The following is a 72,089-nucleotide window of genomic DNA, read 5'->3' on the forward strand; positions in this document are numbered from 1 at the left end:
TTGAGGTCTTACTGACGAAGAAGTTAGTATGCACCCAAGATATTTCTCAGGAGAAATTGGTTATAGGATATAACAGTTGGCATTAGGTCTCTTAATTTAGCCTGTGAAACCAAGTCTCCACTAGCTTTAAGCAGCTGTTTCAATAGTTTTATGTATTGTTTCTGTTGAACTGATAACTGTTGTCCCAGGATGAAACCCTAGCCTGAACAATTCCTTCAAACTTGGAAATCCTGAGAGGGCACCAATGACTTACTGACTTACTGACTGTGCATTCTTCTTCACCTTCGTTTTTGAGGGTTCTGTCACGATGCGTTGCAGCATTCCTCTCATGGGGTACCATCTGCCAGGTCTGACCCACAGACCCTGGCCAAACGATGGATGAACAAATGCACTCAGACACAGGTATCCAGTGAAAGAGCAGGCTAGAGGACTAAGCCACCTACAGATGTTGAGAAAAGTGCTATAAAGAGTCAGCAGCCACAGCCCTGACAAGCTGGTGCCACAGGCATTTATTTAGCACTGATTTAATGACAGAGGCTTTGAGTCAACACACTTGTAGATAATTAACACGGTCACCCTCCCAGATAAAGCAGTCTTGTGCACAAATGATCAAAGGTTGGTGTTAGGACAACATGAGTAAACAAGCTATTTAGATGAACTCCTCTACATTCCCTTGTTATTTGCCTTTTACTATTAGCTCAAGGTAAGAGGATCAGGCTGCTTTCAGCCATATCTCTTTCCTAAAGCTTTTGCAAAACCTTCTGGCCTTCTAAGAAGGTTTGTATTTTTCCTATAATTTTCTCTTGTAATTTCTCCCACCACCCTGACCGAGCTCCTACACAGTAGAATCAGAGAAGGTGGAATAGAGAGCTAGGGTTTCCAACTCTTACATGTGGTAAGAAGACACACCTCCCCTCCTAGCCAGAGAGATGCACGTAAGGCCTTGGGTGAAGCTGAAACCTGCATATTCATTTATCAATAACAGGAAACCCTGCTTTGTGTGTCAAAGGAAGTGAAGAAGGGAATTTGGAATTCTGCCCCTACTTGACATGCACACCCCTTTCCTCTGTTAGGGTGGTATCACACAAAGCCAGCTACAAATGAGGGTTGTAATAAGGTCTGGAGTCTCCTAGTAGTCCCTCAAATATTCAAGTTTCAAATAAAGATTACTCATAAAAATCAAGAAATAGGAACGTCTCCACCTCAATGAAACAACATGATAAATGTCAACACAGAAATGTCAATACTATCAGGATTATCTGAGAAATATTTTTAAATTGTCATAAAAATAATTAAATGAAGAATTATGAACATGCTCAAAACTAATGAAAAAGTATAAAGCATAAAAATTAAAGGTTTCAGTAAACAAAGGGAAATTTTAGGACTAAAAACTGTAACAAAAATCATGTAACTCAGTCTGAGGTGATCTTAAATGTATGTAGAGAAAATATATAAGGCAAGTATAAAAAGCTAATAATACAGTGAATAATGGGAGGTATACAGGTTTATATACTTCACTGAAGCTGGTAAAAAGATGTCAGTATACTATGACAAATTATGTTTACAGAATTTCACACCTCAAAAAACAATTTAAAAAGACACATCTTTATACCTCTTTAGGTATACTCAAAAAGATGATAAATACATCAGAATGAATGTCTCAAATCTCTTCAAATAAACTACATAAAGGACAAAAAAAAACTCAAGAGAAAAAAAAAAAACAAAATAAAGCCAGCAAACAGAAAATGAAGAGCTCATGAACATATCAAAAATTAACATTAAATGTAGGCTGGGTGCGATGGTTCACTCATGCCTGTAATCCCAGCACTCTGGGAGGCTGAGGTGAGAGGATCACAAGATCAGGAGATCGAGACCATCCTGGCTAACATGGTGAAACTCTGTCTCTACTAAAAATAAAATAAAATAAAATAAAAATGCACCACCAGGCATGGTGGCATGCACCTGTAGTCCCAGCTACTCAGGAGGCTGAGGGAAGAAAATCATTTTAACTCAGAAGGTGGAGTTTGCAGTGAGCCAAGATCGTGCCACTGCACTCCCGCCTGGGCGACATAGTAAGACTCTGTCTCAAAAAACAACAACAACAAAAAACAACAAAAAAAGTAAACTATTCTAAATAGTGTAAATACAACAAAAATATGGAGATTAGCAGTGTGAATTTTAAAACATGCCCCACACGTATACTATCTATAAGAAACTCACTTTCACATAAAAGTAGAGACAGGATGAAAAGTTCAAAAGTAAAAAAGAAAAATGTATCATGCAGACATTAGAAGAAAGCAGGAGTGGATAGACATATTCACCAGATAAAGTAGACTAGAGAAAAGAAAATTTTCAATGATGTAAAAGATATTATATAATGATAAATGAAACTAGTAACCGAGAAGAAACCACAATCTGAACTGTCCATGCAGCAAGAAACAGAACTGAAAATATGTGAAGTAAAACCTAAAAATATAAAAGAAAAAGACAAATCTACAATTACGGTTGGAAAGGACAACATCCTTTCTCAATTTACAGAACAACTAGAAAGAAAACCAACAAAGAAGAGGACTCAGCAACACCATCAACAAAAAGAACTGAATCAACATTAATGGAACGTTCCACCCAATGCCAAATACACATTGCTTTCAGGGTTCCTGTGCCATAAAAGAAAACTCAACAGACATAAAAGACTTACAATAATCCAGTGTGTTTCCCAACCACAATACAACTAAAGTAGAAATCAGTAAGACAAAGAAAAAAACAGGAAAATCTCCACTGGGAAGATAATCCTTGGGCCAAACAAGAATCCTTTAATAACGAGAGGATTTAAAAAAAATTGTCAAGGAAAATAAAACAATACACTGAGCTGGATAAACATGAAAATACAACACTTCATATCAGATGAAGGTAAAAGCAGTGCTGACAGGTAAATTTATGGCATTAAATTAAAACATGAGAAAACAAAATGTATTTCAAAAATGTACACTTCCATTTTAAGAAGTTGTATATAGAAGACCAAAATTAACTCATTTTCTTTGTCTGGGCTCAGTCTTTAGGACACATGTCTGCTGGGCCGGTGTACACCTTAAGCACTTTTCTGCACTCTGTCCGGTCTGATTCTTTAAATCCCACTTCATCTGGTGCCAAAACCTGGGAACTGGAGACAGCAGATTTCTGTCTCCTTTGCCTGTGGGACTGAGGCCCCAGAAGAGGGGAGACCTGAACCCCTCGGCACCACGGGAGGACTTCAGCCCATAAGGGAATTGGTCCTCCTGTGTCCTGGTGCCCTTCCTGACAGCGCAACAGAACCGGCAAAGGAGATTGCTGGACAGTGTCAGGAGCTCTGTGCAGACATATGAACTGCAGTAAGGGTCTAAGCCTTAAGGCAGGACCCCTCCCCAGGGAGCCTGATCACCTCCCAGGGTGAGACAACTAGTCCGACCCAGAGGGACTGGGGACAACAAGAGAGGCCCCTTGATTCAGATGAAACTCATGCTCCAACCGACATCGAATGCGAGAGAGGCTTATAGGTCGATCAGAAAAAGGAAATGAAAGTGGCAAGAGGGGCTCGCAGCTTTAACTAAAGAAAGAGAGAGAACAGAGGAGATTCAAGGAAACTGAAAGTGGCGGGGGCTCGCTGCTTTAACTAAAGGCCAGTACGGGAAATGGGGAGGTGTGTGAAAGTATGTGAAAGAGACGGTCTGAGCAGAGGCCAACGCGGGATGTGACGTGGGGAGACACAGATCTCTTAGCACAGACTGTGTGTTCCAAAGCGAGTGTGGGACGAGCCAGATCTAGGGCATTGCATACAGCCAATAGGAGCTGTTTCACGGCTGCAGCTGGCTGTGACAGGATTAAGGTATTCTCCTGGCTAAGCAACCCCCAAACTTCCCGTAATAGGACCCCGTCTGGTCAGTCCAGGAGTGAAAGTGACAGCAAATGCGCCTCTCAAGGCTGGAGATGGAAGGAAATGCTTCGAAGGCTACTCCATTGGAGTATATGTTGAAAAATTTCAAGAAAGGTTTTAATGGAAATTAATGAAGTTAAATTGACTCTCAGAGATTGAGAACTCTCTGTGAAATGGATTGGCCTTCTTTTAATGTCAGGTGGCCGACTGAAGGAACGATAGATAGGGAGATAATTGGCCTTGTGTTTAGGGTAGTAACTGGAACCGGAGAACAATCTGGGCACCCCGATCAGTTCCCATATGTTGACTCCTGGCTGAGGGTCATTCAAAATCACCCCAAGTATCTGCAAGTCTGTTTTGAAAACTACTGTAATACCTCGGTAACCTGTGCCAAATTACACACAGTAAAAGAGTCCAAGGAGACTGTAGAGAAAAAGAAAAAGCCACGAGAACAGAAAAAGCGTGTTTTGCAAGCCCGACCTGAGGAGAGGAAAATTCCACCTCTCTATGTCCCAATATATCCATCTCTGGCAAGGCTAAGGCAGGATGCCAAACAAGTGGTCCTAGAGGAATAAAGCTCAGAGGAGAGTGATTTAAGGTTTCACCTGGCAGGGAAGAGTTAGAGCCCCTGTCTGTAAAGACTAAGGAAGAACCTCAGGATAATGAGATCAGGCTGCACCCAAGCTTTGCAGATGCCTCTCGGGGAGACACAAGGTTATATTTATCATGATGAACAAGGTCAAATCCGAGGAGGGCAGGGTCTTTTTGTTTACTAGCCTTTCTTCACCACTGACCTAAACTGGAAACAGAATACACCCTCCTATACGGAGAAGCCCCAGGCCCTTACAGACTTGATGTGGTCCATCTTTCTGACTCATAACCCTACCTGGCCTGATTGTCAACAACTTCTTTTAACATTATTCAATATGGGGGAATGTCGTAGAGTGGCACAAGCGGCCCTCCAGTTGTTAGAAAGCAATGAACTGAAGGCACAAACAATGTCAAGCAGTATGCACCAGAGACAAAACCAGGCAGAAGGGTTACAAAACCTGCAATGGTATTGAAAGGCACTCCTTAATGGAATAAAGGCAGGAGGAAAAAAGACAATGAATATGGGAAAGGTCTCAGAGGTTCACCAGAAGGCTGATGACAGTCACAGTAAATTTTATGAAAGGCTCTGTGAAGCATACTGCCTTCACACTCCATTTGACCTAGAGGCTGTAGGGAACCAGTGCATGATTAACAGGGCATTTGTGGGCCAGGCACAAGGTGGTATCAGATAAAAGCTTCAGAAGTTGGAAGGGTTTGAAGTTATAAATATCACCCAGCTTATTCAAGTGGCTACCATGGTGTTTGTTAATTGAGAGGAGGAAACCAAGGAACAGGCAATGCCAAAGCTAAGAAAAAGGCTGATTTGTTGGCTGCTGCTGTGGTAGAAAGAGAGACTGGATTTGTGAAAGGATGTGGATGTAGAAATGGTTGTGGACATGGTTGTGGAAGAGGACAAGCTAGGCCAGGGCAAGAGGGCTGGCTAGGCTTGAGAGGGATCAGTGTGTGAGATGCAAACAGGAAAGGGAATTAGAAGGATGAATGTACAGAAACAGAAAAGGATGGAGGCAACAGCCAAGGACCTGAGACATGGCAAAGGCCAGCAGCTGCTAGCCATTGCATTTTGAAGCAAGAAGCTGACTTGGTCAGCTTGGCAGGAATTGAAGAATATGAGGACTGAGACAGACCAAGCTCCATCTCTCTGGGCCTCCGGGAGCCCTTGGTCTCTATGGAGGTAGGGGACCAACAGATGGACTTTATTGTAGATACTGGTGCTGAGCACTCAGTGATGACATGGCCAGTGGGGCCACTACTAAAAACTATGCTACTATAGTTGGGGCAACCAGAGTGTCAGAAAAAAGGCCTTTCTTTCAGTCCAGAAGGTGTGTTATTGGAGGTCAGGAGGTCTGGCATGAATTTCTGTATCTGCCAAACTGTCCGGTGCCTCTGTTAGGGAGGGACATACTTCAGAAACTCCAAGCTCAAAGTTCTTTCAGGTCAGAAGGAAACATGACTGTAGATCTGAGTCATCTGAAAGCCATGGCATTAACCCTTACCTTGCCAAAAACTGAGGAATGCAGGCTATACATGAAAGCAGCATATCAACTGTCCAAGTTTATGGGCAGACTAATGGACAGGCTTGTTCTGAAGATACCTGAAGTGTGGCAGAAGACAATCCACCAGCACTAGCTATACCCCAAGCATCAGTGGTAGTAGAGCTGAATCCAGGTGTGTCACCAGTGTGTGATCCACAGTACCAGGTGTCCATAGAGGCAGTATGAGGTATGAACAAACACATGAGCCAGCTGTTAGAACATGGAATTATAAGAAAATGTAAGTCACTCTGTAAGTCAACCAGTAAGAGAACACACATCTCTTACTGGTGCAGAAACCATCTGGTGAATTTAGACATGTGCAAGACCTATGGGCCATAAATAAAGTCACTGTTACTTTGCATGCCATGGTACCCAACCGATATACAATGATGAGTCAGATACCTGCTCATGCTGCTTGGTTTACTTGTTTAGACTTAAAGGATGCTTTCTTTTGCCTCAAGCTAACTCCAGTAAGCCAATCTATTTTTGCATTCAGATGGGGAGAAACACAGTATACTTGGAGGCGACTTCCACAAGATTTCAAAAACTCCCCTCCTATCTTTGAGGAGGCATTAGTGTCTGATCTCAAGGATTTTGTCTCACCAAATGACAAATGTGTCCTGTTGCAGCACATAGATGATCTTTTGTTTGCAGCCCCAACTAAGGAAGATTGCTACCAGGGCATTGAGGGCCTCCTGCATCTACTATGTAAAGCAGGTTATAAGGTGTCCCAGACGAAGGCCCAGATTTGTGAACAAGGAGCAAGATATCTAGGTTTCTAGTAACTCAAGGGCAATGTGAAATGGGCAGTGAGTGAAAACAGACTGTTTGTGCTCTTCCATCTCTTGTAACATGTCAGCAGATCAGAGAATTCTTAGGGGTAGCGGGGTTGTGCCACATTTAGATACCAAACTTTTCACTTATGGCAAAACCATTGTATTAAGCCACCAAGTGGGGAGAAAAAGAACCTCTCCTGTGGGGAGTTGAACAGGAAAAAGCTTTCAACAACATCAAGAAAGCTTCAATCCAGGCTCCAGCCTTAGGACTGCCTCACCTGATAAAGCCATTCTTTCTCTACGTCCATGAGAGAAAGGGAATGGCCACAGGAGTTTTATTTCAAATGGTAGAGTTGTGGTATCAACCAGTGGCTTACTTGTCGAAATGACTAGATTTTATGGCCTTCAGACGGCCCCCCTGTTTGAAGGCATTGGCCACCACTGCCATGCTAGCCGAGGATGCAACCAAGTTAACTCTAGCCCAAAGGCTAATAATACGGGTGCCACATACCATAATTTTCCTAATGGGTCAAAAAGGATATCACTGGCTATCTAATCCAAGAATATTAAGATACCAAGGGCTCTTATTTGAAAATCCAAATATAAATTTAGAAACTGTAAATATCCTAAACCTGGCTACTCTTTTGCCCATGGAAATGCCCAAGCTGCATGACCAATTTCCCCAGCACTACTGTGCAGACATTGTGGACAAAATATTCTTGAGCCAGTAGGATTTAAAAGACCAGTCCTTCAATCAGGTAGGAGAAAGAAATAAAGAGTATTCAATTAGGAAAAGAGGAAGTCAAATTGTCCCTGTTTGCAGATGACATGACTGTATATTTAGAAACGCCATCATCTCAGCCCAAAATCTCCCTTTAAGCTGATAAGCAACTTCAGCAACGTCTCAGGATACAAAATCAATGTGCAAAAATCACAAGCATTCCTATACACCAATAACAGACAAACAGAAAAATCATGAGTGAATTCTCATTCACAATTGCTACAAAGAGAATAAAATACCTAGGAATCCAACTTACAAGGGACATGAAAGACCTCTCCAAGGAGAACTACAAACCACTGCTCAATGAAATAAAAGAGGACACAAACAAGTGGAAAAACATTCCATGCTTATGGATAGGAAGAATCAATGTTGTGAAAATGGCCATTCTGCAAAAGGTAATTTATAGATTCAATGCCACCCCCATCAAGCTACCAATGACTTTCTTCACAGAATTGGAAAAAACTGCTTTAAAGTTCAAATGGAACCAAAAAAGAGCCTGCATTGCCAAGACAATCCTAAGCTAAAAGAACCAAGCTAGAGACATCACACTACGTGACTTCAAACTATACTACAAGGCTACAGTAACCAAAACAGCATGGTACTGGTACCAAAACAGAGATATAGACCAATGGAACAGAACAGAGCCCTCAGAAATAATACCACACATCTACAACCATCTGATCTTTGACAAACCTGACAAAAACAAGAAATGGGGAAAGGATTCCCCATTTAATAAATGGTGCTGGGACAACTAGCTAGCCATATGTAGAAAGCTGAAACTGGATCCCTTCCTTGCACATTATATAAAAATTAATTCAAGATGGAATAAAGACTTAAATGTTAGAACTAAAACCATAAAAACCCTAGAAGAAAACATAGGCAATACCATTCAGGACATAGGCATGGGCAAGTACTTCATTACTAAAACACCAAAAGCAATGGCAACAAAAGCCAAAATTGACAAATGGGATCTAATTAAACTAAAGAGCTTCTGCACAGCAAAAGAAACTACTATCAGAGTGAACAGGCCACCTACAGAATGGGAGAAAATTTTTACAATCTAGCCATCTGACAAATGGCTAATATCCAGAATCTACGAAGAACTTAAACAAACTTACAAGAGAAAATCAAACAACCCCAATAAAAAAGTGGGTGAAGGATGTGAACAGACACTTCTCAAGAGAAGATATTTATGCAGCCAACAGACACATGAAAAAATGCTCATCATCACTGGCCATCAGAGATGATCAATTTGCAACAGAGATTTGCATCAGAGAAATGGAAATCAAAACCACAATGAGATACCATCTCACACCAGTTAGAATGGCGATCATTAAAAAGTCATGAAGCAATAGGTGCTGGAGAGGATGTGCAGAAATAAGAACACTTTTACGCTGTTGGTGGGAGTGTAAACCAGTTCAGCCATTGTGGAAGACAGTGTGGTGATTCCTCAAGGATCTAGAACCAGAAATACAATTTGACCCAGACATCCCATTACTGGGTATATACCCAAAGGACTATAAATCATGCTGCTATAAAGACACAAGCACACGTATGTTTACTGCGGCACTATTCACAATAGCAAAGACTTGGAGCTAACCCAAATGCCCATCAATGATATACTGGATTAAGAAAATGTGGCTCACATACACCATGGAATACTATGCAGCCATAAAAAAGGATGAGTTTATGTCCTCTGTAGGGACATGGATGAAGCTGGAAACCATCATTCTCAGCAAACTATTGCAAGGAGAGAAAACCAAACACCGCATGTTCTCACTCATAGGTGGGAATTGAACAATGAGAACACTTGGAAACAGGGTGGGGAACACCACACACTGGGGCCTGTTGTGGCGTGGGAGGAGGGGGGAGGGACAGCATTAGGAGATATACCTAATGTAAATGATGAGTTAATGGGTGCAGCACACCAACATGGCACATGTATACATATGTAAAAAACCTGTATGTTGTGCACAAGTACCCTAGAACTTAAAGTATAATAATAAATAAAAAGATCATGTCCAATAAATAAATAAATAAATACATACATAAATACATAAAAAGACCAGCCCTTTGAGGTCCGAGATGTTGAATATTTCACAGATGGGAGCAGTTTCACATCAGAGGGGATCCACCAAGGCAGTCAAGGAGTGGAGACTCTTAAGTTCAGTAGCTGAGGCACAGGCCCTCCCTGCTGGGATCTCAGCACACAAAGCAGAATTTATAGCTCTAACTAGAGGCCTGCTGGTGGCCAAAGGAAAAACAGTCAACATTTACACTGACTCAAAGTATGCTTCTGCCATATTGCATGCCCACGAGGCTATTTACAAGGAAAGATGACTTTTAACTGCTGGAGGGAAAGAAATTAAAAATAAAGAGGAAATTTTACAGCTCTTACATGCTATGTGGGCTCCAGACAGGATGGCAGTCATTCACTGTAAAGGACACCAGACAGGTGGTGGCATAGAGGCACAAGGAAATAGAAAGGCAGACAGACAAGCCAAGCAAGCAGCTATGTCCAACCTAGGTACTAAAAAGTAGACCCCAACCCTGCCACTTCTACTAGAGCCTTCCTTAACTGAAACCCCACACTACTCTCCAAATGAGAGAACTTGGTTTGAACAAGAGAGCGGAAGTTACATAGGAGGCTGGTGGAAGTTCTCAGATGGAAGGCTAGCTATCCCAGAAACAATAGCCCCCTGATTTATAAAACAGTTTCATCAAGGATCGCACATGGGAAAAACTGCTTTAGAGACTCTTGTAGTACAGAACTTTTATGTCCCACACCTTATTGCTATCACTTAAGCTGTTTGTGGCAATGCATGACTTGTGCTCTGAACAATCCAAAGCAAGGGCCAACTCAGCCCCCAGGAATTCAAGAGACAGGAGCGACACCTTGTGAGAATTTGCTTGTGGACTTCGCCAAACTGCCCGAGCAGGGGCTAACAGTGCCTGATGTTTGTCTGCAATTTCTCAGGATGGGTTGAAGCATTCCCCACTAGGACACAGAAAGCCCTAGAAGTAACCAGAGTATTGCTAAAGGACATTATTCCTACATTTGGACTGCCTCTGTCCTTAGGATCAGATAATGGCCTGGCATTTGTGGCTGAAGTTGTATAGCAACTAACTCAGCTGCTAAAAATAAAGTGGAAATTACACACAGCCTACCACCCACAGAGCTCAGGGAAGGCAGAATGGATTAACCAGACATTGAAGCAGCTGCTGAAGAAATTTGGTCAAGAAACTCATCTTAGGTGGGATCAGGTCTTGCTCATGATCCTTCTCTGAGTCAGGTATACCCCTACCAAATTGACTGGGTATTCACCCTATGAGATGTGTTCTCCAACCAACCCCAATTATAAATCAGATTATAGGTGATCTCTGGGAACTAGGAGAACTAACTTTAAGAAGGCAAATGCAGGCCTTAGGGCAAGCTATGCAGAAGGTCCATGACTGGGTTCAAGAAAAGATGCCTATTAGTCTGACAGACCCAGTCCACCCTTTTATACCTGGAGTTTTTGTTTGGTTTAACAAATGGAACCCAACCACCTTAGGGCCCACATGGGATGGGACCCACACTGTAATCTTGTCTACTCCCACTGCTGTTGAAGTTGCAGCTATCATACCCTGGATTCGCCACAGCCAACTGAAGCTGGCTGCCCAGGACCAGTGGACCAGTCAGCAGGACGCAGATCATCCAACATGACTGATTTTGTGGCAAAACCAAGCCACTGCTGAGAAGAACTGCCCTGCTCTGACCACACCGGAGGCTGGTCAGTCTATGCACGGCTGAAGCTTAAGGAGTCTTCAAGCCCTGCTCAAGTCACACACTGAAAGCTGACTGGTCTACCCACAGCCGAAGCTTTAGGAATAAGCAATAGATAAGTAGACATGGATAAAATTCGTAAGTCTAGTTGTGATTTTATCAGTATTAATTATCTTGTTATTATGCTGTTACTACAAATGTTGCCAATCCCTTTGCCCAGGAGAAAGCCTCCCATGCCCATGTGTAGTGTAATCATGTTTCTATTACACACACTAATGTTGTTACTATTTCTGCCTAATTCTTCCTTGTCTCTTACCTCTTTTCATCGGAAGTGTTCAGTCAACTATAGAGGCAATCGTGGCCAGACACACTATTGCCCGAAAAATGGCATTGACTAAGTATCAGGTTTTGCCCCAAGAAGAATATGTATCAGCCCAAGAAGAAATAAACAATTGTAGTGCTCTATTAACCAACATTAATACAGAACACCAAAGTGGGGATGAAGGGGAAAATTGTGAAAATAACAGAATAATAGCATAAGTCATAATAGTAAAAATTATAATAATAGTTAGAAAAATAACAACAGTTCATAGAATGAATTTCTGTATTAACCAAGGCTAAGAAGAATGTAAGTAGCCCCCCGAAGTTAAAGTCAGAAGAGAATATTAACTGTCTGTTCCAAGAACCATTAACCATGTCTATCCTCCACATATTTTGTCGGCTTTATAAACTCCTACTTCTTTCTTCCCTGCACAGCTGCAAAGTCCCAAGACATTAGCATAAGCTGCAAACCAAGTTCTCAAAGAGATGTAAGACATGTTACAAAAGTGTCACAGCAGGCTTTTGTTCTTGCTTCTGTAAGCCTGCTTCATGTAGTTCCTGCCTCAAAATGCTTAAAAGGGACTCGTTTTCTTTGTTCTGGGCTCACCTTTAGGACAAATGTCTGCTAGGCTGGTGTACACCTTAAAACAAACACTTTCTTGCACTCCATCTGGTCTCTCTGGTTCCTTAAATCCCGCTCCACAATGAGGCAAGACAAAAAATAAAATACTTCCAAGCTGGAAATGAAGAAGTGAAATTATCTTCGTTTGTAGACAACATAATTTTACACACAGAAAAACCTAAAGAATTCATCAAAACCAGAACTAACAAAAGAATTCAAAGGTTGGGTGCAGTAGCTTACACCTGTAATCCTAGCACTTTGTGAGGCCAAGGTGGAAGGATTGTTCAAGATCATTCAAGATCCTTCCACTGGTGTTCAAGACCAGCATGGCAAAACTCCATCTCTCCAAAAAATACAAAATTGGCCAGGTGCGGTGGCTCACACTTACAATCCCAGCACTTTGGGAGGCCAAGGCAGGCACATCACACGTCAGGAGATCGAGACGAGCCCGGCCAGCATGGTAAAACCTTGTCTCTACTAAAGATACAAAAAATTAGCTGGGCATGGTGGTGGGTGCCTCTAATCCCAGCTACTCAGGAGGCTGAGGCAGGAGAATCACTTGAACCCAGGAGGAGGAGGTTGCAGTGAGTTGAGATCACACCATTGCACTCCAGCTGTGGCAACAGGGTGAGACTCCAAAAAAAAAAAAGAAAAAAAATTAACTAGGCATGGTGCAGCTGCATGCCTGTAATCCCAGCTACTTAGAAGACTGAGGAGGGAGGACTGTTTGAGTGTTTGAGCCTGGGAGGTTGAGGCTAACATGAGCCCTGATTACACCAAAGCACTCCCAGCCTGGATGCTAGAGCAAGACCCTGTCTCGAAAGAAAGACAACCCATAATGCCAGCACTTTGGGAGAGTGAGGCAGGTGGATCACTGGAGGTAGGAAGTGCAAGACCAGCCTGGCCAATATGGTAAAACCCCGTCTTTACTAAAAATACAAAATATTAGGGTGGTAAGCTCCTATAGTCCCAGCTACTTGGGATTGAGGTGGAAGAATCTCTTGAACCTCCTCAGAGGCAGCAGAGGTTGCAATGAGCCAAGCTCATGCCACTACACTCTAGCCTGGGCAACAGAGCAAGGCTCCATCTCAAAAGAAGGAAAAAATAAAAGACAAGAAAGAGAGAGAGAAATAATAAAGTCAACATTAAAAAAACAGCATTTCTATACAGAAAGAGATTTATCTGAAAAAGCAATCACAAAAAAAAAAAAACCATTTACAATACCTACAAGAAAGTTAAATACTTCAGAGTACGTTTAGGCTGGGTGCAGTGGCTTGCACCTGAAATACCAGCACTTTGGGAGGCTGAGGCAGGTGGATCACGAAGTCAGATCAAGACCATCCTGGCTAACACAGTGAAACCCAGTCTCTACTAAAAATACAAAAAAATTACCCATGCATCATGATGGGCGCCTGTAGTCCCAGCTACTCAGGAGGCTGAGGCAGGAGAATGGCGTGAACCCAGGAAGCAGAGCTTGCAGTGAGCAGAAATCACACCAATGCACTCCAGCCTGGGCGACAGGGTGAGACTCCATGTCAAAAAAAAAAAAAAAAAAAAAAGTATGTTTAACTGGCTGGGCATGGTGGCTCACACCTGTAATCCCAGCACTGTGGGTGGCCAAGGCAGGTAGATCATTTGAGGTCAAGAGTTTGAGACCAGCCTGGCCAACATGGTGAAACCCATTTCTACTGAAAATATAAAAATTAGCTGGGCATGATGGCCCATGCCTGTAATCTCAGCTACTCAGGATGCTGAGGCAGGAGAATCACTTGAACCCAGGAGGCAGGGTTGCCGTGAGCTGAGACCATGCCATTACACTTCAGCCTGGATGCTGCAGCAAGACTCTGTCTCAAAAAAAAAAAAAAAAAAAAAAAAAAAAAAAAGTATGTTTCACCAAGGAAATGAAATCATCCGTATACTGAAAACTATAAGACACTGATAACAGAAACTGAAGGAAAAGTTGTTGCCTGTTCATGGATTAGAAGAATCAATATGGTTAATTTTCAATACTACTCAGAGCTATTTATTTCAGTGCAATCCTCATCTATATTAAACAAAAAAGAAGTGTCTGGCAAAACAGAAGAGAAAAAAAATCCTAAAATTCATCTGGAACCACAAAACAATCCTGAATAGGCAAGTCAATCTTGAGCCAAAAAACAAACGCGGAGTTATCAAATTACCTGACTTCAACATATACTACAAAGCTACAGTAACCAGAACAGCATTACTTAAAAAAAAAAAAAAAAAAAAAAGAATTGACATATGAAACAGAATAAAGTCCCAAAATAAATCCATACTAATTTTTGACAAAGGTGCCAACAGCCCACAATGCGTAAAAGACAGTCTCCTCAATGATTAGTGTTAGGAAAACTAGATATTGACATGCAGAAGAATGAACTTAGGCTCTCTCATGACACACAAAACCAACCAAAATACATTAGGAACTTCAGTGTAAGACCCGATATTTCCACAACTACTATTAAGTATAACGAAACACAGGGGAAATGTTCCAGGACATTGGTCTGGGCAATGACTTGTTTCATATGACGTCACAGGCAACCGAAACAAAAACAGAGAAATGGGATTACATCAAACAAAAAAAGCTTCTGTGCAGCAAAAACAAAACAAACAAAACAAAAACCAGTATAAAGAGTGAAGAGAAACCTACAGGGTAAGAGAAAGTATCTGCACACCATATGAATAAGAAGTTAATATCTAACATATGAGGAACTCAAACAACTCAACAGAAAGGAAACAACTAACTCAATAACAAATGGGCAAAGAACCAGAATAGACATTTCTCAAAAGACACAGGAATGGTCAACAGCTATATGAAAATATTCAATATCATTAGCCATCAGAGAAATACAAATCAAAACCACAATGAGGTGTCACTTCACTCCTGTTATGATTGCTGTGATCAAGGAGACAAAAGTTAACAAGTGTTCACGAGGATGTGGAGAAAACAAAACCCATGCACATTGTTGATGAGAATGTAAATTAGCACAGCCATTATGGAAAACAGTATGGAGGCTGTTTCACAAATTACAAATAGAACTACCATGGGATCAGAAATATTGTTAGGCATATATTTGGAGAAAAGAAAATCAGTATTATCAAAGTGATATCTGCACTCCTATGATTCTTTCAGCACCATTCACAATATCCAAGATATTAGGAAGCAACCTAAGTGTTCATTGTGGGAAGAACAGATAGAGAAAATGCAGTATATATACAGAATGGAATCATCTTCAGCCTTACAAATGGAGAAACCTTGCCATCTGTGATGAAATATGGATAAATCTGGAGGGCATTTTAAGTGAAACAAACCAAGCACAGAAGGATGGATTTTGCATGATCCCACTCACATAGAATTCAGAAACATCAATCTCATAAATGTGGATTATAATAGTAGTTACCAGAGCCTGGGGTGCTAGGGGAGGTGGGGTTGAGGAGATGTTGGTCAAAGAATATATATTTATAGTTAGACAGGAGGACTAAGTTCAAGAGATCTATTATTCAGCATTACAACTATAGTTAATGACAATATATTGTATTGCTGAAAAATGCTGAGATTGAATGTTAAGGGTTCTCACCACAAAAATGGTAACAATGTGAGGCAATGCATTTGTTTATTAGCCAGATTTAACCAGTCCACAATGTATGCGTACTTCAAAACATCATGTTATATGTACACAACACATACAAGGTTGTCCATTAAAAAAAAATTTTTTTAAGTAAAAATATAGAGAACAAATGCCATGTGTTATTCATCATTGGAATGGTTTGAGAGACTGCAGTATCATAAGCTCTACTCTCTTCAAAATATCTATCAGAGACTAAATACCAATCTTCCAGTGCTGTATGCACAAAGACATGTGACATATAAATCCTGGCTTTCAGACACATTGTGATAACTGAGACTTCAATATGCTAGTAAAGTGGGAAATGCACCATATAAAGCATTGAATCTCATTTCCCATGAGGGTGAGAGCACCAGAATTTTGGCAGTGTTGCCTGCAGTGGCCAAAATGCTGTTCTGAATACGATGTCTGAAGAGTATTGGCAGAGATCCCAGCATCTTGTGGAGCAAGAATAATGAGAAATGTTACATTAGACTAATTTATTTTATGCTTTTGGCATTACTCCAAGGATGTTAGCATTAGCTGGCATCTCAAGTATTCCAGCAATTCTGTGCAAGTTACCCAGTTTCATTTGCTTTCAAAATCACATTTCAGTAGTGACAAATACAACTGAGTAACCACAACTCCAATGCCATAGGAAATAGATGTTTTAGAAAGTTGCCACATGCCTATTAACAGTCATAAGCCACCTTCCATACATCCTACCCCTTAAAAGTGGCCACCCCATCCATTACTTCATCAGATTAATAACTTGTTTTTAAGGGTGGCATAATGTGTTTATGGAAATGAACACCACTTAAGGTATACAAATTGATGTCTTTTTACATATTCACTGAGTTTACTCCCCAAAAGTCAAGATGAAGAATAATTTTTCAGTACCCCAAAAGTCCATTCTCAGTTACTCATCCCTACTCAAGGTTAAGTGCTCTCCTGTTCTCTGGGCACCATAGATAAGTTTTTTATGTTTTTGAATAACATATAAATTAGAACCTCTTTTGAGTTCAGCTTCCTTTGCTGTAAACCACTTCGGTGATACTCTTCATGTTGCTCATCTTTTGAGTTTAGCTTCCTTTGCTCCAAACCACTTCAGTGATACTCTTCATGTTGCTCAATGTCTTAGAAGCACTTTCCTTTTTATTGCTTGTGTGGTTTGTTTATTCTATATCATTTCCTTTAAACTACCTCTCTTGATTTTCTTGTATACTGTTAGATCTGCCCGATTGTATTCAGAACATATCCATGTATGTAACTATATGCACAAATACACAGTAATTCTTCACATGTGACATCGTGCACTGGTAGGCATATGTTATTTGGTTGACTTTCTTACTAGAAAAGGAGCTACTGAAGATGGTCAATTTCTAGGTGTTTGCAATTTGCAATGCCTGTTTCAACACAGCCACCCCTAAAATCAAGCCTCGGGGACCCTTTTCAGGAATACATAAAGTCACAATTATTTTCACACAGAAATATAACCTGCCCTTTTCACCATGCTAATGTTTGCACTGAAGGTTCAAACGGCACTGGTGGTTGAGACTCCTGGCTTCCTACCACTAATGGATCAAGACAGTAGCACCAAACGGCACTTGAAGTCATTTCTAATTTCCACAATCGTAAAAGCTCCCCTAAAGATAAATATAAGCAAGTTTCACTTAAGAATATCCCCAGCACACAGGGAAAATGCCACATGAAGGCTAGTTATGCAGCCACAAGTCAAGGAACTGCCAGAGCTTGGAGAGGCCTAGAACAGATCCCTCCTATCCATTGAGGGAGTATGGCCCTGTCAACACCTTGTTTTGGACTTCTGGCCTCCAGGATTAGGAGACAACTAACTTCTGTCTTTTAAGTTATACATTTTGTGCCCTAGCAAACTAATACAAATGGAAAGCATGGATCCACCCCTTTAATTATGGAGGAAAAGTGTTAACATGCCATTAACTTGCGTGTACTCTGTCGACTCTATTCTACTGACTCAAAAATGTCACTGCTCCAAGGCCTTTGTGTAGTGCCTGATCTAAAGGCTCTATCCCAGTCCCATTTTACTTCTTCATAGACTTGTCACTGACAGAACCTTACTTAATTTGTTGACTTGAAATAATCAATTTCCCACACCTGAGCTCACGCTTCAGTATTTTCTGTCTGTTCTGTTCAATGCATGTCAAACAACAGGTGCTCAAAAAGTATGTCTCAATAATGAAGACATGAGAAAGTAATGTTTAATTTGGGAATACAGATTTCTGTGTATGGTCAAGGGTTGTTGACACTGATGGTATTCATTCCTTTGTTCTTCCGCTTTTCCTGCTTCTCCTTTTTTCATCTCTTTGGGCTGGGATTAAGTATTTGGACTTGCTGCATGGTCTTGGGCCTGAGTTGCTCTTTCCCTGCTGTGGATGAGTGTGCTTTTGTACCAGTTTGTCTATGAGTTGCATAGAGAACGTGAGTTCTTAGTCCTGCTCTGCCACCCCTCTTGGTAGGAAAGAGTGTTGGAGGAAACCAGACCTTCAAAGCTTGAGCACAAAGGCCTGAGGGCTTGAACTCTACCAGACAGAAAGAGGCTGTCAGGTACTGGGCCTGTGTAGGGCAAAGATTAGGACAAATGTGCAGACATACTTAAAGTTCAAGATACCAAACAGAGGAGCAGTATTTTGTGAGAGCTCAGACTTGCTGCCTTTGAGCCTCAAGGCAACCTGAAAGAGACTCAGAAACAAAGTTTTGGGTTGACAGTGTAGCTCTTTGAGCTCGCCAGCTAGTGAAATACAGGAAGAACAAACTCAAATAATAGGCAGTGGACAGAGGAGAATATAAACTCAGAGATGAACATTTCTGGGATAAAATCCTGCAACAGAGAAGGCAATGGATGGAAGAGATTTATGCCAGGTGGTTTAGTGGCTTAGTTTTACTTACATATGATTTAAAATTCACCTACTTACAGAAAGGATTTGAGGGAGATGAGATGACGGTGAGGAATAAGGTAACAATAACCACAGGTCCTCAAGCATGATGAGGTAAGGAATGTCCCTACTTCAGGGAGGAAGGATTGCAAAGAGAAAACATTTTTGAACATGTTCAATATTGGATTTGTCAGTCATGAGATGGAGGGATATTGAAATAACAGTATCACAATACAACAATAAACACGGTAGTCAGAGAATTACTATCCCACTTCTTTCCAGTATAGTATCTTTGTTGCACTTTCCAGTATAGCATCTTTGTTGCACTGAGTCAAAATTTTGATTATCAGCTGGGGGTGAATGGCTCATGCCTGTAATCTCAGCACTTTGGGAGGTCAAGGTGGGTCGATCACTTGAGGTCAGGAGTTTGAGACCAGCCTGTCCAATTTTTGTACACCAAAACTACAAAATTATCTGGGCATGGTGGTGTGTGCCTGTAGTCCCAGCTACTCAAGAGGCTAAGAGGCACAAGAATCACTTAAACCCAGGAGGCAGAGGTTGCAGTGAGCTGAGATCACAACACTGAACTCCAGCCCCAGCAACAGAGTGAGACTGTCTCAAAAAAACCAAAACAAAATTTGATTATCACAGGTGCATGCACACGTGGACACAAACACACACACACATACCCATTTTGGCAGTTGCAACCGGGATCTTAAAATTACACCAAATTCCTCAGTTTTTCCTTCCTGTGTCCTGAAAGAGCCCGTTTTCTTTCATGTGGTCATTTCACTTCAATTCCTTCAGAAACACCAGATGGTATGATAAACAGGAAGAGAGCTCAAAAAGCAAGCACCAAATGAGGGCTCACAGCAAAACAGCCGTTATAACCATAGGTTTTTGAGCTTGTAGATGCATAAAAATACACACTTGGCAAGTATATGCTCCTTTAAGACTCCAAGGAGGAAGGATAATGACTCCTATTCCCTTTGTAACTGATTCTTTTATAGAATCCAACAAGACACAGGGTCTTGCTCTGTCGCCCAAGCTGGAGTGCAGCAGCAGAATCAGGGCTCACTGTAACCGCCAAGACCTGGGTGAAGAAAGCTATCAATCAGTCTTCCCACCTCCACCTTCCAAGTAACTGGCACTACAAGCATGCACCACCATACCTGGCTAATTTGTTTTGCTTTTTACTTTTTGTAGAGACAGGGTCTCAATATATTGCCCAGGATGGCCTTAAACTTCTGGGCTCAAGTGATCCTCCCTCTCCCAAAGTGTTGGGATTACAGATGTGAGCCACTGCAATATAAAATAACCTTTATTTTAACTTCCAGTTATGTATCATAATTCAGAATTTGCTTTTCAACAGTAGCCAAATATTAAACTGTTGGCTTCAACTGCCCGCCAGCCATTTTTCTTTTGTTTCTAAGTCTTTACAAACATCAAAGATGCCCACATCCCACTGTCTAGTACTTGTAAATGCTACCTTTTACAAGTCCACTGCCAAGATAAAGTGGAATAAATATGATGTCATTAAAGTGACAGTCCATGAAATAGAGATTATCCCGCTGGGCCCTTAAAAGTGGAGAACTGTTCCTGACTGGGTCAAAGAAAGACCGCTTAGTGTATCTGAGGGATGGGACCACTAGGCAAAGAATGCACGTGACCTACAGAAGCCGAGAACAGGCCTCAGCTGCCAGTCAGCAAGGAAACAGGGACAGTACCCTACAGCCACAGAGATCTGAATTTCTGCCAATAATGTTAATGAGGAAGGAAACTAACACCTTCCCCAGAGCTTCCACAAAAGAATGCAGTCCTTTCGGAGAGAGAGGCCAGACTTTGGACCAAAAAAACTGTGAGGTAAATTCTATAAGGTGAAAAAAGAGGGGAGGAGGGAAGTGGGGGTAGAAAGAAAAAACATAATCATGGTAAGGCACAAAAAATTATTTAAAAACTCCCTAATTAACACAAACATTTTTCTTCTATGATTTCAACTAATGTTCATTTTCTCAGGCAGCCAAAAATATCACATTTTTTGCACTTCATTTATTGTTGTTATTCCCATCATTCTGCCCACAGAGAAGATGTGGGTAACATGTATGAGGGAAGGAAAGAAAAGGTTTATTTCCTTGAGGGTCAGAGGAAGAACGGGTGGTACCTAGAGATCTTAAGATGGTGCCAAAACCATGCCCAAAATTCAAACCCTATCATTATCCACAAGGGAAAAAGAAAAAAACATACACATTAGGAAACAAGAATTCATTGTTTATTTGTGCAAAGAAAAAAAAGAAGCCACTACTGTAATTTAGCCACTGCTCTGTTTGGCAGCCAGCCTCTTGTCTCTCTCTTCAGCAATAGTAAGTCGGATGCCCTTTCCCCTGGGCAGGGAAATCCAAGGTTTATTACCCTGTAATTGAGAAGCAGATAAAATAAGTACATAAAGAAAGGGATGAAAAGGGAGGAGACGAAAGAAAGCTGGAGGGAAAGACGGGAAAAAAACAACACTCCACCAAAACACACATGTCTTGTACCTTCCTTTACATTAAGGGGCAGCTAACAGAACGCAACCAAACAAAATTCCCAACAAAATAAAAATTTCCTTATACATGTTTCCTGAGAGGTTGTCTGTCTCTCACTGTTCCTCCCACTCCCCACTGCTGAGCTGCTGAATACAGGTCTTCCTGCTTCTATTTTGTGTGAAGCAATCAGTCAAGAAGCTTTTCATGAACATCTTTTTCCATAAGGCACTCAGTGCTGAGAAAAAAAAAAAAAAGCCATTAACCTCAGCTTCTCATTATTTTGAAGTGGAGAACTGTCAGCTCCCTGTCATAAGCTTTACAGAGCTTTCACAGGTATCTACTCACTCCTTCAGTTCCTTCAGAAACACCAGATGATATGATACACCTGTTTTCAAAGGTACAGAATGAGGTGTCATAATTCAGCACTGAGAAGAGAAATGGCCCAACTATAGAGCTGCCAAGTGACACAGCCAAAGAGGCAACAGCAGGCTTCCCCTCTGTACCATATCATCTCTCCGTACCAAATAGCTGCCAGGGTACAAGTGTTAAGATACCACTCCCAAGGCTGAATTGCTTGATGAAAAGCTTGCCCGTCCTTAAGTAACAGGGTAACAGACTCTCATGTGAGGATACTGTGTGACTCCAGAGGTGCTCCTTCACTGAAAAGGTCTCAAAAGGTCTCAGAGCAAGGTCATTCTGAATGAGTAAAGGAAACTAACAAGCGGTATGTGGCTTGTAAATGCTCTTATTCTCAGATTAGCAACTCACTCATAGTCCCTTACATCAATCTTCATCATCAAATACATGTTCATTGATGAGGCATATAATGTAGTCTCAGAGGAGATGGCAGACAGTGACCTTAATCCAGCACATACCAGTGGTATAGCCCTGCAGAAGTTGCAAGGCTGAGTTTAACTTAATTTGTTGTGTGACAGTGCTGGCACCTCACACAGACCTCCATGAGAGGCAGGCGCAAGGCTCTAGATCTAATATTCTTTCTGGTCAGAGGCTAAATACAGAGCTTGCTGCACTCTGTGCACCCTAACACAGGAAAAACACAAGAACAGACAAACACCAACAGTGGATGCAGGTCTTTACGTTTTTTAGGGTGAGTCTTCTTAGAAAGTAGTAAAGAGAGTGCAAGTCTTACATTGCCAATGACAAAAATGTTGGAAATCCTTGTGGCAAAGCTGTTGCCGTTGGCATCCTTCACATGTACCACATCGCAAGAACCAGGATGTCTTTCCCTGTTTGTGACCACACCAACACGACCGAGGTTAGCTCCACCAATCACCATACATACATTGCCTAGAGAGAAAGGAAAATAAACAGGAGAGGAGTCATTTTAAAACCAGATACAGGCCTGCTGTCCTTTAAAACCAATTTAACACAGACAGGCTCACCGGGACCAAAAAATGGAGCATCATTACAAAATTGTAATGTCAAGAACTCTTGTCACTATGAACATGCTTTCTGTGAAGTAGACTGCAGTCAGCGTTTTAAGGCAAGCCCCTAAGGATTTTTCCAATGACAAGCTTTCCCTGCACTGTTTGTCCAACAATAATTCTTCAAAGGTTGAATAAATAATCATTTTTGGGGGGGACAAAGATGGCATGGAAGAGTACTGGGTGGGAAGAAAGAAGAATGATTGACTGAGAGGGAGGCAGAACTAGAGAAATTCAGGCTAATCAGAAAGACACTAGACAATAATGAAAGGCCTTTAACTGGACTGCTAGCTAATCCAATCTCTAGAGGGGGAAACTTCCAATGTTCTGAGGGCTGTCACAGGGCTCCTGGAAGAATACGTTCATTTCAGATATCTGGACTTATTTTTGTGGGACATAACCACCTAATATAAGCATCCTATATAGGGCACAGGCCACCATGTCAAGGAAGTTTTATCACAGAATAAGCATGTTTTAAGAGAAAGTTTCCTCAAACCACTGCTAATAAAGACTCAGCCATAAGTCCACTTTTTTATGTGAAGACACATTTAAAAAAAAGGAAAAAAAACCAAGGACATGTCCTCTTTTTTAAAATGAAGACACACCAAAGCCAGAGAATGCAGCCCTGTCTTAATGCCAACAAAACAAAACACAAACTAGTAACCTAGCCTAAAAGACTCCGGGATAAATTTGAAATTATAACCTATAAATCAAGGGGAAAAACATAAATCAAGAGCATAAACACTTATTGAGCTCTCAAAAACTAACGGGAAAAAGAAGAAACCAACTCAACCTGAGGGTCTTAAAGATAAGCCTCTGGGATAAAAGAAAATTAAAATTATGTTCAGAGTAAAAATTCTTCGATTTGACAATGAACAAAGAGATTTCCAATGAACAAAGAGATTTCTGCAGTTTGACCATCCCTACCACAGACATTTGTTGATCCAAAATGCAGATTTTTAAAAGAAATCCAGGGCCAGCGGGAAATATGTGTTTGGCATGGTGAGAAGCCACAGGAATTAAAAGGACCAACGGTTTTACCTCAGCATTAACAAATGTACTGAGAGTCAGAGAAGTGATTTGAAAGTAATTTTGTGTAAGTGCTGGTATTGCATTTATTCCAGATGGTATGGATACCCAATAATGTTCAGGTAAGTCACAAGAAAGTACCCACAGACCCCTATCTGAAATATAAGAAAAATCACATAAACAGCCAAAGATTTTGTTTCTTAGGTCAGTGTACTTGGCCAGTTCTTTGGGGTCCTTGTGGCAACCCCTGAGAAGACAGCAAACGAGCAGCACCAAACACCCTCAGTTACAAAAAACTTTTGTACACTATGCTTTAGTGCAGTTTAGGAAGATCTGGATAAAAACGCCTGCTCAGTAACAAAATGCATGTTTGTTCTAGGTGATAAGCAGAAGATGACACCCAAAAAAGAGGTGAGATGAAATGCCAGTGAAAGCTTGGTGTTTTGTTCCTCATAGAAAAGACCCAATTGCAGAGACTCCTGTAAAAGAAAATCAGTACTTGGGAAAGAGCAGCAGAAATGCCTCACGCTGCTTATGTCAATAATAAGGTCCACAAAGGTTTTTTAGTTCATTTTCCAGAGTCCTTAGGTGGGAACACTATGGACTTAGTATGCATAGGGAAAAAATAGAACTAAGTTAATCACGGTAAGATTCAAACTGTTAATAGTTCCTTCCCTTCACTTGTTTGTCACTGCTTCTAAAAGTGAAGAAAGGGTATAAATTGATGAGAACACTCATTCTTTCAAGGTGTGTTAAGTTCCAATAAAAAGCCCCTGACATTTACAAAAGTTCCCACTAGGGCACACTAGTAAATGTAGGTTGAAAGCTAAGACCCTTCACAAGAATAACTGTAATTCTTGAATATGTCAGATATATTCTTTATGTCTATCAGACAACCCTCAGAAAAACAGACTGAGTGGAAACTAATGTTGACTTTTGTTGTGAGACTCTGCTTTCTTTCTGATGGCCTCACAAGGACAGTGGAATAGAAATCAAAGCCCCAGGTTCAGTCTCTGAGTGAAGGCTGTAACAGGAGACCCTTCCCACCATTAGATGGACCCCAAAGGCAGGACCCTCACAAACACATGAGCCCAAAAACAACCCTGTCTTCCTACTAACAAAATACAGGATTTAGCCAGGCGCACATGCTCATGTTTGTAATCCCAACACTCTGGGGAGTTGAGGCGGGCGGTTCACCTGAGGAGAGGAGTTCAAGACAAGCTTGGCCAACATGGTGAAACCCCATCTCTACCACAAATACAAAAATTAGCCCAGTGTGGTGGTGGGCACCTCAGCCTCTCGGAAGGCTGAGGCAGGAGAATCGCTTGAACCCGAGAGGCAGAGGTTGTAGTGTGCCAAGGCTGGGTCACTGCACTCCAAACAGAGCGAGACTCTGTCTCAAAAAAAAAAAAAAAAAAAAATTGACCTCATATTGTTCTTACTAACAATACTTTACATATAGTGTCTAGCACGGAAGGAACTAAGATACCATGATAAAGAACCACCATCATCAACACAGCATCAAACCAAATGCAGAACTTGGAACTGCCTTGAAAGAGTCTACAAGGACAAAAGCAAAACAAAACAGAACAAAACTAACGTAAATCACAAGAAGCCCACCTTTGTAGAGTGACCTAGTGGATTTGAAAATCAAATAATGAAAATTTAGTGAACAAAATTAAGAATGGAAAGGAATGGGTTTAAAGAAACATGCCTACAATTGGTTGAAGAAAGAATCAGAAAAACAGAAGGTGCTGGGAAGATATGTTCATGATGCACCATGGAAAGACAAAGGATGAAAAACAGAGAAGACCGGGTGACTGGGTCTACTGTGAGAAGCTCTAATACAAGTTAAATGCAAGTCCCAAAAACCAAGGTGAGAGGAAGGTTAGGGACAAAGCAGTATGTGAAAACATAATTTTCTAGAATGATGCCAACCCAGATGCATGAAACCTGTCAAAAATCTCAAGAAAGGTAAGGAGAGAAACAGATAGCATATTCCCACCCACATTCTGCTACTGCCCCAGAGGAGGATAAAGAAGGTGGTTAATCCTGAGCTTGGGTGATTTCAATATGCACACTGTAATCACGAGCACAACCACTTAAAATTAACAGAACCAGATGTGGCTTTATTTCAAAACCACCAAGGAAACAAATAAAAACTAAAATGTCAAAAAAATAAATAACACAGCAGACATCTGCAAAATGGCACAAGAGGAGGCCCCAGGCTCTCCCTCCGACTGGACACACAGATTTCACAACAACATATACAACCAAACTGCATTGGTGAACACTCCACCAATCAGATAAGAGGCTGCAGCACCCCAGGCCAGTGCAAAGCCAAGAAAAGCAGCACTAGACCAATAGAAACATTTGTGGCATTTCACCTGCACAACATGTTCCACTTCTCCAGCACCGCGTAACACATTTGGGAAAAAAAAAAAAAAAAATCCAAAATCCTGGCATCTCCCACAGGAAGGAAAGAGAAATGTGAACCATTCATGCGACATTCTGGCTTTTCAAGGGGTCAAAAGCTGCCTGACAAACTGCTTTCTCTTACCTGAGTCAATACTGACAAGGAAGGTAGTTTGGACACCCAGGCTGAGGGACTCAGAGAAAGAAGACAAGACATGCAGGTGGGGTGCGGTGGCTCGGGCCTGTAATCCTAGCACTTTGGGAGGCTGTGGTGGACTGATCACTTGAGGCCAGAGGTTAAAGACCAGCCTGGTCAATATGGTGAAACTCTGTCTCTAACTAAAAATACAAAAAATTAGGTAGGCATGGTGGTGCGTGCCTGGAATACCACCTACTTCGGAGTCTGAGGCAGGAGAATGATTGAACCCAGGAAGCGGAGGTTGCAGTTGAGATTATGCCACTACACTCCAGGCTAGGTGACACAGCAAGACTGTGCCTCAAAAACAACAAACAAACAAAAAAAACAAAGATCTGCAGGTGCTGGGGGGACGGGACAGTTGTTACAGCACCAGAGAGGCCGTACTACACAGACAGGCATCAGGGAATGAAAGAGATTAGGGGCTTCACAGAAGCACAACCAGGAAAGTGCACACCCAAGTCCCGAGTTGAGAGATCCCCAGAACCTCTGGCCTGGCTGACTGGTGAAAGTCATCATCCCTGTATGAAGATACCTGGTAGAGATTGGGAGAGGTGGCCGTTTTTCTCTAGAAAAATAAGCCTAAACAAATGATGATCTATGAGTTACCTGAAAAAGAATTCAAACTAACCATCTTAAAGATGCACATCAAACTAAGGGAACACAGATAAACAAAATCAGAAAAACAACGCATAAACATGAGAGTTATCAACAAAGTAAAGGAACCCCACAACAAATAATCAAACTGGAGCCGAATACCTTTAAACTGAATTGAAAAATTCACAGGTTCAGGAAGAATTTGCAAACTTGAAGACAGGCCATTGAAATTAACAAGTCAGAGGAGCAAAAAGAAAAAAAATAACAAAGAAAGGTGAGCCTAAGGAAGGGAGTATGAGACAACATCAAGAGGAACAATACACAAATTAAAAGACAATACACAAATTACAAGAGTCCTAGAAGGAGAAGAGACAAAAACAGAGAATATGACAAGGGAATTTGGGAGAAAGAGGGGGAGGGGCAGAAGGCCTTCTAGAAAAATAATAATGGCCCGGGCGCGGTGGCTCACATCTGTAATCCCAGCACTTTGGGAGGCCAAGGCAGGTGGATTACGAGGTCAGGAGATCGAGACCATCCTGGCTAACATGGTGAAACCCCATCTCTACTAAAAATACAAAAAATTCGCAGAGCGCAGTGGTGGGCACCTGTAGTCCCAGCTACTAGGGAGGCTGAGGCAGGAGAATGGCGTGAACCCAGAAGGAGCCACTGCACTCCAGCCTGGGCGATAGAACAAGACTCCATCTCAAAAAAAAAAAAAAAAAAAAAAAAAACAAGGCCCAAACTCCCCAGTTGGGAGAAAGAAGATGGACATACAAATTCAAGAAGCTGAACTCCAACTAGAATAAGCCCAAAGAGACACACATCAAGAGACAATATAATCAAACTGTCACATCACAGAGAAAGAATCTGGGAAAGAATCATGTACAAGGAAGCTCCTGCTAGATAAGCACTTTTCTGATAATCTCTGATAACTCTGCCATCCAGAAGATAGAGGGATGACATACTTCAAGTGTCAATGAAAAGAGTCTAACTCTGTAAAATATTTGAAGAGATTTATTCTGAGCCAAATACGAGCGACCATGGTCCATGACACAGCTCTTAGGAGGTCCTGAGAACACGTGCCCAAAGTGGTCAGGACACAGCTTGGTTTTATACATTTTAGAAGGGCATGAGACATCAAATACATTTAAGAAACACATTGGTTTGGTCCAGAAAGGGCGGACAACTCAAAGTGGGGTGGGGTGGTCCAGGCTATTGGTGAATTTCAGCATTTTCTGGTTGGCAACTGGTTTCCCTAAGTTGAGTTTGCCTAAAGACCTGGGATTGACAGACAGGGAATGTTTTAGTTAAGATAAAAGATGGTGGAGATCAAAGTTGAGGAAGTCTTATAATGGCTGCCCTCAGAGACAAGAGATGACAAATGTTTCCGATTCAAATTTTAGTTAATCTCTTTAAGATTGAAAAGATTTAGAAAAAAAAGATCTAGCTACGTGAAGAGAGACTCTTTACAGATACAGATTTCCCCCTCACAAGGAACAGCTTTGCAGGGCCATTTCAAAATATGGCAAAGAAACATGCTTTGAGGTAAAATATTTTAATTTTCTTCATTGTCTCGAAATGTTATGCCAGTGTCAGGTTGGAAAGTAAGTCATGATATGTAGGGTTAAAATAAAACCCATCTGATGATAAGTCATGCCCATTTGTAGGGCATGATTCCCAAGACCCCTTAGATAGGAATTTAGGCAAGATTAAAATCAGAGTTCAGTCCTCACAAGAATACCATTTCCAGCAAAGCTGTCCTTCAAAATTGAAGAAAATAAGACCTTCCCAGATAAACAAAAGGCACTAGGCTTGCCCTATAAGAAATGCTGAAGAGAATCCTTCAAGTGTCCAAGAAAAAGACATTAGACACAAAACCATATGAAAATATAAAGATCTCTGGTAAAGGTAAATATACAGAAAAATAGAAAATCATAATGGTTTACAAATCACTTTTAAGTCTGGTATAAAATTTAAAACATGAAAGCATAAGAACCACCATAAACCAATGTAAATGGGTACACAATAGAAAAAGATTAACATGTGGCATCAATAACAAAGTTGGTCTGAGGAGGTATGGAGATGGAATTAACAGCTGAAAACAGATTGTTTTCAATTTAAGATAATTTATGTAATTCCCTTGGTAACCAGGAAGAAAATAACCAAGGAAGGACAGATACAATAAAATGAGAAAGGATTCAAAGTATTCTTTAAAACACAAAAGGCAGGTAATAAGGGAGAAAAAAAAGGGACAAAATATCTACAGAACATAACAGAAAATAGTTAGCAACAGAGCTACACTAATGCCTTCCTTAACAGTAATTATTGACTATAAATAAATTAACTCCCCACCCCAATCTAAGGACAAAGACTAGCTAAATGAATAAAACCAACCAACCAACCAAGGTACAATTATATGCTACTAACAAAAGACCAGTTTTAGATTTAATGACACACATAGGCTAAAAGTGTAGGACTAAAGCTGATGTTCCAGGCAAATGGTAACCAAAAGAGGGCAGGGGCTGACCAAACTTGGTCAGACAAAATAGACTGTAAGTCAAAAACTGTCACATAAGACAAGGCAGCTCAAAAATGCTTATGTTACAAAAGAAGACCTCAAATCAAAACCTAACTAGATCACAGGAAACTAGAAAAAGAATAGAAAAACCCAAGGTTAGCAGAAGGAAGGAAATTAAATAAAGATTGGAGCAGACATAAGAGAAAAAAAAAAAAAAAAAAAAAAACAGAAAAAAAGCTAAGAGTTGATTTAAAAAAAAAAAAAGATTAACAAAAGGGACAAAACCTACGCTGGGTGTGGTAACTCCCGCCTGTAATCCCAGCACTTTGGGAGACAGAAGCAGGCTGATCACCTGAGCCCAGGAGTTCAAGACCAATGTAAACAACATGGCAAAACCCCATTTCTATGACAACAATACAAAAATTAGCCAGGTGTGGCGGGGCATGTGCCTGTGGTCCTAGCTACTCAGGACACTGAGGCAGGAGAATTATCTAAGCCTAGGGAAGTTGAGGCTGCAGTAAGTAGTGATCGAACAACTGCACTCCAGCCTGGATGACAGAGTGAGAAGGCAGGCAGGCAGGCAGGCACAAAGTTAGGTAACTCACACATTCTGATTTGACACACAATACAAAATGAAAATGACAGCAATCCAACAGTCTTTTATTAGCATAAAAGACAAACAACAAAAGGAAGAAAATAGAGCCCAGAAATAAACCTAAGGGTATATGGCCAAATGATCTTCAACAAGGGTGCCCAGAACTCTCAATGGAGAAAGGACAGTTGCTTCAACAAATGGTGTTGGTGAAACTAGGTCCCCATGTAAAAGAACAACATGGGGAAGACTTTACCTTACACCATACAAAAAATCAATTCTAAATGGATTCAACGTAAGGCCTCAAACTATAAACCTCCACAGCCAAAAACAGAGGACCACAAGCTTCATGATATTAGGGACATGATTTCTTGGATATGACACCAAAAGCAAAAATACACAAATTCAAAATTGCCTGCCAATCAAACGAAACAATCAGTAAGGGTGAAAAGGCAACCAAACGAATGGGAGAAAATATCCGCAAATCTTACATCTGATAATATCTAAAGAACTCCTATAATGCAATAATACCAAGAAACAACCTGACTAAATATTGGGCAAAGGGCTCGAATGAGACCTTTCTCTAAAGACATACAAGCACACAAAAAGATGCTCAGTATCTCTACTTATCACAGAAACCCAAATTTAAAAGAACAACAACAAAAACTAAAGAGATATGACCTCATGCCTATCAGGGTTGTCAAGAAAGAAAAAAGAAAAAAATATAAAAAGCAAACAACAGCAAAGTGTGGGCAGGAATGTGGAGAAACTGAAACTCTTCTGCACTGTTGGGGAGAATGTAAAACAGTGGGGCTGCTATGAAAAGCAGCACAAAAATTACTCAAAAATTGTAAAATTATCACATATGATCCAGCAATCCCACTTCTGAGTATATACATAAAAACATCCAACAGGATCTGGGAGAGTTATCTGCACAGCTGTGTCCGCAGCAACATTACTCACAATAGTCAAGAGGTGGTGGCAACCGAAATGCCCATCCAGAAGAACAGATAAACAAAATGTGGTGTACACACAATTTAGTATTATTCTGCCTCAGAAAGAGGAAGGAAATACTGTCACATGCCAGAACATGGATGATGAACCTTGAGGACACTGCAAAGTAAACTAGTCAAACAAAGACAATCACTATGATTTCCACTTATTAAGACAAACCCAAAGGAGTCAAATTCACAGAAGCAAAGAGTGGGATGGTGGTTGTTGGGGGCTATGGGGAGGAGGAAGTGGCAGAGTTGTTTAATGGGCAGAGTTTCAGTTTTACAAGATGTAGGCATTCTGGAGATCTGCCACACAACAATGTAAATATAGTTAACACTAATGAACCATACAGTTAAAAATAATTAAGATGGTAATTCATGATGTATCTTTTTTTAAAAACATAATTAAAAATTACTTAGGCATTTTAAACCAAACAAACCAAGAACTACAAAGAAACCTTTGCCCTTATTCAGTTGGTTTCTTCTTACCAGGAATATTGGCTCTGTGAAATTATTTTATGTAAACTCCCAGGATTAAACTTAATAAGCAAGTAATAAACAAATAAGCAAACCAAGCATTTCATGTAAAACAAAGATCTATATATTTCAAATAGAGTTAGGTGGGGGAGAAAAATCTGTTGAATTTTAACAGGGAAATTCATTTAATAAACAAATGGCAAATATTCCATTTAATTGGAGATAGGAAGTCCATGTCCATTTTAAAAATTATTCTCAAAGGTATGCAAAAGTTGACAGACAAGCATAATACGCTCCTACCTATCCACTCTCCAGTTTCAAAACATTTTAAAACTCATGGCCAGCACTGATTCATCTTTACCCATGTAGTCCTGCATTGGATCACTTAGAAACAAATGGCCAGTATCAAATCATTTGAACTTGAAGTATTTTGGCAAGCCTCTCAAAAAGCTAAGTCACTCTGCAGATGACTGCTAGATGTCTTAAGCTTCTTCCAATATATACATGCTTTCTTTTCTCCCTTTATCCAAGTTTGTATTGATTCTTTGACAAGAATACTTCCTGAATGGTACTGTGCACTGCCACTACTGGGAGATGCATGATGTCTAGTTATCTCTTTTGTGGTCACAGTGAAATCAACAGGTTTACACATCATAAGCATGAAACATTCAGTTTAATATCCCCTCTTTCAATGTTTTCCCCTAATGGGAAGGCCTCTCAACTTTCACAGCCAAACTTCTTGCCTAACATTTCCAGCTCAACAGTAAATACCAAGAGTTCAGGCAGCACAGGCACAAGGTCATAGAGGTCAGACAACAATCAGACAGCTTCAGCGTGTGGAGTACTGAATTCAAGAGAGCCAGCTTGGGGTCTTTAAACAACAAGGCAACTGACGACTTTGGCTGGGTCTTAAATCAGGGTCCAAGTGGGGATTGTGGGGGTGCACTTAAGCAACAGAACGAAGTGCAAAGTCATCAAAGATAGGCAGAAAAAGGAGTTGTCATTGTTTGTTGTGCCTATCCTATTTTTTCAGTGTTTCTGCATTCCTAGAAATTTCTGTTAAACACACTGGGCAAAATATTTCACTTCATTAGCATATCAGATGCTAGCAAGCACTTGGGTGTAAAGCTGTCAGGAGTCAGAGCCTGGGGTATAGGGAGGAGAAACAAATCTGCAGACACATCTTTTCCTCATCACTAGTTTGAGGTTATCTGGACAACTTCAGCCCTTCAACTCAAGGAATACACATAAAATTTACACATTTAAAACAAAGTTCCCCTCTCATGACAAACCAAATGGACACCGAGTTTACACAGCTATGGTTTACATTCTTGAAAAAGGCCAGGCTGTTGGATATAGCCCAAAGGGACGTCACACCACTATTCAGCATCAAGAACCCACTGCAAATCCAAGAGACCATGAGGCAACATACTCTCTCTTAGGGAGAGCCAAATGTGTTCTCTCCAGTCAAGATGGTAATACAGATAAAACAGAATAAAATAGAAAGAAAAGATAGAAAAAGAAAAGGCAAGGGAGGTGGCCAACAAGACAAGGGAAAAAAACAACAACAAAAAAAAACTTACCTGTGTCAAATTTGATAAAGCTGGTTATCTTCCCAGTCCCTAAATCAATCTGCACAGTATCGTTCACCTTGATGAGAGGATCTGGGTAGCGAATGGTTCGAGCATCATGAGTCACCAGGTGTGGAATTCCCTTTGTCCCCACAGTAATCTTCCTCACTTTGCACAACTTGTACTATACACATAAGGAAAACCAATTTAGCATGTAAACACAAACTGAGCCCAAAGCAGTCACCCAGTCATTATTAATCCCACCAATTTTCAACATTTCCTTAGTCAGAGGGAGTGCTCTTGGAAAAACTTTATTAACCAGTCACAGAGCTGATGGTCTGCCATACTGATTTAGTAATTAAGACATCTGGGAAACCTCGCCAAGGGGGAATCTGTTTCAGAACCCTCTGGTGGCTCCTGAAGGAGTACTCAGCTGAACTAACTTCCAGTCCTTTATCACAGGCTAAAAGCTTGTTGCCTGTACATCTGAGTGGTAACACAGACTCAACCGACTGGTCTATCACTTTCTCCTCAGGGATGTTTTTCCCGAGAGAACTCTCGTCTTGCAACTCTGGAAAGGCGGCTACATGGTGCCCTAGCAACAAACTTAACTCTACCACTGCTAAAAACATGACGCTGTGATGACCAGGTTAGGTAAAAACAGCTTTTCCAGCCAGCTAGATACCTTCCATACACAATGCTGCTCTTCCTCACCTGATTTTTAAGGGTCACATCCCATTATCTACTTGCCTTAGCTCCTTGAGCTCTGCTACTGTTCAAATGACATCTAACAGCAGAAGCTGTTCAAAATGTCTCATACTAAGTACGTGTATCATCCCAACAGTTAGCCAAGCCCCATTATGTTCCAGAAACAATTTTCAGGGGCTTCAAATGGTATACTTCGTAATCTCAAATGAACATAACCCATTTGTGGTTGTTACTGCCCATCCTATGTACCATGGGCTCCCCACAGAGTGTCACTGCTCAGAAGTAACAAAATGGGTTTTCTTTTAGCTTTGCTGGGAGAAAAAGCTTCTCAGGGCAAGTTTTGGGTAAATGTGAAAATGACAAGGACAAACGTAGAGTGCCAGGTAACAGAAAACCCCCCAAGAAAAGATGAGAGAAACCCTCCAATAAGGGCACAATAAATGAACTCCAGGAGCCAATACTTTTTTTTTTTTTTTTAATCAGCTCCTGCATTTCCTCTACAGATATTGCACTCTCTCCCTCATCTTTGGGCTCTCAGGACTGACTAGAGTTGCCAGCTTGTCTCTGTCATTGCTTTGACCTGCCTAGGAGGTGTGGAAAGAGACATGGTAAGTAAAGTAGCCAGATCTTGGGCTCCACTCCTATAAAAAGTCTCCAAGTTCAAATACTGTCCCCTTAAGCTTCAGAGGACAAGATGGGAGTAATAATTGCACACTCCTAGATGTAATACATTTATAAGATGAAGGAACATAAAGGACCTAGCAAAGCAGTTAACGCCAGCTAATATTATTTCTGCTGCTACTACTGATCCAACACTATTCAAGGCGCTATGGAGATGTGAGGCCATTTAATATAACCCAGCAGTCCAAGACAGTGACGACACTCCACATGTGGAACTTAGGCCATATTAACTCTATTAGTTAAGGTAAATCTGGAATTCACCAGCCAGGCATATCCAAGCCCACTTATCCATGTTAAGGCCTGGCTCCTAGGCAGTCAATCTAATGAGTGCACTCTCTTCTCTCTACCTCAAAAGTTCACAGTTGACATAACCCCCCAGGCACTCTCTTCAGTGAGTGTTCAGTTTGTTTACCAACACCAGCTCACATTTACCACCACTACAAATACAAACCCAAGATCATTTTCAGCTTTCTTGGCCAGGGAGTTAAGCACAGAAATGAAGACTGCCTAGCTCCCTGATCCCTAATTTGAATTTGAGATTCACTGAGCAGCCAAGCAGAATCACCTCAGACAATAAATGGCATACTAAGGGCACAGAGGGTTACTAACCTGCCAGCTTCGGGTGAATACATGTGGATGGGGTACAATATGATTATCAAAGCTCATTGTTCTCTTTGCCTTCTACTCCTAAGTGGAAAACTACCAAGCTACAGTCCACAAGCACCAGAGCATTGGCCAAGAATCCAGGCTTGTTCAAGCCTCGAGTAAATAAGGTCCTAGAGCTGCTGAGAACTAAGCAGGCAGAGAAAACATGTTTTCCTCTTATACTTCCTAAGGCCTTGGGACCAAATCATAAGAAAGAGAACGCTACTCCAGAGCCTATACTCTGCCACCAGTGAGGCCAGACTTGAAAAGAGCCTGTCTGTTGACTTCACTCTTCCATCCCCATTTAGGAGAAGGGAAACTTGCAATTTGCCTTTAAAAGTTACTATCCCATCTTCAGCACCCCTTCCTCCTTTCTCCTGCCTTTGAAATCCTTATCTTTCACAGTGCAATTCCAGGGACCACTTACTAAAGCAGTATTACAAAACCTAGGGCTACTAGTGGACATTCTCAATCTCTCCAGCTCTACTCCCTGCTAGATTTAAGAAATCCTGTCCTTGATAACATGAGAAAAGAACTCTGAAATGCCATGCTCTAGCTCTCAAATGGCTCTACACACAGTTATCGAGATCCCTATTACCAATATCACTATTATAATCACTGCTCCCTATTCAGAATAAAATCTGCCCCTCCAACTTCATGAGGCAAGTCTTTGCATCATGGCCTGCTGAATGCATTCATGTCACCCAACTGTCCTGCACATTTTTTGTATGTGACATCCTGAACCTACTCGGGGATTCTAAAATGTTTCCAGCGAAAGCTAATTCTGTCCCTTTCCACCCTGGCTCATTAGCTCCAAATATCCCAGGTAACCCAGGTCCAAGCAAGTTCTATAGCTGTGAACACACAGAAGGCCTATTCACACTTCAAAGCCTACCTGCTGCCCTCCACTTTTCACATACATCCTGTGTAGTGTACTCTGAGAACAGGGCTAAAGGAGTCACAGTAGTTAACAGGTACTGCTGACGGTCAGGAGACAGACAGCAAAAACAAAACAAGTAAAAATACTCTTCTCCTGTATCTTCCACAGATCCTCTCACTAACCAAACTATTTCTGCATGACAGCAATAGCATCATCATGGCATCAAACTTGACACCTTGGGCCCAAAGGTCCTTTGTCTTTAAACGCAGGCATGAAACACCCTCTGAAAAAGGCATTGCCTCTCCCTTTAAAGGTGCTGCCAGTTCCAAGTGGCCTCCCTCCATCCTCTGAGGTTCACTCTGGAACCATTAACCCAAGCTTCATGATGCATGTCAGTCCTTGAAGCATCCACAGGTAACTTGACTGAAACACAGATGACACTCAGTAACTATCCACAACTGAGTAAAATGCCTGTAAGCATGCTAGTACATTAACAGGTAACAATTCTGTCTAACCTTTATACAGAGCTGACTGACCGAGTTTGCAGTACTTTTAAGACCAGGACTAAGACAGGCTAAAAACTTCTAAACACTTTTATTAAGAGAAGTGCTCCTGCAAAAGACAACACCATGGCAGGCTTTCCTCATATTCACCTCAAACAACTTTATTACCTGAGCACCAAACCTTCATGTGGCCAAAACAGCTCAGGATTCAGATCTGGGGTCCTCTTGCTTAGTAGAGGCCCATCCTGCCAGGAAACTAGAGCTTCACTAAGGGTATGGCTGGACATTTCATGAGGGGAACTTCCAGCTGAGTAAACCTTGTACCACAGGGGTAGCCTCAACCATCTGCAGAAAACCAATCACTTTTCCCTTGCCCCACAACTGAAAAGACTGCCTTCAGATTTTAAAGATGTGACTCTCCCATCATCTTCTGACCCCACCCCACAATGAACGAAACATCTTTTGCAGCAATTTGAATGGAGCTGGAAGCCATTATTCTAAGTGAAGTAACACAGGAGTGGAAAAAATCAAAACTCTTAGGTTCTCGATTGTAAGTGGGAGCTACGCTATGAGTATGCAAAAGCATACAAATGATATAATGGGCTTCAGAGACTTGGGAGGGGGCCAGGAATAAAAATAACTGTACATTAGGTTACATACAGTCACACACTACTAGGGTGACAGGCGCACTAATATCTCAAAATTCACCACTGTGTAATTCATCCATGTAACCCAAAAACTACTTGAATCTAAAAAGCTACTCAATTTTTTAAATTTAATTTATTGTTTTTAAAAGAAATTTGGAGAAAAAGACTATTTGTAGCTGTCGTACAGCACCCTACCAAAAGAAAACCTCAACTCTGCTGCCTGTCTGCTCAGCAATCTTGACGAGCAATGATTTGTAATCACATCACCACCTATTACAACATGCCTACCCCATCAACACCCTTTCCATACAACCTGGACTGCAAGGTAAGGCCCCTGGTCATTCTCCAAAATGAATGTCAAATGTGAGGCTCCACTGAAAGCATTCTACCCTGTCCCTCTCGAACTGCAGATTAAAGAACTGTTTGCTTCAAGTTTCCACTGCCCTTTGAATAACACCCACACAAACCAGTCTGAAATCCTTCCCTACCTGGCCTCCCTTAGAAACAAACAAATGCAATTGCCCAGGTTCCATCTTTTCTGAAACTTCAACTGCCTATCCTGTCCGCCAGTCTTTTTCCTTGCCCACCAAAAAAGCACTAGTCTCCACATTCATGGTCTTGACCACCACCTCCTTTTGCACCAGACTCCAAATGTCTAAAAAAAAAAAAAAAAAGGGCAAACATCGCCTCTTATCTTAAAAGAAACTCCCTCTTAACAAAGTTACCTCTGTTTACTGCCGTCTGTCTTTTACTTTGGGTATAACTGCCACCTTTATGAGGTTCAGTCTTCTCAATGTTCAAGAATGATAATCCACAAACACATCTCTGGTTGGTTACTCTCTGACTTCCTCTTTTTGATTTCTTTAACCAGTGTTTTCTACTTTTCAGGAAACAGAACCTGCACCACCTAGATCCTGTTCATAAACCCTCTGCAGTATGAAATCTCTCTCTCCCCATGCACATCCATCATTGAATACAAGCTGCCCAAAGTCAATAAGGATTCTGTGCCAACTATTCAGCCTCTATTGGAACTCATCTGAGCAGTGTTTCAGTCCTCTATTTCAGTCAGCATCTACTTCCTTCTATCATCTACTTGCAAGTTCCAACGCAAGCTGAACCCAAAGCATTAATGTACTGTCCTTCCACAACTCTCTCAAGCATCCATGTATTTCATCAAGATCTGCAGCTACCATCTCCTTACCCTACCACCAAATACTCAGTCACCCTGTCCCACATCTTCTTCCCCTCTACCACAGCAGGGGATGCATACACTAAACCCTTTGTCTCCTTTGCCATCTCCCAGGTGATACTTGTGTCCTCTACCCCAACTTGCAATGGGAACAGGCACTGCCTCAGTTCCCGTTACTCATGTGCAGGCTCATCATAGGCTCACCCAAAATCTTTCCTTTTCTCCCATCCACTGTAGCGGCAATCACAAAACAACAACAACAAAACAAAAACCTCATCTCCCATCCTTAAATCTAATGACTCCCATTTCTGTGGTCTTCAACTAATACCAAGTTGTTAAAGGGAAAAATTATGTCTGAAATCCATCAGGCTGTTTTCTCAAGACACATAAAATATCCCTTTTCTGGTTTTAATTTCAAGGGTGGAGGGCCGTTTGGATGTTCTGTCTCTCCACTAACCTGTGCTACCTGGTGGACTAGTAATCTGCATAAAAAGGCTCCGTGGTGTGTCCCTGATTCACTGAAATCCAAGGAGCCCGCCATTCTCCACTCTGAAGTCACTGTGCCCTTCAACCTGTGGCTCTAGACATGCTGGGTGGGGTGTGACAGGGAATGCTCCCTTTCTAGCTGTCGAAAGAAACAACCAGCCAACAAATAAGCTCAACCAAAACTTCCCCAAATCTCTTATCTCTTGCACAAAGATAAGGTCCTTACTCTAACCCAAACCCAGAATAGCCATTTGGCACCTGTGGCTACAATGTGATACTCACCTGGACACAAGCTTTTCACATGGTGACTGGCCAATGTAGTAGAACTAGTACTAGGTATTAACAACTCTCCAGTATCTCCTTCTCCTACTCCATCTCTCCCCATTTAAAAATTCACAGCAACAGCTGGGTGTAGTGGTTTATGCCTGTAATCCCAGCACTTTGGAAGGCCCAGGCAGGTGGATTACGAGGTCAGGAGTTCGAAACCAGCCTGGCCAATATGGTGAAACCCCATGTCTACTAAAAATATAAAAATTAGCCGGGAGGGGTGGCACATGCCTGTAGTCCCAGCTACTTGGGATGCCGAGGCAGATTAGTATGAACCCAGGAGGCAGAGGTTGCAGCGAGCCGAGACGGCACCACTGCACTCTAGTCTGGGCGACAGAGCGAGACTCAGTCAAAAAAAAAAAAAAAATTCACAGGGACTACCAATCTGCATTGTCTCTTGAGATCCAAATTCCTTACAAAAGCAGAAACCAGTCATCAGATTTGAGATTTCCCTGTGCTTTCTAGCTTTTAGACACAACAGGATCCAACACCCTGGGCAACTGAACACTCTTCAGGACACTAGACCTAGTTCCTACAACCTAAAACAAAGCACCTCATTGTGGGAACAATCCACAAAAACAGAAGGGACACTGCATCAAGGGACACTACCAAAGAAGTTAAAAATAACCAAACAACTGATCAATTAAGAAACTACCCAGATATGAAAGTATTTGTGAATTCCTATAGGGACTCCAATGTGTTTCCCCCAAAGAAATAACTGAGAAAAAGGCAAGCTGGTTAAACAAAGTGGAAACAATGTCTGATAAAACATTGAAATTCATCTATAGAATGTGTCTCATATTTAGGTGGCATTTGGTCACTGTACAGGTGATTGGGTTATGTGAGAAATAAGGAAGAAGTCATCCCATGACCTTAAATCCAGGGAAAAGAGGAATGGATGACTGAGGGGTGATCCTGGTTTCCAAAGAGGTGTTCCCTACACAGAAAAAAGGCAGGTGCTGTCCACACGGAAAGGAATTTCCTTGAAAAGTTTCCCCGATGGTACTGACTTTGGCCATTAAATTTGGAGAAGGGGGAGTTTAAGGGTTGAGGCAGACTTCAGGAAGTCAACAATCTTCTATGTCTAGCAAGTGCGAGGCACCACTGCTGCTAACAGTCACAGAAACCTGGCAAGAAAGCATATTATCACCATTTACAGAGAAAATGAAGGCTCAAAAAAGTTCTACATACTGTTGCCTATGGTTACATAATTAATCAATGACAGGGTCTGGATTCTTACCCAGGCCTTCCTGGTTCCAATACCAGACTTTTCCTATACAGAAACATCTTGTCCCTCAGAGAACTGCTTACTCTGTACACTGTTTCTAAACAGCCTCGTCTGGAAAATCCACTGCCTTGTATCAGTGTTGGTAGACCTACGTGCCTGAACTGAACAACCGGACAAACAGGCAGAGATAGGCACTATTCCCAGAATATGGCTTAAATGCCCGGACAAACAGGCAGAGATAGGCACTATTCCCAGAATATGGCTTAAATGCCGTCTGAGAACCTTAGCAACAGACCTATCTGTCTGGAAATTATAAAGCTCACTTAAAAGCTCACTTACCTTTGCCTCTTCCACTGTGATACGATGAACAGCAAAACGGCCCTTGGTATCATAGACCAGGCGGAAATGCTCACCTGTTTTCTCAATGCTGATGACATCTGATCACAAACAAGTATAAGGAACATTATTAATGCAGTTTCTTTGGCCTGCACAGCTGGAGCTCTCTGTGCCAGGCTGAATGTGAGAACATTTTAGCAGCGTAGGGGTCCCCAGCGCTTGATGGGGGTGCTTGAATGAAACCAACCAACCCCGGTCCTGTCCCAGTAAATATCATCCAACAAAAGGAAATGTCTATATATATGGCTACTCTACCACTTTCTATGTTATTGTGCAACGGCTGCTTGAGACTGTGTTCTGGGTTAATGCACTCAGGATGCTGAGGAGAAAACACACATAAGCATACCCACACACACCAGAAAACCAAATGAACAAGCAGTCCTCACATTTAAGCAGACAAGGCTCAAGGCTCTGCAGGTTGCCTGGTCAATGGCTTGGCACCCCCCGCCACGACTCTGACTTCCCTTATCAGGAGTCCTGCCTTGCTTGGGACTTGGGGTTTTAAGAAAGAAAGCAAAATACAAAATGCAAAAAAAAAAAAAAAAAAGAAGAAATTAGGAAGGAAAGTAGGAAAAGAAAGGTCTGTCTTTTCTAATACAGTGGCTGGATCCTGCAAAGTCTGGTCTGGAACGCCTCTCATAAACCAAACATATCCCAGCCTTCTGGACAATACCAGGCTAAAAAGGTGTTAAAAAGTATTGACCAGCTGGGTGCAGTGGCTCAAGCCTATAATCCCAGCACTTAGGGAGGCTGAGGTGGGCAGATCACGAGGTCAAGGGATTGAGACCATCCTGGCCAGCATGGTGAAACCCTGTCTCTACCAAAAGTACAAAAATTAGCTGGCCATGGTGCCGCGTGCCTGTAGTCCTAGCTACTCAGTAGGCTGAGACAGTAGAATCGCTTGAACCCATGAGGTGGAGACTGCGGTGAGCCACTGCACTCCAGCCTGGCTGGAGAGACTCCATCTCGAAGAAAAAAAAAAAAAAAAGTATTGAGCCTGTCGCCATGGAAAGAAAGAGAGAACAAACCACTAGGTCAGAATTCCTCAGTGCCTTTCCCTACCATCCTTCTCAGGACACTTTTTCCCTAGACGAGTGTGACCCTTCTCTCCCTTCTCCACTCTCCTCTCCCACCAAGGTGCAAATGCATCCTTGGATATCCAGCATGGTTAGGTCATCAACAGAGAAAGTGAGAAGACAGGGCCAAAACCCTGTTCACTGACAAAGATTCTCTCTCCTTGACCAGTCATTAGCCAGACTCCTCTAAGCCCTCTTCTTGGCTGAGCTTCAGCCTTGGCTATGAAGATCTGAACCACTAACATGGCTTCTAAAAACTCAAGATGAGCCCAGTCCCCTTCAAAGTGCCTGCCTGACAAACTCAAGACTAACCAAAAGAATTTACTGTTTTTTCCAGCCAACACCTGAGGACAGCTCCTCTGTCTCCCAGTCTCTGTTGGGAGGGTAGGAACCAAACTTCGATAACCACCAGCTAGCAGCCACTGCTGATCTCATCCCATTACATTACCAACCCCTTTCCAGCTTTTCACTTGTGCCTTGCCACGCTCTCCCTATCCCTCATTCTCCTTCTGAAATGACCAGCAGTAACTCATGTAGAAATCAAAGTTCAGTGTTGGGTTTTGCTTATCGTTGGCAACATGTAAGCCTCACACCTTGTTTTTCTCTCAACCTGTTCCTTCTTCAAAACAAAGAACTCTTTCCTTACCCATGAATCCAGCAGGGTATGTAATGTCCACTCGAACCTTGCCATCAATTTTGATGAAGCGTTGCATACATATCTTCTTTACCTCATCTCCAGTCAATGCATACTTGAGTCTATTCCTGAGGAAGACTATCAGGGGAAGACATTCCCTCAGCTTGTGAGGACCTGTCGATGGACGAGGTGCCTGTAGAAGACAATGGCAGGCAAACTAATCTCTCAAGATCCGCCCCTTACATAACCAGATTGAGCAGATGACTCGCCTTAGTTCAGCATTAGCTGAACTTAACTTGTTGGGGAAGAGGAATATAAGAGGGCAATTATTTCATCAATTTAGAGAGGTCTGTCTTGTTAGGAAGGTCACAATCCCAACTATGGAAGTCTCATTTTGTGCCCCTTTGTTTCACAAATCCAGTCTCACAACCATCTCCCCATTTTGCCCTGCCCCAAGCACCACCAGCACTGGTACTGCCTCTTCAAACCTCCCTTGAATACAATACTACATCCCATGTATCTCAGGTGTAGCTTACGCTTTACCCACAACCTACGAAGACATATTCTACTACTTTCTCACCATTCTAGGCCTCAAAGTCCCACACAAGCCCTGCCGATATTGCTGGACCACCTCTTAACACAGACTGTGTGCTCTTCCCTTTCTTGGCTGCTTGCCACCAGCTTAAGTGTCATCAAATTCCCACTCCAATAAATCCTGTAACCTATACTTTTGCAGTTTTAGTGTTATACCATCCTTTGGCTATTTGCTACCAGTACCTGTAAAGGTCTCAAGCTCTGGGGCTGTATTGCCTTTAACTCCACTCCTCAATTATCTCTTAAGCTGAGGCCACACAGGAATCCTTTCTAATGAAGGCTGTTCTTAAAGCTCCTTCTACAGATGCCTCTTTAGCTTTATCCCTCTTAAAATGGACTCAGTCATTAACCACACACTTCCATCGATGCCATGGGGAAAAGAGTGGAGCCCAGAAGACTGAGGACTAAGTTCCCAGCAAGTCTTCTTAAAAAGAGTGCCTTGACCAGGTGCAGCGGCTCACCCCCGTAATCCCAGCACTTTAAAAGGCCGAGGTGAGCAGATCACCTGAGGTCAGGAGTTTGAGCCAGCCTGACCAATGTGGAAAAACCCCATCTTTACTAAAAATACAAAATTAGCTGGGCTTGGTGGTACATGCCTGTGATCTCAGCTACTTGGGAAGCCGAGGCAGCAGAATCGCTTGAATCCAGGAGGCGGATGTTGCAGTGAGCCATGATTGTGCCATTGCATTCCAGCCTGGGAAACAAGACTGAAACTCCTTCTCAAAAAAAAAAAAAAAAAAAAAAAAAAGTGCCTTGCTCATCCACTTAACAATAGAGGGAACAGTGGCCCATCCTGGGAGGTCAGACACTAGGGGGCAGTAGCAGAGATAAGACTTGGAAGCAGAAACTGACAGGGAAAGTTTGCAAATCGAGCTCCCCAGACAACACAGTCCTTGTTCTCTCTGAAAATGCCAAGACAAGGAAGACAAATTTCTGCTACTCAGTGTTCAGAGTTCTAAGTCCCAAGAAAAGGCTACGTAATCTATCAAGTTAGTTACCAAGTGCCTATTATGTGGATGTGGACCCTCAGGGCTGCATTATTTTCTCTTAGATGCCCTATGTTTATTCCTGCCCAACAAAACTTTTGGCATCTTAATCACCTCGCTTCTGTCTGCTTCTTCACACTGGCTCCCTTTCTGTCTCAGAAGACCCAAGACTTTCTTATGGCTTCAACCACTCTCTCCCATTGTTACCACACCACCAATGTGGAAACTGCCTAGTCCGCCTCTTGTCAGATGCTTGCCTCCTTTGCCTCTGGGCATACTGTCCTCATCCTGCCAGGTCTTCAAGGTTGAGTTCAAGAGACTCCTGCATTTCTCACGCAATTTCTTGCCTGTGTTGCATGGACCCCAGTAGCCTTTACTGTTAAAACCGTATCTTGGGCTCAATGTAAACAGCAGCTACTCCACCCTCTGAAACAAAGGGTAACTTCAAATTAAATACATTTTATTATTAATGGGGACTCAGTGCACTGTCACTGAACCCTTTCTTATCTGGAATTTAGCACATTCATTAATCCCCTCAGCTCTGGGTTCAGGAAGTGCCCTCTAAAGTGGAGAGCTCAAACAGCAAAAGAGACCACCAGGACTTGACATCCTGGTGTTTTGTTGTTGCTGTTGGCATTTTTAATCCTTGAGAGCACAAGCCTCAAGAAATGGGTTCATGATATAACACAATTTGAATAAATCACAACACAGCAGCCTAACAGCTCTTTTGAAAATATGAGGGGCGCCATGGCTAACGCTTATAATCCCAGCACTGTGGGACTGGCCACCAGCGGGTGGATCAGAAGGTCAGGAAATTGAGAATATCTTGGCCAACAGGGTGAAACTTGGTATCTACTAAAAATACAAAATTCAGATCGGCGTGGTGACTAAAAGATTCCAGCTACTGGGGAGGCTGAGGCATGAGAATCGCTTGAACCCGGAGGCAGAGGTTGCAGTGAGCTAAGATCATGCCACAGCACTCCAGCCTGGTGACAAGCCAAGACTCAGTCTCAAAAAAAAAAAAAAAAAAAAAACCCCAAACATGTCCAATAGTTCACTCACTTATGTCTTTCTATTCTTCTGTAAGAGGCTTCTTCATTTCACACTCTTTAAAACTGCAGTGCTCAAAACCCCATTCATCCTTCCCACGGCCCTATTTTTTTCTCCCCCCAGCCTTCAGCACCTGGGAACATACTGTAACTTCCCTCTCCTCCCAGCAGGATGTAAGCTTCAACAAGAAAGAGGGATAGATTTTGTTGTCCAACCATTTTGTACCCGGACACATCCTTAAGGGTGGGCCCACATAACAACACCTGGCACGTATTAGGTTCTCAATAGTTACTAAAAGATGGCAAGCCCAGGTTCTCAGCGACATTATGGACCACAATAGTGCTCAAAGTTGAGGTCAGAGAGCTGTTCGACCCGCTGTTTCCAAACAGGATGTCCTAACTTTTTTCTCAGGGACCTTTTCATTACAGTGCAAGGACAAGTTCCGTGTGCGGCAAGTCTTCACCAACGAAAATCTCACATAAGCAAACAGTGTTCCCACGAAATAGCAAGCCACAGGTACACAGCATGCACTTTTGAGTAAAAAGCAAAGACAGTTATACTCACAAATACACCAGTTAGTTTATCCAGCATCCAATGCTTCGGCGCTGCAACACGCTTCAAGTGCTTCTTGGGGCCCCGGGCCTGAAAAGGACACCAGACTTTTTCAGAGAAACTCGTCTCAGTTAACAGTAAAATGTCTTTATCTTCAGCTGTAACAACTGCTAACGGGTAATACCGGATCGGAGGAGAAAGGACAGTCCAGGCTATTTCACGCCCAGTTTTGAGCAAATATTACTTCCTGCCAGACCCCAGAACAAACCCCGCAAAACTCCCAGACCTTTGACAACCTCACGAGTCTCTCTGGCGTCTGTAAAGACAGCGTCCACAGTGCTCTCCAAACGAATCTGAGACTGCTTCAACGTATGGATATAAGCTAACCCGCGTAAAAAGCCAGTGTTGGGCTGCGGAGTCAAGGGTGGACTTGTAAGGTTAGCCGAGGAAGCTTATTCCTAACAAGACTCACGTGCCAACAGCACCACCGGCGCCCAGGCCGAGCACAAGGGCCAGCCCGGAACCCCCAGCCGCACTCTTCTCAGACCTCCGCTCTCCAAATCGGGTTTCCTGAAGCAGCACCAGCAGCATTCCCACCCGCCAAGCAGCGGTACCCGAAAAGTAAAAGCTTGCCAAGATGGAAGGCCCTTCTTCAAAGGATGGAGGCAGATAAGTCCGGAGCTAGGACGCAGACGTCTTACCATGGCGAAATCCCGCGACGGAAGAGAACCTCTCCTTTTCCGGTGCAACCGTATTCTGCGGTCATAAACAGCGGGAAGTCAAATGAGTGAGAATTTCAGTTCCGGATTCCGCCTCGGGTAACCAACCTATTATTTTTCCGTTGTGGAGGTCACAGCTCGGAACTGAGTTTCTTAGCATTTTCAGTTTCTGATACTGATTCATAGGTGTCAGTTATGCCACGGGACTTTTTGTTGTGCTTCCTCCCCTCAGGTCGGCTAAGCTGGGAGGACGCAGTTTACACTCTAAAAATTATCTTTCGCCAACTTAAAAAATATTTAACAGAAGCTCTGAAGGAGCAGGATTTAGCCGCCTTAAAAAAAAAAAAAAAGCCAATCGTTAAGAAATAACCTATATGATTCCTTGTGACTGTGACATGTTGTATTGTAAAATCATGATTTAAGAAACAATTCGTTTTTCTGAATTAGGGCCAATTTCACAGGTTTGAGAATGTATTAAAATCGTCTGTATTGTCAACTTTGAAAGGGTAGGTTTTATGGGACGTGAATTGTAAGTTCAATACCTTGTTTTGCATTAACTTGAGGTGATGGTTGCACAACTCTGTGCATGTCCCTAAAACCTCCAAAACAATTCGCTTTTAAAAAGGTGAACTCGGCTATGTAAGTTGTACCACGCTCGCGTGTGTGTGATGTCACAGCTTTATTGAGGTGGAATTGCTATACAAAACACAATCAGCCAAATGGACTTACTTAATCTGTACCATTTGACGAGTTCGGACATAGGCGTAAACCCACGGAACCATCATCACAATCGAGGTAATAAACATCTCCATCACCATCAAAAATTTCCTTGTGTTATTTTCTAGGTATTTCTTTTCTTTTTCTTTTTCTTTTCCTTTTCTTTCCTTCTTTTATTGTGTTTTTGAATGTGGCAGGGTCTGGCTCTGTCGCACCGGGTGGAGGGCAGGGGCCCCATCTCAGGTCCCGGCAGCCTCGACTTTCCGGGGGTTGAGTGTTCCTCCCACCTCAGCCTCCCACAGTGCTGAGACCCACAGGCACCTGCCAGCACTTTACGGAATTTTTATTTTTATTTATTTATTTTTTCAGACGGAGTCTGGCACTGTCGCCGGGGCTGGAATGCAATGGCGCGATCTCGGCTCACTGCAACCTACACCTCCTGGCTTAAAGCCATTCTCCTGCCTCAGCCTCCTGAGTCGCTGGGATTACAGGCGCCCGCCACCAGGCCTGGCTGTTTTTTTTGTACTTTTAGTATAGACAGGGTTTCACTGTGTTGGCCAAGCTTGTATCAGACTCCTGACTTCATGAACCACCGACTCTGCGTCCCAAAGTGCTGGGATTACAGGCATGAGCCACCAAGCCTGGCCTCCAGCTTTTCTTTTCTTTTTCCTTTAACTGTAGATAGAACACAACACAGTAATATCGACCATTTTTACCAATTTGTAAGCGCGTAACAGTGCCTAAAATGTTTTTGTTGTTATGTTTTGTTTGTCTTTGCATTCAATTCCTTGATTCAAGTCTATAGGCAGTGTATGTGCCAGCTAGCAAGACAGCAGGCTGGAATAGATCTGAACTCCACACTGTTTGCTCTATACTAGTATTCACCTCTTCTATTCTGAGACTCCTAGACTCCTTTTGCCATTTCTTAGGTCCCTTTGCTGCTTTTGTGGTAGGAGTTATTAAGAAATTATTTTAGGCAAATAGAGAGGAAAAGTTTTCATTTCTATTAAAGCTGCTCTAGAAATGTTTCTTGTCTAGAAGGAAAGCCTGGGCTCTTAGAGCTTTGGCTCTTAGGGCTTGGCTGGCAACCTTTGATATGCAAATGTAGTCCATTAGAAACTGGGTCCACCCAAACATGGCGATTCCTGTGCCCTCTTGCCCTTCCCCTACATGTTCCTGGCAACATGGCCACCCCCACATATCCCCACGTGTGTAGAACATCATGGCGTCCTTCGTTTGCATATTAAAAGACTAGAGTAGTTGGGCCGGCTTTTTCGTGCGCTAAGTGAATGACATGCCTTGTCAAACCAATCCACTGTGCCCTGTGCAAATCAGACACCGCCTCCTCCAGCCTCTACGTATACCTGGCTTGTTTCCTCCCCACTTGGGTTCCATCTCTTGGCTTTGGAGTCCTCCCTCCCTCTGTGTCTGTACAGGGGAGCTTCTTCCTTCTTTGTTCTTCCTTGTTTCTTGCCTATTAAACTCTCTGCTCCTTAAAACAACTCCACCTGTGTCCTGTTGTTTTATCTAATTCAATGTGAGACAAGAGCTCTGGTGTTCTTACCCTCATCAGAGCACTATCAATTTCAGTTCCAGTCCTGGACAGCTCTCGGAGAGCCCTTAACCTTAACTGGACTGGTTTCTTCCACTCTCTGCGGCAGACAACTCACTTTTCCATTCTTTTCCCCATCATTTTCCTTTTTTATTATTCTCCCCCAAAAAAGCATTTGCTCCTCCAGATATAACAGTGCTGAATAGTGCTCTCTGACTAAAATGGGCTTTTCTGATTGAATCATTTTCAGAAGGCTGTTAGTCAAATACATATGTAGGCATGAGGAGAGCCCTTACGTGCAAAATTATCCTTGTTAAACTCCAATCCACAAGTGCTAGGGGAGACCCATTTGAGTAATAACAAGATTTCCTGCACAGCTGACACTGCATGGATTACTCTTTCTCCATTGCAATTCCCCTGTCTTGATAAATCAGCTCTCTCTAGGCAGCTGGCAAGATGAACCTGTTGGGTGGTTACAGAGCTGCCCGTCTGTGGCCTCCCAAAAACTGGCGACCTTCTGCTGCCCCTCTGGGAGGCAGCCAGGCAGTTCGTGCTGATGTTTCAGCCACTGGACAGTGGCAGCTCTGCCTGGCCCTGAGCCTCCCACAACTGCTGCCCTGCTGTCAGCCTGAGGCCCTGGTTCCCCCGGACCTCCCAGCCACCTCAGCGCATCCTGGGTGCTGCCGCTGCTTGGCTGCCTAGGTAAGTGTGTGCTCCATCTGCGGGTTAAGACCTGCTCAGTGCCCAGGTGAGGACATAGGGCAGTCGAGTTGTAACTAGATCGGTGCCTGAGTGATGGCGCACCACTTCAGCCACTGGACAGTGGCAGCTCTGCCTGGCCCTGAGCCTCCCACAACTGCTGCCCTGCTGTCAGCCTGAGGCCCTGGTTCCCCCGGACCTCCCGGCCACCTCAGCGCATCCTGGGTGCTGCCGCTGCTTGGCTGCCTAGGTAAGTGTGTGCTCCATCTGCGGGTTAAGACCTGCTCAGTGCCCAGGTGAGGACATAGGGCAGTCAAGTTGTAACTAGATCGGTGCCTGAGTGATGGCGCACCACCCTCCAGCTGGATTGGGCTTCTAAACACTTGAAGCACAGAGAAAAGGGAAGCAGAGGCGCTTCCCTCGGGAGCGGACTGAACGAGTAGGTAATTTTTCCATGCAAAATGGTAGGTAAAAATTCCTGTCCATGTGAGGTTCGGTCTTTAAAACTCCATTCATTGTGTTTCTGAACAGGAAAATTTCAGACAGTGCAGCTGAGCAAAAATTGCACCAGGGAGAAACTCACAGTTAAAGTGTGTGTATGTGCATGCTTTTTTTTTTTTTTTTTTTTTTTTTTGGTGGAAACTGGCGGTGTCATCCAGGTTGGAGTGCAGTGGTGTGATTGCTCCTCACTGCAACTTCCTCATCCCAAGTTCAAGCGATTCTCCTGCCTCAGCCTCCAGAGTGGCTGGGACTACAGGCATGCAACATGACACCCAGCTCAATTTTGTATTTTCAGTAGAGAGGGGGTTTCACCATTTTGGCCAGGCTGGTCTCAAACTCCTGACCTCAGGTGGTCTGCCCACCTGGGCCTCCCAAAATGCTGGTATTACAGGACTGAGTCCCCGCAAATTCTTTCCTCTTTTGCACCATATATTTCCCGCGTGTTTTGTGACCTTAAATCCCCTCCCTATCCAGGCTTTTTTGGGCTTGGTTTTTCCACCATAGCTGTGCAAACTGCAGCCCATGAACAAAATCTTGCCCATATTCTAAGGCCCATGAGCTAAGAATGGTTTTACACGTTAGGTTTTTGTTTGTTTGTTTGTTTGTTTTGAGACAGAGTCTCATTCTGTTGTCCAGGCTAGGATCATAGTTCACTTCAGCCTCAACCTCCTGGGCTGAGACTACAGGTGCACACCACCACACATGGCTAATTTTAAAATTTTTGGTAGAAATGGGATATCACTGTGTTGCCTAGGCTGGTTTCCAACTCTTGAGCTCAAGAGATCTCCCACCTTCGCATTCTAAAATTTTGGGATTACAGGCCTGAACCACCTCACCTTGCTTCAAAATGTTTTTAGAAATCAAAAGAAAAAAAAAATCCTGGCATGTGAGTATACATGAAACTTAAAAATTAGTGTCCACACATAAACTCTGATGGAGAATGCAGCTATATTGTGAACTCCAGCCTGGATGACAGAGTGAGACCCTGTCTCAAAAAATAAAAATAAATAAATACAGAAGTTCTTGCTCTGTCACTCATGCTAGAGTGTGATGGTGCCATCTTGGCTCACTGCAACCTCAACCTCCCAGGCTCAAGGAATCCTCTTGCTGGGGCTACAGGTATGGACCACGCCTGGCTATAGCCCACATTCCTTGACTCATGACCTCTTCTTAGCAACAGTGGTTTAGGTCCTTCTTATCTCTCTGGTTCTCTGCAGCTGACAGTCTGCTTTCCTGGATTCTGGCAGTTACATTGGGCCAACCCAGATAATCCAGGATAATGTCCTCATCTCAAACATCCTTAACTTCACCTACAAAGTCTCTTTTGCCATATAAGGAAACATAGTCACAGGTTCCAGAGATTAGGACAGGGACATCTTTAGGGAAACTTATTTGGGCTATCACAAGTGTTTGTCCACTTTAACTTATATACATAGTTTTATCCAGCTGTGATGTGTGGTGGCTCACACCTGTAATCCTAGCACTTTAGGAGGCTGAGGCAAGGGGATGGTTTAAGTGCAGGAGTATGAAATAAGCCTGGGCAACATAGCAAGACCCCATCTCTACTAAAAATAAAATTTTAAAAAATTAGTGGAGCATGGTGGTGTACGCTGTTGCCCTAGCTATTTGGGAAACTGAGGGAGATGTGTCACTTGAGCTCAGGAGTTTGAAGTTACTGTGAGGACTTATAATGCCATTGTACCCCAGTATGAATGGCAGAGAGTAACCCTGTCTATTATAAAGAGAAAAAACAGCCCCATAGTCTTGTCTCTTAGATCAGCAGCCTCCAACCTTTTTGACAGCAGAGACCAGTTTCATGGAAGACAATTTTTTTCCCCCATGGATTGGTGCTGGGAATGATTTTGGATTGATTCATGTGCATTACCTTTATTGTGTACTTTATTTCTGCTATTATTACATTGTGATATATAATGAAATAATTTTACACCTCGCCATCATGTAGAATCAGTGGGAGCCCCAAGTTTGTTTTCCTGTAACTAGACAGTCCTATTTGGGAGTGATAGGAGAGAGTGACAGATCACCAGGCATTAGATTTTCATTAGGAGCCCAAAACTCAGATTCCTCATAAGTGCAGTTCACAAATAGGGTTCGCAATGCTATGAGAATCTAATGCCACTGCTAATCTGACAGCAGGTGGAGCCCAGGTGGTAGTGCGAGTGACGGGGAGTGGCTGTAAATACAGATGAAGCTTCACTTGCTAGCCTACTGCTTACCTCCTGCTATGTAGCCCAGTTTCTAACAGGCCATGAACCAGTATGGTTGCAACTGGGGGTTGCGGACACTTGCCTTAAATTAATCACAGCTCCAAGCTTGATTTCATGTAAAATCTTCTTCATCCAAACAGGGCCTGTGGGACTAGCCCCCAGAAGGGGCACAGGCAGGGACGTTACACTGCTTCTTGTATGTTGCTCTCTCAAGGTGGTCACCCCCATGTGGGCAGGGATCTTCACGTCGCCAGTGCCTAGAACAGGCATGATCTTTGCTCAGTAAACATTCAGCCAATGTACACTGAGTGAGAAATACTGTGCGGCTACAACTCTATTATTCTTTAATTGAGATATAACTTAAATACTGTAACAGTCACCTTCAAAAGTGTGCATTTCAGTGGCTTTTAGTGCCATCTGCAAAGTTATACATCAGTTAGCTCCAATACTGATAGTTCCAAAACATTTCCTCTATCCCAAAAAGAAACCCTGTACCTATTAGCAGCCACCCCGATGTCAGTGTAATCATACAATATGTGTACCTTTTGTATCTGGCTTTTCACTCAGCATTCTGTTTCTGAGGTTTACCAATGTAGCAGCATACATCAGTACTTCATTCCTTTCAACTGGACGTTACTTTTGCACAAGCTGATGGCCATCCTGTAAGTTAAGGTTGTAGGAAGGCCCTCCTATCACTGGCCCCTCTTCCCCTGTACAAAATGTACACCCAAAGGCAATTCCCAGAGTGATGGGGCTAATGGTCCAGCACATGTCTCCACCCTCCCTGAGCATAGGATGCTGGTAAATCCCACTGCTGGGGACTTCTGATTGTCCTCAAATTGAAGACAGCCAGGTGTGAAGGGTAGGCCCAGCATTGTGGGAAAGTGGAGGCAGTCACGGATGGCCAGCCTGCCCTGAAGAGCAGCATAGAAGCAGAAAGCAGCCGGTCCTGACGTCTACCTAGCCCTTAGCATAATGGCACAGGCAGGCTGAAAAGGATTTCCTTGTTCACCCCACTGAGAAAAGCAACCCACAACTCTGAGAAAAGTATCTGGCCAAGGCAGTGCAGGTACTAATGTGCCAGATGTTTGGATTCAGGGTTCACACTTCTTGAGCCTCAGCGCATCTTCCTGGGATGAGGCTATAGGAGAAATAAGTGGGGAGGCTGGGCGGGTTTGAAGGGCTGGGAGGAGCACCTGGCAAGTACCATACTTGTGAGGTGGTGTCTTAGTCTGTCCAGACTGCTGTAACAAACATCACAGACTAGCGGTGGCTCATACACAACAGAAATGCATTGCTCACAGTTCTACAGGCTGGGAGTTCAAGATCAAGGCATGGAAGATTCAGTGACAACACACTTCCTGGTTCATAGACGGAGAGTTTTTACAGTTTCCTCACATGGTGGAAGGGGTGAGAGAGCTCCCTGGGGTCCCTTTTATAAGGTCACTTATCACTTTCATGAGGCTCCACCCTCATGACCTCATTGCCTCCCAAGCCCCCACCTCTTAATACCATCCCCTTGAGGATTAGGATTTCAACATGAATTTGTGGGGGACACAAACATTGAAACCATAGCCAATGAGAACAGAAAAATGCCATCAGAGTGTATACTTTCAGCAGAAATTCCTATTCCGTGGTTTTATCACGGTGGGTCCTGTTTAGATTAAATCTCAAAAACTTCAGTCACTGTCACTAGGATAGCTACAATCAAAATTGTAAAATAGGCTTAGCATAGATATGGAGAAGTTAGAACCCTTGCGCATTGCTGGTAGGAATGTAAAATGGTACAGCTGCTGTGGAAAGCAGTTCAGTGGTTCCTCAAAATCCTGTACATAGAAATATCATCTAACCCAGGAATTCCACTCCTACGTATACACCCAAAGAACTGAAAACAGAAACTCAGATACATTTTTGTTTGGAGAAAGGTCCTCAGTCTGTCACCTAGGCTGGAGCGCAGCGGTGCAATCATAGCTCACTGCAGCCTCGACCTCCCAGGTTCAAGCAATCTCCAGTCTCAGTCTCCTGAGTAGCTTGGACAACAGGCACACACCACCATGCTAGGCTAATTTTTTAAGTTTTTGCAGAGATAGGGTCTGGCTTTGTTAATCAGGCTTGTCACGAACTCCTGGACTGAAGTGATCCTTCCAACCTGGCCTCCCAAAGTGCTGGTATTACAGGCATAAACCACTGTGCCTGGCCTTAAACTAATCCTTGTACATGAGACATATTCATAGCAGCACTACTTACAGTAGGCAAAAGGGTTAAACAAATTAAATGTCCACTGAAGGATGAATGGGGTCTAACTATACAATGGAATGATATTTAGTCACAAAAAGGAATAATGTACCGATCCATGCTACAACATGGGTTTACTTGTTATGGTGAGTGAAGGATGCCAGATGCAAAAGGCCACACAGTGTATGCTACCATTTACATGAAATGTCCAGAACAGGCAAACCCACAGATACATAAAAGCAGGTGAGAGAAAAGAAAGTGACCGTTTAGTTGATATGGTATCTCTTTGGGGGATGATGAAAACATTTGGTTGTCCAGGCATGGTGACTCATGCCTGTAATCCCAACACTTTGGAGGCCAAGGCAGGAGGATCACTTGAGGCCAGGAGTTTGAGACCAGCCTGGGCAACTTGGTGACATCCCATCTCTACAAAAACACAGAAACCAAAACAACCATTTTGGTGTTTTCAATGATGATGGCTGCACAGTATTGTGAATGTACTAATTGCACTAAATTGTTCACCTTAAAATAGTTAATTTTCTGTGATGTGATTTCCACCTCAATGGAAAACAACCAACCAACCTCAGCAGCATGAGGAAGCTCTTTGCTGACGGGCTTTACTTTGTGTACATTTTCCTGACCTATCCAGAGTGCAGGAGCTCACCTTGCTGTTCCAGGCTGGGCTCTCTGCCCTGTTGTGCTGTGGTCATTGTTGTGCTTCCCCCAGTACCATCCTGCTGCACCATATCATGGCATGGGGCCTGACCACCCTGACCTAGGGTGCAGGGAGCCACCATGCTCTACTACCCTTTCATGTCCAGGGAATCCAGGAGAACTCCAGTACCCTAGGTGGCTCCATGCCTGGCCCCTCATTGCAGGGGACCTCTTGCAGAGAATGCAGAACCCTGACCCACAGAGTGGGCTCCTTGAAGGTCAGGCCGTTGTCTCAGGGCCACACTCACAGCCCAGACATGGAGGGATGACTCCAGTAGCTTGGACCCTGGAATCATTCTCTCTGCTTCTGCTTTTCTTATTTGTGTGCATAGGTGCCTGTGCACACAAGCATGCATATGAAGCTTTCAGCATATCTCCCTTCATGTAAGTCTGCATGCAGAATTTTTCGTGTATTCCCAGCATCCATATTTGTGCACTTTTAAATTTTTGTTCTTCACGCTTCCTCTGAATGATTAGGTGAGTTTAGCATTCATGGAATGAGTGTAGGATAATGTGGAAGAAGCCAAGGGGAGCCCTGTGAAAAGCTCATTCTACAGCTCTTCTTCCTGTGGTTTCTAGCTTCTCTTCCATTGTGCACAGAGAGGGGGATGTGGCCGCTGAAACTGCCAAACAACAGACACAGGTAGATGTAACCGCTGTAACTGTCTAAGGCATTTCCTCAAGTTTACATTCCTGTCTGTGCAACCCTCAGTTGTAAAGCCAAGGTCCTTCCAAGGGTATATACTCTAACTTCCAGTGGAAAGGTGGAAAACAGCAATGAACAAGTGTCTTTATCTGTGATTTTATGACAGGAATCAGCACATGGCAGCCCTCAGGACAAACCTGGGCCACATCTGTTTTTGTAAATAAAGTTTTACTGGATTACAGCCACACCCATTTCTTTATGTACTGCCTGTGGCTGCTTTTGCGCTAAGTTAGAGTTGAGTGGTAGTCACAACAGAGAACACAGTTTGACCCATGATGCTAAAAATATTTACTGTATATTCCTTTACAGAAAAAGTTTGCTGACCCATGGTGTAGATCATTTCTCTCTCTCTCTTTTCTGGCTTCTTGCAGCAACTCAATTAAATGTCTCCAAATGGGTATTGTCATGTCAACCGTAAATACAAGCAGGGAGCTCAGTGGTAGATCCATCTGTATGGTCTGTTTTCCTAGGGAACTTTAAGAGGACAGATGCAGTATCAACAGCTATTATAACAGAAGGTACCTAGTTGGAAAGGGCGTATCTGTTGCACTCCCTTGCCTGTGGGACCCTAGAGATTCCTGGCAAAGTTGCTTCTGAGCCTGAGAGTGCCCTTACTGCAGGGCTCACAGGGAACCCTGAGATGCTCCCAGGGTTTTTGGGAGTTGCACTTTTTAAGTAACTTATCTGTGATGATCTCTTCATCCTCACATTGCATGACCCAGGGCCTTCAGCATTCTTCACACACACAACCTCACTCTCCTATGTGTCATTTTCTTTCTGTCTTTGCATCGGAGTCACTTCTCTTCCTTTTCTTGTTTCCCTTTCTCCTCTCAAGGCTTTTTAGGCTGAATTTTAGCCTCTACAGCTGAGGATAAAACCACCTGTTAAAAGAAGGTGGCAGCGATGAGAGGTAGTGTAGTAATCCTTGCTATATGGCAAGAGGAGATGGGTATTGCATTTTTCATACCTGCTTTTTTTTTTCTTTTTTACACTTTCTGCCACCTTCACTCTTCTGGTTTGACCAATCTGTGAATATTAACAGTACTTTCATCTATTTTTGTCATCTCTCCTTCTGTGGCCATGTGGCTGTTTCGTCAATTGCTTTTCTGCGTCCCTCTTTGGTTGAGCTGGAGCACTCCTCCTACCCCTTTCCCTTCAGTTCTCTCTTCCTCTGTGACATTTTGCTTCTCTCCTACATGAAGCATTTCCCAGCTAATAGTCATTACCTTGGTAACATATGTTTGTGAGGCCCTCGGGACATTCTATGGTGACCAGTGACTCCTATGACCCATCAGTAGAAATCATTTTCCTTTTCCCTGACAAGAGCTTCTGAAACTATTGTTATCTATAACAATGAGAACACATTTTATCTGAAATATGTAGCTGGTACATTTTGAGTTGATCAAGCCCAGGAACTGTATCTTATTCATGTTATTGCCCAAAGCCATGTTGTGAGCACTCAAAACCTAACTACTTAATGGAGTGCCTTTGTCTTTACTTAAATTGTGTTTTTTCATTAAGACCCAGTGCAGGGAATCCACCATCCCAGAGTGTCATTTCTTTTCAGACCTTTTCCCAGCAGGGACCTTCAAAAACTCCCTCCAGTGGAACACCTTAGAGGACCTCCCATTTCTGAGACAGAAACATGGTTGATCTCCCTTACTTACCTACAATTAACTGCTTGTTCCAGACATGAGAAATGACTCATATTTCCTTTGGGCAGTCAGAAGCAAGTTTATGCATTTCCTTTGTTGTTCTTATCCTCTTATCTTGGCTTCCAGATAAGTGGCCAAAGCTTTGTTTCTGAAAAGAATGACTTGACTTTCCTCTCTCAGGTGTGAGCTGGGCCTAACCATGCCATCCCCCACTATGCATCATATACCGCCCCCTGCTGCTGGTCCTCATGGCCAACCCCATCCTGTTCCAAAGACAGTGACTACAGGTAAATAGTAGGGAAGTTCTCTGGGGACATGGCTACTGGGAGTGGCCCCACGCCTTAGTCTTAGACAGTGACACATGTTGTCTCCTGGAATTATTCAGGACAGTTGACTTTATTTGTCATTCTTCAGAGATATCAGCAGAATACAGCTGCAGAAAGTGAGCAGGTTCAATAAATGAAAATGTGCAAGGCTCTGCTGGCCCAAGTTGTGTGCCTTCATTTGTTAGCTCAGCACTAGGACTAGGTGACTTTTCTCTTCTGTGCTGCGATCCTCCTGGGTTGGCTGCAGAAGTGCCCTTGGAGGTCTACGGAGGTGTGTGAGGAACAGGAGAGGAAAGAGGAGAGGGAAGGGACTGAGTGCAGACTGAAGAGGCTCCAGTCCCATAATGCACTTGGCTATCGTCTTTTCTCAAGAAAGAAAACGGGGAGTGCAGCATAGGAAATCAGTTAAGGGCAATGGTTAGAAAAGGATAACAGGAATGAAGCCCTTGACAGCATCCTTGGAAAAGACTTCTGGGCTGGGGCTGGTAAACAGTTGAGTGCCTACTTCCTCCTCGAGGAAGTGTGTCCTGGAGTGAACCCCCAAACCTCCTCATGTTAGCAGTGTTGTAAATCCACATAGTTCTGAAGGAACCTCACTTTGTGCCTCCTCAGAGGAAAGATTTCCGCTGAGAGGCATAAGGCAGATTGACAGTCTGAGGCATGGTTCAGAGGAAGAGGGAAAGTTTATTAAAAGTCTTTAGAACCAGGAATGAAACACAGTAAAGTACACTTGGAAGAGTGCCAAGCAGGCAACTTAAGAGAAGAAGTGCACTGTTTAGCCCTTGACCTGGGGTCTTATATGTTGGCATGGTTTCTGTGGTCTTGCATCCCTTCTTCCATGATTCTTCTCTTGGGGCACACTGTCTGCTTGCACAATGGCCTGTTAGCTTTGGGAGGGGCCATATCTGCAATGTGTTTCTTGGAGTTGTATCTATTCTCATTTGAGGCAGTCTCCTCCCTTACCAGTCAAGTGTTCCTAAAGGAGGGTCAGTTTACCAACCATCTGACAATCACTTGATGGTCACGTCGCATTCCTGGGGAGGGAGACCTTTTCCTGCCCTACTCATGTCTGACTACCTACTGTAACAATCCTGAAGGCAAAGCACAATCAAAGCAATGTCTACCAAGGGGTCTAGTGAAAGCAAAGCAAAAGCAGACTGGGCAGTAGGTCATGACAACAGTTTTTGTTTCTTTGTTTTTTAATGCTCAAGGCATTTTTTCTTGCAGGAGGGCCAAAGAATGAAAGCATCAGTATTAGGAAAGTGGTTTTGAGAAAGTCAAACCTTTAGCACAAAAAAATGCCCAGAAAAAAATTTGACCAGAGGGTCCTTTTCTACCATGACAAAATTCCTGCGCATTCATCTCATCAAACATGGGCAATTTTGCAAGAGTTAGATTTTCCTAAGGAGCACGCCCCCTAGATTCCTCACATGCACAGTTCACAATAGAGTTCCTGGTCCTATGAGAATTTAACCCCACCACTGATGTGACAGGCAGCAGAGCTCAGGTGGTAAAGATGCACTGCTTCCTATGCACCTCCTGCTGTGCAGCTGGTTCCCCAGGGGTTGGGAACCCCTGCTGTACAGCAAAAAGAAACCTCTTTAAAGCTAGTCATTTGCCACTGGCATTCTTCAGGGAGCCACCAAAGCTGCCTGCCATGCCTGCATTTATCCCAGGGAACTCTGCCACATGGTTTGATATCTGCCCAGTTCCCACGCAGTTCTTCCTGGAGCATTCCAGGGTTCTGCAGTATCACTCAGGGTGCCCAAATTCACCTCCTGGGAACACACTTGCTCTACTTGGCAAGAAGTAAAGAGAAAAATGAAAATGAGCAGGATGAATTCCAGACAACACTAGGAGATGGGATACATATTTTCCCTAAATGTGACAATAGCTCGCTTAACACTGAGTCTTCATTTGCCAATTCAAGACCTGCATTTGGGATTTGGCCACTGCAAAACTCCAGGTCATGGCGATGGCCACAAGCACACTTGGATCTGTGAAAGGAAGATAAATCTTGGGGCCCCCAACTCACTAAACTAAAGAGAAAAGTCAAGATGGGAACTTCTTAGGGCAAACCTGCCTCTCATTCTATTCAGTCACCTCTCTGCTCACTGAGATAAATGCATATCTGATTCCCTCCTTTGCAGAGGCAAATCATGTTTCTTGAGCATGTGGGTTCAGATGCCTGGCTCCACATCCCACAGTTTCAATGCAAAATTGAATGAAGCACTAGTAAGGTGGGAGGAAAAGCAAAATCACATACATATGGCAGTTTTAAAAAGTTCTCCATAACGTGTGTCGTTGGATCTCCAGGAGTTGTCTTTCCCAACGTTTATGTTTCAAAAGATAATAATCTGAGGAGCTTTGTCTCTTCTAAAATGTATTAAAAACAAAGCCATAGTCATTAAACAAACATACAAAAGTTTTGATGTTTTTACTAGGGAAACAAATTGATATATACACATTAATTTTTGTGCACTTTCTATACATATGAATGGTTAATATTTTTGAAGAATATTAACCAAATTAATTAAAATGGTCCTACAATTTTTTAAGATGAAGTCTTGCTCTGTTGCCAGGCTGGAATGCATTGGTGAGATCTCAGCTCACTGCAGTCTCCATCTCCCAGGTTCAAGTGATTCCCCTGCCTCAGCCTCCCAAGTAACTGGGACTACAGGTGCGCACCCCAAGCCCAGCTAATTTTTTGTGTTTTAGTAGGGACAGGGTTTTACCACATTGGCCCAGATGGTCTTGGTCTCTTGACTTTGTGATCTGCCTGTCTTGGCCTCTCAAAGTGCTGAGATTACAGGTGTGAGCCACCACACCTGGCCAAAAATGGTCCTATAATTTTAAACACAATAGCTATTATTACTAAATTAATGCAGAGAACCATATTTGGAAAAATGCCAAATTAAGTTAAGAATAAACATATAAAAAGTTTTTTTAGGCCAGGCATGGTGGACCACATCTGCAATCTTGGTGCTTTGAAAGGTGAGGTGGGAGGCTCCTTTGAGGCCGGGAGTTGGAAACCAGCCTGGGCAACAAGGTGAGACACCTCCCCCCGCTTCTCTCTCTCTCTCTCTCTCTATGTGTATGTGTGTATATATATATATATATACATATATATATATATACTCACACACACATATATACACAAACACACACACAAACACACACACACATTCTTCAAGCAACAGGAATTATTGTTTTTTGAGACAGAATTTTGCTCTTGTTGCCCAGGACGGAGTGCAATGGTGTGATCTCGGCTCACTGCACCCTCTGCCCCCTGGGTTCAAGAGATTCTCTTGCCTCAGCCTTCCAAATAGCTGGGATTACACGTATGCTCCAACACACCCAGTTAATTTTTATATTTTTAGTAGAAACAGGGTTTCGCCACGTTGGGCAGGCTGGTCTCGAACTCCTAACCTCAGGTGATCCACCCACCTTGGCCTCCCACAGTGTTGGGATTGCAGGCGTGAGCCACCACATCTGGGCCAAAACCATGGTTATCTCAAAGGCAGGATGGTTTTGGCCCCTTCAAAGTGAGCTACCACTTTGATTCCTCTGAAGGGCTTGAACACAGGCGCATGGACACAATTTAGCAAAATTTCCCGTTGTCGTTATGTAGGGCAGAGCTTTATCAATTGTGCTGCCTGCCCTTACTTTGCCAACATGATGTAGGTTTTGGCTTGCTGGCAGAGGCCCGGTGGGGCTCCACTTGACGGTATAGATCTCTTGGCTGTGAGCCTAAAGATCGTGGATGCATGCGTCCTGCTTCATACTCCAGATCTACAGGACACACCGGCCACAACAGGATCAAAAGCCAATCCTGCACCCGGGAATGATGTGGCATAATTCCTCTGGGGTGCACACGTAAGGCTGCTGGCCCACGGCGGGGTTGTGCGCAGTGGTGAGAAAGCCAGCAGGAAGGCTTGGATTCTCACTGGGACCCCACTGAGAAATCGGAGTTCACTGGATAACAGAGGAAGGGAGCCTGGCCAGTAACAAATAAAGCTCACCCTGGTCAGGAACAGATAATCCTCATGGAAGAATGACCATGAGACTGGCGTCGAGTGCCGGGGTTTGTCTGGGATAAACAGCCCACTCCTTGCGATGCCAACGCTACCTTCAATGTCATGTCATCAGAGCAGGATGCCAGCAACATTCCAGAAGGATCCCATTTGATATGTTGACCTCATTCTCAAAGAAAGCAGAGTCTGAAAAAGACATCAGGGCCTGTGAGTAGATGAGGTCGCCTTCCAGCAGGGGACAGCAGCGCAGCACCGTCGCTGCAGAAGTCCTTTGGCTTCAGCCTGAAATCGAAGAGCACAGCCCAACCAGCCTTCTAGTTTCCTCTTTTTCTCACTTTGCCTTTTTCATTTATATAAAACCACATCTATATCCCACACATCACCAGCCACTCTCATCCATATTTCTTTAAGAAGAAAACATCCCTGCAAGGAAGGAAGGCAAGTGAATAATTCATGTATCTTAAAACGCAGCAAATAAAACCAGTTATTTTAAAAACTGGGCTTTGAAAATTACTTTCCTAAGCATTCTTTATTTTTATTTTATTTTTGAGGGAGGGTTTTGCTGTTGCTCAGGTTTGTATTCAGTGGCTTGATCCTAGCTCACTGCAGCCTTACCTCCTGAACTCAAGCAATCCTCCTGCCTCAACCTCCCAAATTGCTGGGACTAAAGGCAGGCACTACCAGGCCCAGCTAATTTTTTTTTCTCTTTTGATAGAGATAGGTTGCTGAAAGTAGTCTTGAACTGCCGGGCTGCTGGGCTCAAGCTGTCTTCGCACCCCTACCTCTAAGATGTCTGGGACGAAATGCAGACAACCACCACGTCCAGCTAATTTTTTTTTTTTTTTGTATTTTTATCTAGATAGGGTTTCCCAAGCTGGTCTTGAGTCTTGAAGTCCCAGGCTCAAGCAACCCTCTGGCCTTGGCCTCTCAAAGTACTGGGATTATAGGAATGTGCCACCATGTCAGGTCTCCTATGCACTTATTTGTTTTTGTTTTTGTTTTCTTGAGGTTGAATTTTGCTCTTGTTGCCCATTCTGGAATGCAATGGCACGATCTCTGCTCACGACAACCTCTTATCTCCCAGGGTCAAGCGATTCTCCTGCCTTAGCCTCCCGAGTAGCTGGGATGACAGGCATGGGCCACCACACCCAGCTAATTTTGTGTTTTTAGTAGAGACAGGGTTTCTCCATGTTAGTAAGGCTTGTCTTGAACTCCTGACCTCAGATGATCCACCTGCCTCGGCCTTCCAAAGTGCTGGGATTCCAGGCATGAGCCACTGCACCCAGCCAGTTCTGTGCACTTTTAATCCAACAGTTCCTTCCCATGCCTACACCTTTTACAAGGCATTTGTCCCTGAAGGTGAGTGGAAATGGAGGGAGGGATAAACTCAAGAAGTGAAGCCTCAGCTCTTGTGGAGTTCAAGCTGGATAAGGGCTGACTTAGATGGAAGACAGGTGACCAAAATGCACACAGACAGATACACACGTGCAAAGGAAATGAAAGGCAAGTGCTGAGCAGCAGAAACAAACAACACCGGCAAAATCCTGGCTAGGGGCTCCTGATCCACTGCAAACAACCAGATATATAAAAGCACAGGGTGAGCACTAGAACCTACAGGTCCGGACACTTGGAGACTCTGAGGCTAAACAGTGGAAGATAAAGTTCAAAGTCATCAGGGACCAAGGCAGAAAAGGACACACTGAAACAGACACATATAAGCGAACCACTTGCAGCAAAGGCTTAGCTGGGGAACAGCCTGCACAGGAGAAATGGGGCAAGATCCTTCCTAAGGAGTGACAGTAGGGTTCCATATGCCCCATACACTCCCACTATCTGATGCCTATTGTCCTGGCCTACCAATTAACTAATTTTACAAGGAAAATTAATTTTCTAAATATTTTCGAACTCCTGAGGGCTCCAGTTTGCATGATAAACTATGGTCACGCTGCTTTCTAAGGAAACTGAGTTTTGAAGGGTGTGAACAGGACAGTGACAAGCCACCTGTGTGTTCTTTGTGATATAGGTGGCCCAGGAAATGGAGGAAGAAGCATGATGGCCAAGGAACAGGCTGCTGTGAAAACCCAGGGAGGGTGGAGGGGGCTGGCTGAAGAGGGGCTTGACAGAGTGTGAGCCCGCAAAGGTGTCTATGAGAATGGATGTGTCTTCCAGGAGCAGGCTGCTGGGATGGCCAGGAGGGCAGACAAGGCCTATTGAAAAGAGGGCTGTGAGCATGCTTATGTGTCTATGAGCATGGATGTCTGTTCCAGAAGCCTGCTGGGAGAATCTGGAAAGGGTGGAGCAGACCAGTTGGAGAAGAGGTTGAGACTGTGAGCAGGCTTAGGTGTCTATGAACGTGGATATATGACCCAGGAGCAGCCTGCCGGAAGATCCCAGGGAGGGCAGAAGGGGCCTGCTGAAGAGGGAGATGAGAACATGCTTAGGTGCCTGTGAGCATGAATGTTTGTGCCAGGAGCAGACTGCCCGGAGAGACCAGGGAGGGTGGAGGGGTCCACGGAAGAGGGAGCTGAGAGAGTGTGAGCATACTTCAGTATGTGTGAGTGTCAGTGTGGGTGCTAGGCTAGCAAGGGAGGCTCTCACTGCAGCTGTGGAAAGGAAAACCCATCAGCCCAGAATGTGGAGCCGGTCACCTTGGCCTCTCTGCATCCAAACCCATATAAAGGAACAAATTTTTTCCTGAGAGTTGATCCTACAGCCTCTAATCCAAGTCCCAGTTCCTGGGTGGCCTCCAGAGTTGGCTCATGGGTCTCCACTCAACCCCACTGACCTAGAGCTTTGTTTAGGGCCATCAGCCACAGTAAGACCCACTTAAAGGGCTAAGTCCCATGCTGATGGCAAGGTCCAGGGCAGGACAGCTGGGAACCAAGGATACTGTGTGCAGCTCTATTAAAACCTTGAGGATAGGCTGGGTGCAGTGGCTCATGCCTGTAATCCCAGCACTTTGTGGGGCTGAGGTGGGCAGATAATGAGGTCAGGAGATTGAGACCATCCTGGCTAACACGGTGAAACCCCGTCTCTACTAAAAGTACAAAAAAATTAGCCGGGTGTGGTGGTGGGCACCTATAGTCCCAGCTACTCGAGAGGCTGAGGCAGGAGAATGGCGTGAATCTGGGATGCAGAGCTTGCAGTCAGTGAGCCGAGATCATGCCACTGCACTCCAGCCTGGGCAACAAAGTGAGACTCCATCTCAAAGCAAACAAACAAACAAAAACAAAAATAAAAACTGAGACTAGTCCAGGGTTAGGGTAGATAAGTTTAGACCAGTAAAAGAGAGCCACTTTGGAGCAAGGAGATATTAACAGGACAATATGTTCCTGTACTCTAAAAGTGCCTTCCTTTGGGGTGGGGACCCTTGGGACAGGGGCAGGGAGAGGTGGGCAGTAGGGGAATGAGGACAAAAGAATTTACATCATTTAAGTTACTGGCATGATGACAAATCTACAGGGACTGTGATCATCCTTTCCTGCTTTAACAGGGGACTACACCAACAGGGGACTACATCAACCATGGAAAGATATTCTAGTCGCTGGTAAGAAAAAGGCGAGACACCGTGAGCCCTCCTGGGCTCACTGTTGATGTGCTCTGTATTTTCTGGAAGAGGCAGGCATACAGGCCAGCAGCCACTATCAGGTGTGTGGCATTCACAAGGGCAGTGGGAGCTCAGGAGGTGCCATGAATCTTCCACAGGGTGTGCAGAGGACACATAAATGGGCCTGGAGGGTGGAGAAGCATCTGTGTCAGAGTGAGGGCTGCTGTGAGAGTCTAAGTCGGGGAGTGTTCTGGGAAGATCTTAGCACAGATTGAGGTGCTTGGCTGCACATGCCTTTAGGAGGACAGAGGCACAGGGCATTTTTGGACACTAGCCCAGGAGGCAAAGGCTAATAAATGGTTTAACAGTATACTGGCAATTGCAGAAGTAAGGTAGAGATCATAGAAATTGGAGAATTTGAGAGAGATTTGATGAAAGACCAGAAAGAGCCTCAGAGTCCATACTGAAGAATTTGTTAAGTTGGTTGTTGTTCATATTGTTGTTCCCCGGTATATAGTGGGAACATTTTCAGCCTCTGCTTACTTTTAGGATTTCTTTTGTCATTGATTTTGATGTTTTATACCACATGCCTAGGTGGGTAGGTATGGTTCTTTTTATATTTATTCCTCTTAGGATTTCCTGAGCTTCTCAAATTAAATGATGATGTTTTCCACCAAATTTAGAAACAAATTGGTCATTATTACCTCAAATGATTTTCCTGCTTCATTCTTTCTTCTTTCCCCATTATGCACATATCTTTTAGGCTGCCTGATATTGTCCCAGGCTGTTAAACCCACTGATGTGGTTGGATATTTTACCCCACCCAAATCTCAGGTTGAATTGTAATTCCCAGTGCTGGAGGTGGGCCCTGGTGGGAGGTGTCTGGATTATGGAGGCAGATCCCTCATGTCTCTTGCCCCTGCTTTAGCCATGTGAGACTCCTGCTTGCCCTTCACCTTCTGTCATTGTTGTAAGCTTTCTGAGGCATGCCCAGAAGCCGATGCTTTCTGTACAGCTTCAGGACTTTGAACCAATTAAACCTCTTATAAATTATCCAGTCTCAGGTATTTCTTTATAGCAATCCAAGAACAGCCCAATACACCTACCTACTAACATTTTCAATGCTGACATTATATTTCTTAGTTCTCAAATTTCCTTTTTAAAAAATTAACTTAAAGAGATCTCACTCTATTGCCTAGGCTGGAGTGCAGTGGTGTGATCACAGTTTGCTGCAGCTTCAGAGTTTCCCTTTTGGGGTGAAAAACACTTCCTGAATGAGGTAGTCCATGTACTGCCTGCATTTGGAGCTATTTGTCTTAGCACCTTCTGCCTCATCAATGGTGTTCAATTAAAGCAACACCAAAAACTAATTTCACTGGCAGCCCTAAGAGGTGTGTTTGATGAAGGTCCCAAGCTGTGCAGGAGTGGCCACAGAGGAGATTCTCTTCCTCTCCAGGGCAGCAGGGCAGAAACAGTGTCTTCCCTGGGTCTCCCTCACTCTCTGCACTGCCTATATGAGGAAGAGTCCCTGCTGTGGTACCATGTGGAATGACAGACGTGGACGCCTATGCATTATGCCTTAACAGGACTTCTGGCTCATGGTCTTGTCTCCTGCAGGACCCATGTGCCCTGCTTGGAGCCCTCCCCAGGAACTGAGTTGTGCCGTACCATCTTGGACAGTTTTTGAGGTTAGCACTCCCATTCAGAATACCATTTAAGCACTCCAAACTGTCCGACAGGAAAGACACTTAGATCTCCTCCTGGACAGTGCTCCAAGGACAAGTGATATAATAATCAACTTTTCTCTCAGACATTGAGGGATTGATTCCCTCAAGATGTATCAGGCATTTGTCAATAAGGGAAGTGGCACCTACTCCCTTTTGTTCACTTTAAACAAGTCTAAAGTCTTCCAATAGTCTGTTAGCTCTAGGGGTGGCCACCAGGCTTTGTTTTAATGTAAGAGGCCACATCTAACAACAGAACTGAGATACACAGATAGGAAACTTGGGAAAGAAAATGCAGACTCACGTAGGAAACTGGTAAATCAGAATCTCTACAGATTCTAGACTCCAGATGCTGCATGTGGCCTGGACTGGCCCCCACATGCAAATGGATGTGGTTATGTCCAGAGCAGCAGCCTCACATCTGTGCAAGAAGGCACTAACACCATAGGCCTAAGGTTGCTCTTGTACAAAGGCCTGATTGCAAGGCCAGTCCTTGGCTAGTGACTGAGAATTTAGGTGTCTGAAGAGTTCCTGCCCTTGACTAACAGAGGCAAGTAGCTCAGTCTGCCAACCCTGGTGCAAATACACCCTCTGTCCTTCAAGGGTCTGCAGTTTTGGCTTGCGCTGGGCCATGGGTGCCTATGTAACCAATTCCCAATAAAAACCCTAGGCACTGAGGCTCTATGGAGCTTGCCTGCTAGAAAGCACTTCACAGATATAGTTACAACTTATTTCTGGAAGAATTCAGCATGGTCTGTGAGAGTCCACTGGGAGTGGAGCCTTTGAAGCTCTGGATTTGGCCATGTGTATTGTTTCCCTTTACAGATGTTGCACTAAATTATTGTGCTATTAGGAACCTTAGCTGTGAATATGCTGAGTCCTGGGAGTCCTTGCAGCAAAGTTCCAATCCTGGGTGTGGTTTTGGGGAGCCCCCAAAGCAGCATCCCTCTTGGAATTACAAAAGAAAGGGGGCTGCACTGATTCTGTGGCTGGTTCACTGCTGTGTTTGAGAGTTGTGAGTAGACAAGTGCCAAAGTCATCTGTATCTTGCAAACCTTATGAGCAATGCTTGCCACAAAATGGGTCTCCTTCTGACCAAATAGGCTCCCTGGGCTCTGTGTTCTGTGTATTCACATTTACTTTAAGGGGCATTTCATATAAGTCTAAATTATTGTTATTATCTGTTTGTATTTATTAGAGACAAGATCTCCCTCTGTCATCCAGGCTGGAGTGCAGTGGTGCAATCACAGCTCACTGCAACCTCAATCACCTGGGCTCAAGCAATCCTCCTGCGTCAGCCTTCTGGGTAGCTGGGACTACAGGTGTGTGTCACCATGCCTTGCTCCCTCCCTTCCCCTCCCTTCCCCTCTTCTCCCCTCCCCTCCTCTTCCTCTCCCTTACCATTTCCTTTTCCCTTTTCTTTTCTTTTCTTTTTTTTTTTTCTTTTCTTTTCTTGTAATTTTGGTTGAGATAGGGTCTTGCTATGTTGCCCAGGCAGGTCTTGAACTCTTGGACTCAGGGGAACCTCATGTCTCAGCCTCCCAAAGTGCTTGGATTGTATGTGTGAGCCACCACACCCAGTCTAGTTTTGAATTATTTTCAAATTATAAAATACAAACATAAAAACTCACCTGAATGAAAAGGAAACTGCTGTTTGGTTTCTCCTGTGTGAGCATCCCAAATTATTGTTGTCTGTGCTCTGCAGACAAAGGGAAAGTTAGTAATTACTCCTGCAAAGTTTTCTCTAGTAACATGTATCTTACGAGAAAAGACAGTGAGCCTCTCTCCTTATACATCAGCACTATCCGATGCAGATAGAAAGCAAGCCTCATGGACTAGTTTTAATTCTCTAGGATCCACATTAAAAATTAAAAAAAAATGTAAGATTCATTAACAATCTTTTATTTTACTCCCATATTCCCTAAAGGATACCATCTCAACATGTAAGCATTATCAAAATCTTACTGCACTATCTGCTTTCTTTTCCTCCCATCCTCAGTCTTTGAAGTACAGCATGTTTTATACTTAGCAGTCTGGATAGCCACATTTGATGAGCCCATCAGCCAGAGATGCTGGTGTCAGTTTTAAGATCAGACCATGCCTAACCAACACTTGCAAAAACTGCCAAAATTTTTCCTCATCCCCAAATGCAGGAAACTATTAAAAAACCTAGAACAAAGCATCTCTAAAGATTTTTTGGAATTTTTCCAAGTGCAAGGCTGCAAAAAAAAAGCCATTTCTCAAAATGCCTCTGCCTGTGACTCTATGAACTGGGGCCAGTGAAAATGGGGGCAGAGTCACTGGCATGCACTGGGACCAGGCATCAATGTATAGGCCTATCAATAAGGAGAAAAGCAATGTAGACCATATTAGTTCTTATGAACTTATACTGATGTGGGGAAGATTATTTAGAGAAGGACTTCAATGAATAGCATTGGAAATTTGTGTTCATCAGCTGGAATTTTCAACAAAATTGGGAACTACATACACTTCTCTGTCAAGATTTTGCTTTAAGAAGAATGAATTCTATTGTTTGTTGACTGTGGGCATTTTTAGAAGAACTGAGAAGTGTCTTTGAAACTTGGTAATCATGGGTTTTGGGTCAGCCCTTGGACTATTAACATTTCTTTAGATGTTAGTATATAATTCTACTTTATTTAGCCATGCCAAAGCTAATCTAATACTGCAGAGAATATACAAACTCATCATACTTGTGCCTGTCTCCTATCTGGGTAGTACTGGATGAGTTAACACAACAGTGAAGTGCTTGATAAAGAAAAGTGCTGTCAATTTCATAAGTTATTTTTAATAACTCAAGCAGCAATTACTGAGAGCCTACTGAATGCACAGCAAACTGCTTTGTATGTACATTACTTGAAATTAAAACATCTTGACAAAAATCTGATAGTAGCTAAATGGGAATGTTTAGTGCATCAACCACAACTCAGCTTTTAAAATATACACTAGGCTACCAAGTCTGAATGAAGGGTTTCTTGACATAAAAGAGAGTGAGATATCTTATGAATGAATGATTTGTTGACCTAGTTATATCCTACTCTAGGGGTCAGAAAGCTTTTTCTGTCAAGGGCCATGTAGTAGGAATTGCAGATTTCGAAGACCATGTCTTCTCCCTTACAGCTGCTCATCTCTGCTGTTGCAGCATGAAAACAACCGTGGACAAGTCCCAACAAAGGAATGTGACTGTGTCCCAATAAAACTTTATTAAAAAACGAACAGATGAGGTGCCAGACTTGTCCTGTGTGTGCCACAGTTTGCCAAATGCAATTATGACTTCTCTAAGAGTAGGATAATGTATAAAGGTCAAGTCTATCATTTTATAGTAACTTTCAACAGAAACCTGTGACTGAAGATTTTCAAGTTATCCTGACATTATCACAAAATGCAAAGTCTCATAAAAGCCTGAGCATCGTCCATTATTCAGGAATGGTTTCCAGTTGTAGAAACAAAAGTTGATGTAAAAACACGTAAGTTTTTGTTTGTTTGTTTGTTTGTTTTTCAATTCTAGATAATGCTTCTTTCCCAAAGCCATGGCTTAGAATTCCTGGTGAGTCTTGGGAATGCATAACTCTTCCAGGAAGGCTGACTCCTGCTCAGAGAAATCTATCGTCTACAATGGGAAGCAGCAGTTAATCAAATTAGGACAACTGAAGCCTGAGAAACACTCACAGCCTGTGCTACTCAAGTTCCTCAGTGGGTGAAAGTTTAGGCAGTGCACTCCCCACATCACATGGCTCCTTCCAGCAACTGACAGATGCAATGTGGATATTTTCTTCTCTCTATCAATCACTGAACCATGTACCTCCCATAAAAGGAAACTGCACAAGGGTCTAGAGAACAGCAGAATATATTAAGAGATTATGTGCTACAAATCAACAAAAAGATCAAACTCATAAAAACAAAGCCTAAACCAATCCTTTCCATTTCTTAAGGGGAAGCACAAAACCTAAAAGTTCCAAAAAGACATGATTTTTAGATCTAAAAAAATTGGCTGGGTACAGTGGCTCATGCCTGTATTCCCACCACTTTGGGAGGCTGAGGCAGGTGGATCACCTGAGGTCAGGAGTTTGAGACCAGCCTGGCCAACTTGGGGAAACCTTGTCTCTACTAAAAATACAAAAATTAGCTGGGCATGGTGGCATATGCCTGTAATCCCAGCTACTCAGGAGGCTGAGGCAGGAGAATCGCTTGAACCCAGGGGGCAGAGGTTGCAGTGAGCCAGGACGGTGCCACTGCAGTGCAGCCTGGGTGACACAGCAAGACTCCGTCTCAAAAAAAAAAAAAAAAAAGAAAGAAAGAAAGAAATCAGTGGCTGTGCACTGCGGCTCACACCTGGAATACCAGCACTTTGGGAGGCTGACAGAGGAGAATCACTTGAGCCTAGTAATTCAAGACCAGCCTGTCCAATATGACAAAACCCTGTCTTTTTAAAAATAAAAAAAGTAGCCAAATATGGTGGGAGATGCCTGTAATCCCAGCTACTTGAGAGGCTGAGGCAGGAGGATCACTTGAACCCTGCTGAGGCGGAAGTTGCAGTGAGCTGAGATGGTGCCACTGCACTCCAGCCTGGGCAACAGAGTGATCCTTTCTCCCTACCCCCCAAAACAGTAAAAGACAAACAAATAAATAAGCACCTACAGGCCAAAGGGGCATATTTTAAGCTAATACTCACTTTGTCCACACCAGTACTCAAAATATAATTCCCTTTTTTGCTCCATTTCAGGGCAAAGATAGGGCCTTTATGTTGGCCTGAGGTGCTGGTCAGGTTACCTGTTAATAAAAACAAACATGTTGATTTTGTTGTCATGGTCTGTTCAATCAAGGGTTATGTATGGCAGCTCTTCTTACCTGACCCCAGCACGAGGGGTACAGGACTTATCATTTTCGGTCCATATTCTTGCAAAACCATCGTATGAACCTGTA

At 43.2% G+C, this 72,089-nt stretch overlaps 1 protein-coding gene, 1 long non-coding RNA gene and 1 pseudogene across 6 annotated transcripts in view; all 3 read right to left on the reverse strand.

The window, feature by feature from the left end:
- The window catches only part of LOC129138910 (uncharacterized), a 12,030-nt gene extending 4,924 nt beyond the window's left edge, over positions 1 to 7,106 (reverse strand). Inside the window, exon 1 of the long non-coding RNA XR_008542143.2 lies at positions 1 to 7,106. This exon is cut by the window's left edge and continues 1,911 nt beyond it. This is a non-coding gene — a long non-coding RNA (uncharacterized LOC129138910).
- A 13,996-nt stretch (positions 7,107 to 21,102) lies between these two features.
- Positions 21,103 to 46,715, reverse strand: RPS4Y2 (ribosomal protein S4 Y-linked 2). 5 transcript variants are annotated; one of them, XM_009439907.4, is made up of 7 exons: positions 46,496 to 46,715; positions 45,807 to 45,884; positions 42,625 to 42,805; positions 40,846 to 40,943; positions 33,225 to 33,396; positions 22,528 to 22,685; positions 21,103 to 21,612 (listed from the first exon to the last, which is right to left on the reverse strand). In XM_009439907.4, exons 1-7 carry the CDS (start codon positions 46,496 to 46,498, stop codon positions 21,607 to 21,609), a joined length of 696 nt encoding a protein of 231 aa, XP_009438182.1. In that variant the 5' UTR covers positions 46,499 to 46,715; the 3' UTR covers positions 21,103 to 21,606. The 5 variants fall into 5 exon arrangements, with proteins under 5 accessions (XP_009438182.1, XP_063661071.1, XP_063661072.1 ...); XM_063805001.1 differs by having other exon boundaries at positions 21,103 to 21,265; positions 46,267 to 46,525; XM_063805002.1 differs by having other exon boundaries at positions 46,267 to 46,525.
- Positions 46,716 to 55,702: 8,987 nt separating this feature from the next.
- Positions 55,703 to 72,089, reverse strand: part of LOC112208067 (F-box-like/WD repeat-containing protein TBL1Y) — a 19,929-nt pseudogene continuing 3,542 nt past the window's right edge.

The sequence above is a fragment of the Pan troglodytes genome, chromosome Y, assembly GCF_028858775.2.
Source record: "Pan troglodytes isolate AG18354 chromosome Y, NHGRI_mPanTro3-v2.0_pri, whole genome shotgun sequence".
Classification (NCBI taxonomy): Eukaryota; Metazoa; Chordata; class Mammalia; order Primates; family Hominidae; genus Pan; species Pan troglodytes.

Excerpts from the sequence above, each read along its gene's own strand:
- RPS4Y2 (NM_001009024.2), bottom strand. Across the intron at positions 42,806-45,806 it reads ATAAACTAACTGGTGTATTT|GCACCTCGTCCATCGACAGG; the intron begins GTGAGTATAACT and ends TGTCTTCTACAG. Across the intron at positions 21,266-22,527 it reads ACATTTTTGTCATTGGCAAT|GGTAATAAACCTTGGATTTC; the intron begins GTAAGACTTGCA and ends TCTCAATTACAG.